This window comes from Oryza brachyantha, unplaced genomic scaffold, assembly GCF_000231095.2.
Source record: "Oryza brachyantha unplaced genomic scaffold, ObraRS2 ChrUN-Ctg46, whole genome shotgun sequence".
Classification (NCBI taxonomy): Eukaryota; Viridiplantae; Streptophyta; class Magnoliopsida; order Poales; family Poaceae; genus Oryza; species Oryza brachyantha.
Window position 1 is genome coordinate 52282 of NW_024427246.1, and position 72089 is coordinate 124370.

The 72089-nt window shown below is 44.6% G+C and overlaps 3 protein-coding genes and 1 pseudogene across 3 annotated transcripts; all 4 read right to left on the reverse strand.

Moving 5' to 3' along the window:
* Nucleotides 1–2912: 2912 nt before the first annotated feature.
* Nucleotides 2913–6530, reverse strand: LOC102708861. The gene is made up of 6 exons (XM_040529926.1): nt 6003–6530; nt 3976–4162; nt 3791–3925; nt 3469–3728; nt 3320–3392; nt 2913–3233 (listed from the first exon to the last, which is right to left on the reverse strand). Exons 2-6 carry the CDS (start codon nt 4075–4077, stop codon nt 3117–3119), a joined length of 687 nt encoding a protein of 228 aa, XP_040385860.1. The 5' UTR covers nt 4078–4162; nt 6003–6530; the 3' UTR covers nt 2913–3116.
* Nucleotides 6531–19694: 13164 nt separating this feature from the next.
* LOC121053221 (exosome complex component RRP43-like) lies at nt 19695–20527 on the reverse strand. The gene is made up of 4 exons (XM_040529928.1): nt 20198–20527; nt 20056–20081; nt 19816–19921; nt 19695–19700 (listed from the first exon to the last, which is right to left on the reverse strand). The coding sequence occupies exons 1-4, from the start codon at nt 20414–20416 to the stop codon at nt 19695–19697; spliced, it is 357 nt and encodes a 118-aa protein (XP_040385862.1). The 5' UTR covers nt 20417–20527.
* Nucleotides 20528–25064: 4537 nt separating this feature from the next.
* On the reverse strand, nt 25065–57094 carry LOC102708582 (probable pre-mRNA-splicing factor ATP-dependent RNA helicase DEAH4). The gene is made up of 16 exons (XM_006664764.3): nt 56815–57094; nt 56150–56242; nt 55955–56059; nt 53109–53326; nt 52550–52602; nt 51115–51231; nt 48808–48899; nt 48093–48179; nt 47764–47978; nt 46989–47081; nt 27236–27359; nt 27015–27156; nt 26857–26926; nt 26563–26720; nt 25670–25845; nt 25065–25587 (listed from the first exon to the last, which is right to left on the reverse strand). Exons 1-16 carry the CDS (start codon nt 57033–57035, stop codon nt 25437–25439), a joined length of 2115 nt encoding a protein of 704 aa, XP_006664827.1. The 5' UTR covers nt 57036–57094; the 3' UTR covers nt 25065–25436.
* Nucleotides 57095–61815: 4721 nt separating this feature from the next.
* LOC102709425 lies at nt 61816–64072 on the reverse strand (annotated as a pseudogene).
* Nucleotides 64073–72089: the final 8017 nt, after the last annotated feature.

Here is a 72089-nt window from a genome sequence, read left to right on the forward strand (position 1 = left end):
ACTCTATAAATAAATATTTATATGTAGAAATTTTGTTGAATAATCTATCGTAAAATTAAAATAATTTGGCACGTGCGCAGGCTAAAATTCTAATTTCTTTTAAACCTGCTTGACGGGAGAATTGAACCCACAACCATTTATTAGAGAGAAGAGAACTTTACCGCTGGACTATTGAAGGTAAGTGATTTTAATTTTGAAAGTTAATTTATTTAACTTGTCTTTTGATCCAGGCACCCCAGAGGAGGGGAGGGGAGGGGAGGGGAGGTGCACGATTAGAGGACGAAACTCCTCTTTTAAAGTAGTAAAGATTTTACTATTGTTTTTATTGTCTGTAGCAGTAAGAGATCGTATTTACAGCGTATACACATGGCATCAGCCATTAATGCATTCTACACTTTAGAAAATACATTTATGTACATTGAATGTTTTGACTGTAGTACTATGCATGGCTCAACTACGTCAAGCAGTTCAGCCGGCTAGTCAGGGTCAACGAATTGTGAAAAAAATGACTCGCGTTATTGCCGCCTCCGCCAGTGATAACATAGTTGCTTAATCAAAAGAAGTTGATGTCGCACAACAAACTAATCTTCAATGGGTGCTATCTGCATATGTGATGCCTACCATAGTATCATATGAATAAAATCTACTCTCTCCGTTTAATAATATAAGACTTTCTAGTCTTGTCTAAATTCATATGGATGCTAATAAATCTAGATATATATATATAAATTATATACATTCATTAATTGGTAAATTTAGACAAGATTAAAAAGTCTAACGGCTTTGTACTTTCAGTGGAAGACGACGTGTCTGTCGACAATGAGGTGCCTGTGGTGACTTCGGGGTTTCTCCAGATTTGCTGGTCAGCCTTCGGAGGTGCTCATAGAAGGGTTTGCGCGCGTGTGTTTTTAGGGGAGAGTGTGCGTACGTTGTAAGCGTCTGCGTTTTAACGTGTTCTTATAAAAAAAGTCTAATAATATGAAACGGAGGTAGTACTATAGTCCTACATTTGAGAAGAACTACAAACGATGAGTCCTGAAAGAGCCTATGCACAAGTAAATAACACGTGAGGTGCTAACCATCAAAATCTGCTTGCAAGTTCTTGTAGAGTTACTTGAATAAAATCTACTATATACTGATCATGAGAGCGGTTATAAATTGCAATAAAATGAATGAAGTTAAGGTTACAAAGGAGTCTCGGCTTATATTGGGTTCACTGGTCATCAGCCCAATACTATCTGTTGAATACTTAATGAAGAGGATACAAATATAACAGCAAGAGATTTTGTGCGTTTAACTATGGAACATGTGGCATAATGCATAGATTATGCACAGTCAAAGGCATTGGTATTCACAACAAATATCATTACATGGAACTTCTGTTAAAAACAAAGGGAAGGTAAGAAGTGCTATTTTTCACTACCATCTCAGTGGCTTGATATTAAAAACTAATTACGGACATCATTTGCAGAGACAGGTTTTTTATTTGGTCATTGCATAATCAAAGAACATTTGTACAACATGTCTTTACAGCTTAGTTGTTGTTAGTTGAAAGATGAGTGTTGCTCTCTAAAATCATTGGAGGTTTGCTGAACTCCCGTCCTATGCTAGCTCAGAAAGACAGACCACTATATATGGTTTGCACAACATCCTAGACAATGTTAGTATAGAGATCAATGTGAAGGTTCTTTCATACAATATTTCCAAATTAGTCAATTATTCAGACCAACTGGTGTTAGCCTTACCTTAAACTGTACTAAGCAAGATACTTCTAACACACGCTTGTCTAGCGTTGATAAAGTTTCTACAAAGCAAAGGAAGGTTAAGCCTAAAATAAGCAAATCTTTTGATTCCAAAGATCTTGAACTAACTGTTCAATTTTTTTCCCATTTACGGTGAAGGCATGGAAAATTGTATATGTATGTACAATATGTGAAGAACCATTGCCCTCTGAAACTATTGCTAAACTATATATGTATTAAATATAGTCGGATGCAAGAAGCAAATGACATTACGCTGGCTAAGTTATTCAACAATCAAAGGATTGAATAGTCTTTACAGGTTAGTGAGCAGGAAGTGTAAATGGAATCTATGGGAACAAAAACAGTAGGACCTCTTTAGAGCTGAATTACAGCAGAATAGCGGTCGGTTTTAGAAATGAAAAAAAATACTAAAGTATTCTCTGAATTCTCACAGGTACACCATACTGAGCATCTAGGATGCTCACCTAGCCAATATAACAAGACCAGTGAGTGTGCACGTGCAAGGCACATCGATGTGTATTGGATGGAGTTTATTAAATAAAATTGTGTATCACTTGTGTCATGCTCAAAGATGAAATTGTATTATATATAACAAAATAAAAAATGCATAAACATTTTATTCCTTCATCATGTCATGTGAACTGGCTGATCAATTCCTTTCAGCAGATGAAGTGAAGTAGTGTTTTTCTGTTTGGAGCATCCTACATCTGATATTCTTCAGATAAATATAGATTTGAATGTTGTTTAATAGGTTATCTCGAACATCTGGATGCACACATATGATAAATATTAGAGACTCTCAAAATATTATATTGATTTAATTTACTGGAAGGAAAACAAATATTTAAATTTAGAAAATCAAATCACAATCATGTACAACCTCACTGCTCTAGTATTAAATGATTTTAAAATGCTCCCTCGGAAAATATATGGACCATAACTTATTTGAGTTTTTTCATAAAGATCAATATGTCTGGAGGGTAGATATGTGGAGTTATTCATAGCGACGCTTTTTTGCATGCATGATTTGTCAGGAGGGTAGATACGTGGACTCGGTTATAGGGTATTAATCCACTGATTAAAATGATCCTTCAAAAACGATTGCAAGGGAAAATGGTGTCGTATGATCACTGTGTATCAATGATTCAATCATAAATTTATTTATATATTCCCCTATTAAATTATTGCAAAAGGATTATTTAAAACCGATATGTTCAACGGTAAGCACTAAAACATATGCTTATATAAAATAAAAAATGTTAAAATCACAATCAGGTACAACGCCCACTGCTCCAAGAATTGCGGTACTTAAGCAAAGTTGCGGTTCATAATTACATAACATTTCACAGCTATCTAACACCTGATGCGATCAACGAATTCTTGTATGTCTACAGGAATATTCTCTTTAGCTTCATTTTCATTGAACTTCAATTTGCTGATGAAAAACTCAGTCCTCAATTTAATCCCATCCTGCACATATTGTATTTTGGATGAATGTCAGAGTACACACATTTAATGTAATTGAGTAGGAGTAGTACACAATCTACTATACTCACCGAGCATATCAATGATAGTTTTTTACCATCCCACGAGCGCATGAAGTCAAGAACAAAGAAGCCTGACACTTCCCTATATAGGAATACAATGTTAAATTTATGCACGCAAATACAGACAAATTTCTTATGTTTAGGTTGTAAGCATGTACCAGTCATCTATTTTTAGGACACCCGTTGGTATTTCTCTATTCCAGAAATAAATGTTATCTTTCCAAGTTGGGTTGGCTACTTGCATGGCAAGGTTAACATTCATGGATATATTATTTATCTTGTGAACATAGGGCATGCTTGGAGGATGACCCGCATATAAATCAGGTATTGGCAGAGGGTCCAATATAAAGATAGTTCTGGCCTTCATGTCTAGTACAAATAATGTGAAGTGGCCGAGGAATGAATGCGGCAATAGAACCTACAAAAAAAATACAAGAGAAACATAACGAAACAATCGAAAAACCAAATAAATTTGCTTACATTGCTACACTGTGAAATTTTGTACTCCATGCCAGGCCAGCATTCAAACAGTTTTGCCAACCGTTTGACATCAAGCTTTGCATGACGGCATGGCTCACAGTGGAAATCAGATATCGTCTGTTTTGTCAAATATTTCTAATTAGTAGCACATTAAATATTGTTTTAACTTAACTCAAACAGCTTACCCAGAATTGAAGGTCTATGTAGTGGATTGTATCATCTAAAAACATTAGGAACTCATTGCATGCAAGCATCCGTATGGCCATATTGAAGCAATCTTTGTCCATTGGCCTTTTTACGTCCAGTATATCATGAAGACTTTTAAGACTCAAAGAAATTGGATATGGCTCAATGCTTTGAATCCATTCTTTCCTGTAAAAAAACAATTAGTTAAAGAGAGATAATATGTAATCAATATTTAATAGTAGGAATATAATAATATGGGAATGGAAAATTGACATACTGTAAAGATTCTTGGGAGTCTATTGACATTATATATTGGCAAAGCGCACCCAACAAATCATTTGTGCTTGTTAATTTTGTTCGAGGTGCTAGAATACAGAGAGATTTATCTGATTCAATCCCATGTGAGGCTTCAAATGATTATTTGTACATCACTTGGACTTCCCTTATCTTAACTTTTTGGAACATTACCCTACCAAGTTAAAGTATTCCAATGTAAGAGTATGTAGTCCAGTTACGTTCCAGTATGCTTCCAATATAAGAAAATTAACCAAGAACAGTGCTCATCAAATATTTATGCATGATGGTATCTGAAATCTTGTCAATCTATCTTATATGAGCTCAAAAATATTAAACAAACAGTGATGGGCTTGAAAGGTGAATAAAATCATGAGACTTGCTTGGTAGCCAGGAACAGCCGTGTACTTCAGCTACCAAATTTCTATGCATGAACAGAAAATCGTGGCTCCAACAATATTACGAAAAGATATGCTTCATTTCTGACTGTTTAGACCATTCATCCATGTTAAATGATAACTTTACTTATGTATTACAGTATTCCAAGTACCTGCTCTTTGACCTCTCATTCTAAAAATGCTGTCCCGCACACATCAATGAGAACTTCAACCATTCCTGGTGCATAACACTTCAGTGCATCGTAAGTATAGCTCATCTGTTCACAAGAAGCAGATGCAAAGACACTCCCTCTGATCGCTTCTACCTCCCTAACTAACCTAATGGCAGCGTTCCTGCATGGGTATATAAAATACATCACAATTCCTTCTGCTATTTTGTCAATTTGCATACCAAGGGGCTGTTTGGATCTAGGGACTTTTTTTTAGTCCTTTGTCACATCAGATGTTTAAACGTTAATTATGAGTATATTACCTGAACACAAATCAAGTGAAAGTTACATAAATATTTAAAAATTGACAAAATAACCTTCAGACACATCAATCACTTCAGCAAAAGGAATTCAGCTAAAATTGTGGATCCACATGTTAGTTCTATAAACGAACTGTTTTACATTAGTTTGAGGCCTTACTGAAGCAATTTAGATCATAGAACACAACTAAAAAACATAATCAATAGCAGCTTAAGAATATAACCAAAACTTGAGCGTACATATTAAATTGATTACACTGTCAATTGGTTGGAAGTGATTGGTAAAGCATGAAATTAGACAGGAAGTGATTGGTAAAGCATGAAATTAGACAGCTGACTCGATCCAACAAATAAGCAGTTTGCATGTGCCATTATGGTGTACAATACAATATGTGGATCATGACCTGGAAACAAATTTATGCAAGGACAGACTGGCAATTCTGAAAGCATACAGGTCGTTCTCGACTCGCATGTTTGGTAGATGCACAAGGCACAAATTTAATTCTCGAAATGCATTCTGGTCCTGTCTAACCCTCTATGGGTCCAACAGATCCACATGGCCGAATATCTCGGCTCACTATTACCATGTTCAGATTTGCATTTCAAGCAAGCTACTCACACAATGTGAGGATGATGGATTCAGAACAGATATTTTAGCATCCCTAGTCAAAGAAAACATCACAATTTGAAGATTGCACTCAAGAATTGGCACTATACTAATGTTGTAACAGCACGGGCTAACACGGGCTAATACCTATCAATCTATCATTACAAAAATCTAGAATTAGATTAGCGATTATCAATCCAAGGGACCAGCAAACGACAGCAACAAAACAGTAAATCGTAACTACGAAAAAACACAAACCTGGCCAGGCTGAGGGGCGACGACCGAGGGGAGGCCCAGCGGCGACAGCGGGCCGAGGGAGTGGCGGCGACGACGACGGGGTGAGGGGCAGCAGCGCGGTGTCCGGCGAGGAGCAGCGCGGCGGCGGCGGCGGCGACGGCGACGGCGACGGCGGGGTAAGTGCCAGCAGCGCGGTGTCCGGCGAGGAGCAGCACGACAGCGGCGGCGGCCGGCAATGGAGATAGCGGCCACGCCGTCCGGCAAGAGAAGCAGTAGCTGCCGGCGAGGTACAGGGACGCAAGGAGGGGCGATGGAGGGTGCCGGGAGAGGGAGAGATTGACGGCGGGCTGAGGGACGGCGACCGAGAGGGAGGCGCGGCGGCGATAGCGGGCCGAGGGAGCGGTGGCGGCGACGGCGGGGTGAGGGAGCGGCGGGGTGAGGGAGCAGCGGCGGCGACCGGCGCGGTGATCGGCAACGGGCACGTGGCTAACGGCGCGGTGAGGGGCAGGGGCGCGTGGGTGTGGACCGTGTGGTGTGCGTGGGCTGATAATTGCAAGGCTTAATTAGAAGGCTAATCCAACTTACAGCGTAGAATGTTAGATAGATTTGACGGTTAGGAAACATCTGTGTACACTTTTCTAGGTATACCTAACAAAAAAAAACTGTTCCTTTTTATATTTGTCAGATAACATAATTTCCGGAGTCTTCCATGTGGATGTTCTTTCACATGCATAAATAGATGTTCACTGGAGGAAAATAAAAAATTTCCACTGTTGTTGGACAAGCAAGAAGATACAGTGTAAAAAGGAAAGCTTTACCTGTAGCTGTTGAAACAAATCAATTAATTAAGATCATCTTTTAGGATAACAGGGGTTATTTGGTCTGGAACCGAAATTTGCCCTACCAAAAACATTGGTATTTTGAATAGTATTTTGACAACTCCAAAAACACACGTGCAGCCTGCAGGTAGCAGGCATACTGGCTGGTATAGGATCAAAACAAAATGGAGGACGTGTTGTTGACCCTACGTTGGCCGCACGTAATCGAACCCACGTTTAAATCGAATGAAATGCTGGAATCATATACCTGTCGATGCAAAAGTAAACATGGGAGCTAATCCACGCACATGTGAAGCCCTACCGAGTAAACATTGGGGGCTAAACCTCGAGGCGCCGTCGCAGAGCAGCTGCAACATTGACTCCAGGCAACCTTCGTACAAACAAATTAACCTTCAGCCGCAGCAGCCACCGCTGCCGAACCTTCGACCTGGAGGTCTTGCCACCGCAGCTAGGCCCCAATCTTGAGGCATACCACAACTTTTATTTCCTAGAAACTGTTACCCATAAGTTAGACAACCATTAGCCAGGATGGTTAAGTGGGGACACTAAGGGGGTCATTGTTTGGGAAATCGCCAAACGACATAGTTTCAAATGGAAAATAATTTATGAATAAATCTTTTATATACGTGTTCTTAGCATTCTAAAAGCCATGACTAAAAAATCATAAAATCTAATCCAAACTTGTAAGTCAGGTACTTGTAGAGCAAATTTATGTCTGACCTGGTGCTACTTTACCACCAAACCCATGTTCAACAGAGTTGGTTGGTAAAACTCTATGCTCGACCTATGTTGAGTCTGGGAAAAAAAAAGTGACCAGCACGTCGCAAACACACCAGAACAGAGAGGATCAGTTTTTTTATTTTTTTATTTTGATTTTTTTTATAAACGAACCGACGCCCACACACCCAGATGAACAACCGTGTATGTTCAGCAGTGGTGGCGCCAGGGTGGGAGAGCAACGGCGGCAGCGGGGTGGGTAAGCGGCGGCGGCGGCTGCGGGGAGCAGCGGCGGCGGGGAGTAGAGGCAGCGGCGGCGACCGGGTGGGGAAGAAGCCGAGCGGCGAAGGAGCGAAGGAGCGGGGGCCGTGCGGAGGAGCGGTGGCGGTGGCTGGGCGATAGCGACTGTCGGGCAGATGAGCCGCGGCAGCGGCCGGCGAAGACGACCGGGCTAGCCGTGGTGGCAGACAGGCGACAGCGGCCCGGTGAAGGGCGACGGCTGCCGTTGGGTGAAGAGCAGCATCGGCCGGGGTGGCCGCGGTGGTGGCCGGGCGGCGGCTGCCCGATGAAGGGCGACAGCGGCTGTTGCGTGAAGAGCAGCGTCATCGAAGAGCCGATGACCTTGACCAGCTCGCCCCAGACCTTGACGACCTCGACCAGCTCGCTTCAGATCTCCATGCGGCGATAGGCAGACGAATCGGCGGCGAAACCAACAGCACGGATTCTAATTCCTATTGAATACGACACGGATTCTAATAGATAAAAGGAAACAAATAAGTCCCGATCGAACTCTAACTCTCTTAGAGATAAAATAAAAATCCTAACTAACTCTAATTAATAGATAAATTTACGCCGCCATGCCTTGGTCTTCATGATTCCATGTTGAATTTGAACTCTTCCGGATAAAATTTATGTCGGTGATTGCACCATTCCTTATCTGAATCCAATACGGAAATTTACCAAATTTTGGTGTTAACACATGCCCCCAGTTTTGAAGTATGAGAACTCATGCTTTGGTGACTCCAAAATTTTTCTTCTTCTACCTCTTATAATCGGCTTCCATTAACCGACACCGTTTGAATGAGATGGACCAAGCTTGTAAACTCGTGGCAAAAGAATTTGTCTTTGATAGGTTCTAGTAATCCTTCAAACGCAAGCTCTGTCAATTGTTTATCTTTTAAGCTCAAACAATAGCATCGGCTGTGAACATTATGAAATCTTTGTATATATTCCAAAGCCGATTCTCCTTCCTACTGCTTAACTAGAATTAAATCTATAAGTCTCATCTCATCCATGCTAGCAAAGAAGTATTTGTGGAATTTTCCCTCTAGATCGGCCCAACTTCTGATAGAATCTGGACGTAACGATGCAAACCATGTGAAAGGCGATCCAGAAAGTGACAGTGGGAACAACCGAACTTTCAGGGCGTCATGAACCGATGCCTCTCCACATTGTGCTAGGAATCAGTGACATGTTCAATTGTAGAAACATCATCTTGCCCCGAAAATTTGGAGAATTCTGGTATCCTATATCGACGTGACAATGGAACCTTATCAAACTACTCAGGATACGGTCGCCGATACAAATCTATTTGCCTTTTTGGTATGATCCTAAATTGTTCCCTCATTATCTCAATAACTTTATCAGCCAACTCATCTTCCCTTGCATTGTATTCATCATGCCAATATTGATCAGGTCCTAGCCAATATTGTCCCCCGAGTCGAATTCCTCGGGCAATGTATTCATCAATCACTATCTTGATCAAGTCTTGCAACGTATTCATCAAAACTACAGACTGATCGAACATGGCATGACAAACCGATTCATCAACTGTATCTTGAAGTGTCTTGACCATCAGGTTGGGAAATTGATTCTTCTGAACTGGCCCCTCTGGTGTCACGAAGAAAGATTGAAGGCAACAATTCTCAAAATCTGCTACATGCTGCTCCACCAGTCGCCTCTATTTCTCTGTCAAGTCTTCTATTGTGACCAAGTTCTTGGTATTAATTTCTTCGGGAGACATGTCTGACTTCTAATCAAGCAATCGCTTGCGAGTAAAAATAGGACGTGGTCCCACCGGTCGTGCCAAAAATGTGTTGACGTCAAAAATGTGATCGAACGTGTCACACACAAAGGCCTGGGAGTTGTTTCTCAGAATGCTCCAGTGCAGGACCTAAATTCTTAGAAGGTGCGCGGGCGTGCCAGTCAGTTTCATCCTGTAACTGTAAAGATAAACAGTAAAACAAGCCGATCGGCTATCGAGCCAATAGGTAACTAAAAATCCAGTCGATCGGATGTTGGTGTAGCAGCGTTTAGCCAATAGGCTGAGCAATCGACTGTTGGAAGCTTGGATCGGCTAGAAACTCAATAGAAATAGAGTTAAATAATGAATCATGTGTTATGATCGATTAAAACCGATTTGCATGTAATTCTCATAAGCCGATTCAACACAAAATAAATATCGATCTAAGTAATTCAAGCCGATTGGTGTAAAAATAATGTAGGAACGCAATCTATTACTCTGTTGATATAAATATGATGAACATGTAGATCATCAAATATCGTCGGCTATAAATGACTGACAAACAACCAAGATCTATAAAATATCTAGCCAAGATTACTAAGAATAATCATAGAAGATCGGACCCAACCGAGACAGTTCAAAATTACGCCTAGCAATGTCAGGACAGATACTAAATAGATCTAGATTGTTATCATGCCGATGACCTGATGACTGATAACTTATCGGCTGGTACTCCGATAAAACAATGAGTAAAATACATTGATCTGATAAACGCAATCTACTAGATCGAACCAAACTGAGACAGTATTAGATTGAATATGTCAAATAGCAAATATCAAACCAACATACGGGCGACCAGATCAATCTAGGACACAAAGATAACCTAGGCTAAAACTGATACGATAACTAGCAATCGCACAACTAAATTAGAAGATCGAACTGAACCAAGACAGTTTTAATTTAGTTGATACAATTACCGTGTCCAGCGGAACGTAGGACTTACCCATCCGCTGGAGATCGAGACAATGTAGCCCCACGTTAGGTGCCAAGTTTCATCGAGTTGAAACCTCGGGAAGAAGGGTGGCGATGCGCCAAAATTTGATCGATATGAGATGTAGTTGATTTACAATGATCTCGGACATTCATATTTATACCCTCGGGTAGATAACAGTCCATGTCGAACACAACACACGACTCCTAATAGATAAAAGAAAATAACAAACTCTATCTCTAATACGACACACGTTTCCTAATAGATAAAAAGAAAACAAACAAGTCCCGATCGGACTCTAACTCTCTTAGAGATAAAGCAAAAATCCTAACGAACTCTAATTAATAGATAAATTTATGCTGGCATGCCTTGGTCTCCATGATTCCTTCTTAAATTCGGTCTGTTCCGGATAAAATTTCTATTGGTGATTGCACCTTTCCTTATCCGAATACAATAAGAAAATTTACCAAATTTTGGTGTTAACAATCGGTTGGAGATCCAGTGCATATATACTTAAATAGTTAAATAAGCAGTGAATCCTTTTGCTACGATTGGCCAAAACCAACTATCATGTAATCCTCCTAAGCTGATGCGGCAAAATAACTACTGATCTAAATAGAGTCAATTGATGTAGAAGCAACGTAGTAAGTCAATCAGCTATTCTAATGATGCAAATACAATGAGCATGCAAACTAGCAAGGATCATCAGCTATAACCGACTGATGACCAATTAAGATCTATAAAATATCTAGCCTAGTTTACTAAGAATAACCTTAAAAGATCGGAGCAAACCAAGATAGTTCAAGATTACACCTAGCAATATCAGACCAGATACTAAACAGATCTAGATCGCTGTCAAGCCGATGACAAATAACTTATCAGCTTAAACTAAGATAAAAGAATGAGCAAGATACATCAATCTGATATAAACTATTTGACAAACACAATCTAATAGATCGGATCAAACCGAGACAGTATTAGATTGCATATGTCAAATAGCAAAGTTCAAAATCAATGTAGATCACCCAAAGTGGTCGATCAGATCAACTCAAGACACAAAAGTAACCTAAGCTGAAACAGATTAGAAGATCGGACCAAATCGTGACAGTTCTAATCTAGTCGATACGGTCGTTGGGGCCGATGGAACATAGGACTTACCCCTCCGCCGAAGATTGAAGTGATGTAGCCCCGCGTCAGGTGCTAGGTTCCGTCGGTGATGAAACCTTGGTGAGTAGGGTGGCAATCGGCCGAGAGTAATTAATCAAGATATTATGTAGATGTAGATGATTAACAATGACCCTGGGAGTACATATTTATTCCCACGGGTGGATACTAGTCCATATGGACACGACACCCATTTCCTAATAAATAAAAGGAAACACACAAATCCTGATTGGACTCTAAATCTAATCCCTATTGGATACGGCACATGTTTCCTAACAAATAAAAGGAAATAACAAATCCCGATCGGACTCTAACTCTAGAGATTGTTGACATCAAAATGTGAACGTTAACGCGTCACACACGAAGGCCTGCGAGTCAATGTTAGACAGCTCCAGTGCAGGACCTAAATTCTTAGAATGCGTGGGCGTGCCAGTCAGTTTGATCCTGTAACTGACAAGATAGACAAGAAAACAAGTCGATCGGCTATCGAGCCTATAGGTAACTCGATATGTAGCCGATCGGATGTTGGTGTAGCAACGTTTAGCCGATAGGATGAACGATCGGCTGTAACAAGCTAGGATTAGCTAGAAACTTGATAGAAATAGACTTAAATCAAATATTAGATCAACGTAATCCGCTAAGTAACTTATTAATCTTAGTTGATCGGACGAGCCCCTATAACCAGATCGAACTAGATGTACATAGATCGGACTTAACCAAGACAGTATGCAGTGGAGCACGATATAATTATAGGAAACATGAAGATCGATAAGGCTAATAAATAAACCGATGAATTATTTGGAATAAACAACGAATCATGTGTTACGATTAGCCAAAACCAATTAGCATGCAATCCTCATAAGCCGACGCAACATAAATAACTATCGATCTAACAGAATCAAGCTGATTGGTATAAAGATAACGCAGGAAGTCAACCGACTACTTTATTGATGTAAATATAATGAACTTGTAGATCAGCAAAGAGCATTAGCTATAAACAACTGACAAACGGCTAAGATCTATAAAATATCTAGCCCAGATTGCTAAGAATAATCATAGAAGATCAGACTCAACCGAGACAGTTCAAGATTATGCCTAGCAATGTCAGGATATATACTAAACAGATCTAGATTGCTATCAAGCCAACGAGCCAATGACTGATAACTTATCGGCTGGTACTCCGATCAAACAATGAACAAAATACATTGATCTGATATAAACCATCTGATAAACGCAATCTACTAGATCGGACCGAACCGAGATAGTACTAGATTGCCAAAGTGGTCGACCTGATCAACTCAAAACACGAAAGTGATCTATGCTGAAACTGATACGATAACTAGCTATCGCACAACTAGATTAGAAGTTCGGACCTAACCAAGACAGTCCTAATCTAGCAGATACGATTACCATGGCCCGGCGGAACGTAGGACTTACCCCTCCGCCAGAGATCGAAGCGATGCAGCCCCGCATCAGGTGTCAAGTTCCGCCGGAGTTGAAAAACTCGAATAAGAGGGTGGCGATGCGTCGAAATTTGATTGATCTGACTATAGATACTTTACAATGACCCTAGGCATACATATTTATACCCTCGGGTGGATGCTAGTCCGTGTTGGACACGACTCCTAATAGATAAAAAATAACAAACTCTATTTCTAACACGACACGGTTTCTAATTAGATAAAAGAAAACAAACAAGTCCCGATCGGACTCTAATCTCTTAGAGATAAAGTCCTAACTAACTCTAACTACTAGATAAAATTACGCCGCCAAACCTTGGTCTTCACGATTCCATGTTGAATTCTAACTCTTCCGGATAAAATTTGTATCGGCGATTGCACCTTTTCTATCCGAATCCAATACGAAAATTTACCAAATTTTGGTGTTAACAGAGATAAAGTAAAATTCTAAACTAACTCTAACTAATAGATAAAATTACATCGTCATGCCTTGGTCTTCATGATTTCCTATTGAATTCAAACTCTTCTGGATAAACTTTCCATCGGTTGATCGTATCCTTTCCTTATTTGAACCCATTAAGGAATTATTACTAAATTTTGATGTTAACACTATTAAACCAGCATAATCTGACTTTTTACTGAACTTAGTATATCAAAGGTGGTTCTGGCACCGGATCGGACTGAATCGAGACAAGACAATATGCAGTCTGCATCGATATGATTCAACGATCTATAAGCTTAATAAAATAGCCAATGAATTACTCAAGATAATGTAGACTAGAACTCCAGCAAAAGGAACATGCAAGCATTCAATCTAATCTATAAACATAAGTTCAAAAAACATGATTAATCATACCAAACCGAGACAAAGTCACATCTACCAAAGTTATACCAATAAACACAATTGAACTCAAGCATAGACCTTGATCGAGGATAAGTAATCACTTCAATCTAGAATATAGGTCGAAGTAATCACAGAATCTCAGGTAAACTGTCAAATAGATTAGATAGAATATTCAGATTAAACCGAGAAAGTCCTATCTAATCAATCCGACAGGTTGATTATTACGAACTTACATTGCAAAGTCGACTAACCTTGTGCCAAAAGCTCGCTCTGTCAAAATAGATGGCGATGCGAGGAAATTTGTGTATTGATCTTTGATTGATATCTATTACAAACTACAGGGTCTTGTATTTATACCCCAAAACCGACTCAAAGATAGACACATACTCGTATCTGCTAATGGAAGCCTTAAATATTGTGCTCGAATTTCATCATCACCAACATAGATAGCGTAGATATTACGATTTCTTTTAGGCCTTTGAGGCAACAACGTATCCATGATAGACGATATTCCTCAGTATTGCTTTCGATTCTTGTGAGTAAATCATATTCCGTATATTATAAAATGACTTCGAATAAGCAATAAAACTTAGTGTGCACCAGCTACTTTAGAATTGAAAACAACAAACTGTATTTCGATCTAACCTTTCCAAATCAATTCAAATTGGCATTTTTTTGGTATATTACTAACATTTAGGCGAACATGCTAATGGATAATCTCAAAATGTGCCACAAATTTTCTCTCATAAACCATAGCATAAAATATTTAGAGGATTAGCAATAAAAATTTAGCTAAGGATGTATAACACTCAGTTGCATGCACCAGCCACTTGAACCAAAAGCTTAAGCATGGAGAAGGATTTCAACTGCTCGTCAGTCGAGGCTTCCTCCTACTTCACTTAGAATACAAGGGTTGCCAGTTTTTTATTTAAACAATGCATTCAGGATTTGAACTCAAGACCTATTGGTTGTGGTACAAAATTGAGTTGCATGCACCAGAAAGTTCAACCAAAAAGCTTAACCAATGGAGAAGAATGGACAAATTTACTTATACTTCAAAACTGTAAAATGCGGCTAATTGCATGATGGTGTTTTTGCTTGGAGCAAGTTTTTACAAGTGACTGGGAGTTTAAAGTGATGAGGCTTAACTCATTTGTTTGTTTAGGGGACATGGGATTGTTTTGTGGGATGGGATGGGAAACTAAGGACCTTTTAATACCTGAGGTGTGAGTGAGAGTTTGGAGGGCATTGTCTAGACAAATCTCAACCATCTAGTTTAACTTAAGATCTAGTCTATGGGCCTGTTTGGTAGGGCTCCTGATTCTGGATTTAGTAATTCTGATTCTGATTCTTCATGAATCAGATTCAGGACAGAATCAGAATCAATTTGATTAAGTGTTTGGCTAGAAACAATAATCTTGGATTCTAATATCACTTTTCAAGATAAATTGACAATACTACCCCTGGTACAGGAAGAGTTGATTTTTTTTAATATATTTGTTCATGTGGCTTAATGTAAACATCAATAATTATTATAAGTAGACATTAGTATGTGCAATTTTTTGTACGTTTACAAGAATGCGGGAAGCGAATTAGCTCTCAAAGCATGTGCAAGTGATCAAGAACACTCATCAAACTGCTACAACTCTCAACCAGACTAAAAATTCAGAACATAGAGGATGGGTAACTGAACGAACTAGAGAGCTGCTCTGCCATGGAAGCAAAAAATAATTGCAAGATCAAGAAACACAGCCTTCACCCAGGGGAAAAAATATTCTGCGAACGTGCTGTATGGAAAATCAGAATCACTATCTGCAGTGGTCAAACTAGATATTCTATGAACATTGCAAGATCAAGCAAACATATGAACTCAGCTGTTGTTCCTTCAGCTTGCTGTATATTAAACAAAAGCAGAACGACTATCTATGGTGGTAAAAAATGGATTGTGTGAACATTGTCAAATGAAGTAAACATGAACTCAGCGAGTATTGCTTCTTTGAAGCATGTTTTGCCAGCAACATTGGAAGACACAGACAGTTCAGGAATGACAATAATAGTAAAGATACAGCAACAAGTCTGAAACAATGTGTCCATCAAGGTTGGCAAAAACACAGGGGGCGCAAGATGAAGCAAACATTAACTGAAACCACTAATTCCTACTCCTTTGAAGCATTTACGCAAACAACATGCGGTTCCTCAGGGGAGGCAGTCAACGGCGGCAGTGTCCCTCAGGGGAGGACGATGAATTTTTGAAGAAATTTGCCGGCGAGGGCTGTTCAGGCCTTCAGGGCTGACCACCAGCGTCGCGGTCAGAGCCTCCTGCTGCGACGACAACGCTTGGCGGCGAGGGACTGCTTAGGGATGGTGTCCGTCGTCGATTTGCCACGAGTGCGCTCAGGGAGGCGGCGACGACGGCGCTCGGGCCTGGCGGCGGGGATGGTGCTCGCGGATGGCGACCGTCGTCGCTGGGGGGCGGGGGAGTGCTCGGGGGAGGCGGCGACGATTGCGCGCTGGTCTGTTGTGGAGTTCACAGGCAGCGCCGGCGGCCGATAGGAAAGACGAAGCCACTGACGGTGCCCTCCGCTAACCCTAACCACGCACGCATGAACCGTTCTAGAGAGGGGCAGTGGGGAAGGGGGTATATCGGTGGCATTGGTGGGTAATTTCTCATATAATACTGGGATATTTCTCCATTTGATTGGTTGGATTCAGGTGACAAACTCACTTTTCGCAGATTCACTACTACTGTGTAAATATGTAGAATCGTTTCTTTGGTTTCGCCTCAGAATCAGAATCACTTTTTAGCGTTTGAATTGGATCTCGCTAATTCTCAAGGGAATCGGGGACAAGAATCCCTACCAAACGGGGCCTATATCTCCCTCCTAACCCATCACTTGTACCAAACGAGGAACTAGGACAAATCAAATTTCCATATTAATCTCACCATTAATTCTCCCATCTAATCTCCCAATCCTTCTCCAAACATCATGAGTAAATTTTAGTTATCAAAAGAATATTTATTGGGAACACCAAATGTGTAAAATTGATTCATACTTACTCCTTCCATCCCTAAACAAATCAATTTCTAGAGTTCAACTTTGTACCAAAATAAATCAACTTCTACCTTCTTACGTACTCTCGAACCACAAATTGAGAAATTTTACACACCGACCAATACTACTTACTTATTAATCAAGGCATTATGGTCTTTTGTAGTATTCCTTAATGCCTTCTTGGGATTATAGGAATTCAATTTTTTGGGCTAGGGGAGTAATGAATAAAGTACTAATTGTTGGCCATAGTACAATAACATATTTACATTTCAAAATGAAGAGTAATGAAGTAGTGAAAAAATGTCAAATCAAGATAAACATTCAGACACAAGGAACATACAATGTGTAAATGCAGACACAGCTGAGATTAGTGCAGCGTTGAACAGAGATCCATCAGCATTCAAACAATAGACATCCTGTAAAGTTGAGATGTCAAGAAAAGAACAGAAGTATAAAACATAAATACTTTTTGCAAACTTGATTTTGGCCAGATGTACATAAAAATGTTGTGTTGTTTGGCACTTTTGCAATATCTTTTGTAAGAAAAATATATTCTTTTGCACATGTTTGTGCTGCTTGCATTATAGCAATATCAATTGTGCAGAAATAGTGTATTCTTAAGCACATGCTGTGTGTTGTTTGCATATTGCAATATCTTCTGCAAAATTGCACTTTTGCACATGTGTTCAGGTTGTTGATTGATCTCATCTAGTGGTATATATGATTTCTGATTTCAGGGTACTAGTTGGCATCTACCACGATGCGCAGGCACAAGAATACTAGTATATTGGCAAACCTCTTATCACACATTCAGTTGTAGTGCAGCAAGAAACTGATTTGGTGCTGCGACGTAAACTACTTTTTTAGAAAAAGAAAAGGCAGGGAAGTCCCTTTTGGACTTTCCTTTGAAAAAATAGGCAAAAATTTGCTCAATGCCATCAAAAAGAAACTGGAGTAGAAAAATATGTCACAAAGAAAAAAACTTCCAAAGACCATTGAGCAAACAGAAAATTCTTGAGAATACCATCCCTATAAACTTTTTCCATCCATATCGAACGTTTTCAACCTACTAGGACAGAGACAAAAAAAAATACATGTTATCCTCAACATTCTCATCATCTCTTTTAAACATTTAGTTGCTGATACAGAGTGATTGAGGACAAGCACCAGGCATGAATGACCACACGATGTGCTCCAGTGACTAAAATAGCCAGGAGCCTAGGAATGGTTAGCATGCATAGAACATTACAAGAAGGATACATTTTTGTGGGCAAATGAGATAAGAGGAAAATCGACAGGATCAGCACCGAGATGGTGACATGGCCAAATTGGCAAGATGTTATAACACGCTGCGGCAGTGCTAGGGCACCAAGGCAATATGCTCTGTGGCAGTGGTGCTACATGCTCCCCACATAGGTAGCTCCAAGGTTAACACTTTGACCACACCGTCTAACATCATGCTACAGGACTCCAGGTAGTATGGTGTTTCCAGCAACCTGCCCCCACATGGAGATCATCACCATCATGGCCAAAGATGCCCTGGATGGACGCCAAAGCCATCATGAAATCTGACCTCACATGTGCACTCAGTGGCAGTGGTTTCAGAGGATGTGGCAGGGATGCAAATGTCATCTGGTATCTTACCACCCAGCATGGGGAGAAGATCAGAAGAGGTCTGTGGCCACATGGCATGAAATAATAGACACATCTGCATGATACATACTAAGAAGGGAAGCACAGGAGGAGGGAGGAGAAGACATAAAATGACATACTGGTGCTAGAACCAATGGGGGTATAATCGTCCAATGAAGTAAGACCCTCATAAAGTAGTGAATCAGGTTGTTTCTAGAGGTAGTATTAATGGAAGTATGAGTACTACCAGTAGTGACCACCATAGAAGCACTCAAAACACTAATGTTCACACTCATGGCAAAATTGCTATGATCTCTCAAGAAAGGCTGCTGTTGACCACTTGACATTAGGCAGGCCTGCTTGGACCAGGCTTGAAGGAGGGAAACCAACCTTGCTCATCTTATTCAATGTATCATAACAAGATTTCATGTGAAGCTTTTCTATTTGACTTACTGAGATGCCTAGTAAACCTTTACAAAGAGAGGAACCAATAATAGAATCAGTGATTACCAGGTATGCTAGCCAAGAAACCTTCCCACTGATCAAACAGAGCTCCTTTAAATTTAGCATCCTTGAGCTGCAAAAGAGGATTAAATAAAATCACCTCTGTTTATGCCATGTATGCAAACGGATATAGAGGTTTTATAGGCATACAGCAAAACATCATGACAAATAGAAGTCATTTGATCGATAGGACTGAATCCGCAAAATTAAATTCCCCAAATCTATTTTCCTACTAACAAGAAGAATAAGATGAACATATTCTTCAAGTCCTGTGCAGCATGCAAGCCATCTGCCATTTTATCACGTCCAATCGTATATCCTAAATCATATTGGCTAGCTAAAAGCAAATCAAAAGAATATTCTTTCATCTGTGTTGATATAGTATTTTAAATAAGTACTTTGCAGATGAAGACTCCATGATCTAAAGTCCAATGGCTACACTATAGGAAATGAGCATGATTAGTACAGAAAATAAATAAATCAAATTTAGTCCTGCAGAGAGAAGTCATCCTTCCATTCAGTAAAAACGCAGATAATACGTATGGAGAGCACAGTTATATGCCCATTCAGTCAAAGGGGGTGGTGGGTGGGAAATGGCACAACACACCTCATGAGGATGTCCTCTAGGGTCCTGGAGATGACCGGCGCCACCTCCGCCGGCCGTCCTGGTCTGACAAGTGGGGAGCAGATAGGCGGCATGTGGAACTCCCCAGCTGCAGAATACCAAACCACACAAGAATAGATTAGCCAAATCACTCGAAAGGGCACTACCAGCAGATACAGGGAAATCAACGGCAAACAGACCAACGGTTCCTTCGTCGGGGGCCTCACAGAAGGGTGACATCACCTCGAGATTGATCGACGCGAGCATGGCTGCGGCAACAAACAGATGCGTAGGAGGCATTTCGTCAAACAGGTGGCACGCACGTCTAAATCAGGAAAAGTGACCTGAGAGGGAGAGCTAGAAAGCGTCCGCGGGGGTGTCGTACGGTGTCACCGAGGCGCACGAGGGCGGAGCCGTGGGCGGACGACACGGTGCCGAGGGCGACGGTGGTTGGGCGGGCCTTGTCGGTGCGCCGCGCGTCCGGGCGAACGGACTTGCGGAGGTGGCGCTCGAGAAAGACGAGGGGGAAGAGGCGGCGATAAGCCTCAACCTCCATTTCGCCGGCCAGCCCACCGGCCTCGGTGGCTTCCATCTCCGCCGCCATCTCACGGATGGCAAGGAGCCTGCCTGCCTGTGTCGGCGAAGGGGCTTGTGGTCTTTTGGGATGAACGGTCGAAGCGCTGCGGACTTGCTAGGGTTTTTAGGGCCCGTTCTACAGTTCTACTTCTACCCATCTCACTGGTACGGTTCCGTTAGGGTAGCTAATGGAGTGGATCAGGACCGAGTTATCGGCGATTCTGGTGGATCCTTGACTCTGATGGGTCTCAAGGGTGGACGGTGAGGTATCGACGCGGCGATGGGCATGGAGACAACCACGAGCAGGGTGACAACGCGCACGCGACAGGTCACACAGCGATTGGCCTGGCGATAGGCATGGTAGAGCCGACAGTCGGCGCGAGCAGCGGTGATGGCAACGGTGGAGAGGTCGCTTGGAGAGGCGCATGGAGGTCGGCAAAACGTTGAGAGGAGAGAGGAGAAAGTATATGGAAAATATGGGGATGTACTTGAGTTAAACAAAACCCCGCAAGTCACAATTGTCAAGCATTTCAGTTGAGCACAGAAAAGGTATAAAAGAACAAACTTGGCAAAGAGTACTTTAGAATATGCATGTCGGTCTAGCTTTTCGAAAAGACCAATCAGGCAGAAAGTAGAAGACTAGTTATTGTGTCCCACTTGTATGAACAGTATATATATATCCTATATCTAACATCAGAATGAGGGAATGAAAAAGGAAAATAAAGGGAAAAATAGGACTAAATGCGTTGATGAGCAACTATCTCTATGATGGTGATTCACAGCATACTCCCCCTCATAGCTTGTAGCTCGCTATGATGCTCGCTGCTTGCAGCTCCTTCCAGCCACTAGGTCTATAGGCTAGCAACAACGGATTACTAGATCTAGTCAACCTTGAGGATCAACGACAAGGGGTGAGTATGGCAGCAAAAGGCGGCGATGTAAAGAAGAGGGTGGAGCTAGGTCCAGCGAGCGCTTGACAGCTCATGCCCGTGGTGGACGTTGATATGCGGGTGTAACTTGGCGACGACAGCACGACGCCAAAGGTGGCTATTCTCGTCGATGGGCATCCAGAAGTGGGGTGCCCCTTCTCCCCTGGAGCAGTGACATGAAGGGAGGCGGATCGAGGCACTGCCCATCGTTTAGAAGACAAGTCCTCAGCCGGTAGTGTGGTTGGCAAAGGGGATGATAGGGCCTTCAAGTGTACGCAAAGCTAGGCGCAGGGGCCTGGATGGTGGATGGAGCAGAAGCTGGAATGCCACAACTGCGTAGGTACCTAACGATGGCAACAATGGAGGTCAAAAGGGAACATGGTCAACTCGACGGAATGGTTGCTGCTGCTACTTGACATGAATGACGATGAGCAACACATCCAGGAGATCGATCTCTCCCGGTTAATGATGACACGACCAAAAAAAACCAAAATGGATGGCCATCCTTGTGAGGTCAGATTGCTCTCCCATGGGCGATGACGGTGGTGGCATGAGAGATAGTGCTTTGGTGGGGTGAAGACTCAAGTAGTGGACCAAACGAAGGTGTGCTCATGCAACACCCTGTCTCTAGAATCCGTATTAGTCCGCTTTGCACGTTGAGCGGACCCACATTCATATAATATATCACTTACACTTTCGTCTTCACTTTATATATAAAGGTTAACCCAGAGATATACCATGGTTGAAGAACCAAGACTTATAAACAGGTCATAACCCACCTAAACTTCTAACATGGTACTAAACCACCACTATACATCTACATCTGGGCCACATGGACCAAAGCCACAGTACTGCTAGGCTTCAAACGAGCTAGGATGTTACATTCACTCTCTCTTAAGGGTTGAAGCCCCGGCAGCTCGATGTTTACTCGGTAGAGGCCCAGAAACCCCTCCGGTGTAGTCGTGCAACCATGGCCCAAACCACATGCATCATATAGCGAAAGTTTATGCTCGGATACCAACTGTAACACTTTGCGTCCAAAATCCACATTAGTTCACTCTTAACTGCATCCAAAATCTGCAAAGGTGGCTATTCTCGTCATTGCATATGCTGTGTATTCTGCAAAAATCCATAACACTTTGCGTCCAAAATCCGCATTGGTTTTGGTTTTCGCTTTTTTAACTAATTTTTGAATATTCCAAGCTTAGGATCGATCGGTCCTGAGAAAAGAAGAGAGAATCAGACAATTCGATTTCAATCTTTTAAGTCGTCCATAACCAAGTGTCGTGTGCAAAGAAATCTTAGAAATTTGTCACACAAATTATAAAAAAGAATCACATATATGTCCGAACGAAGACTGGTTGAGTAGCTTGCCTAAAAGAGTAGTGATGCACCAATCAAATTAGCCGAACAAAATTTAGTCTTCCACTCTATGGGGCTCTTTGGGTCCGAATTATCAGACTATATTTCTAGATCTCGGTCTTTTTGGTTTTATCTATCTATTTAGGCTGCATTTGTCATCCCTTCTAGCTAACTTATCCCCCTCGTTTTCTGCGCACACACTTCCCGAACTGCTAAACGGTGTCTTTTTTGCAAAAATTTTCAATAGAAAAGTTGTTTAAAAAAATATATTAATCTATTTTATATTTTTTTAATAATTAATAATTAATTAATCATATACTAATCTATTACTACGTTTCCCACGCCGAGGTAAGTTAACTTACCCCTCAAACGAATGTGACCTTAGTCTATTTCTACCATACCCCTGGCCCTGCACCCATACGACCCTCCTATGCCTCCACACTGCCACTCGCTCGTTGCCACTAGGGCTGAAACCAGGACAGATATTTCCGACCGCCCGCCCGTCTATATTAATTTAGGATAAATTCGGGTTACATATTTGGGTACCCGGGAATTTACATGGATCCGGAGCCAAATTCGGGTATTTTTTGGCGGATATGAGATCGGGTTCGGGAGTACTGTACCCGACAGATACGGATTATCCGGGATATAATAAAGATATTACCTGGATATGTATCCGGATTATTATCCGGTTTAACTGTAGCCCTTTTCAGCTTTCCAGGCCTAAGCCGGCAAGTCCAACAAGCTGTAATCCTAGGGAGTCTATCACCTCACGCTGCACCATCAGCCACCGCACTAGCACCAACACGCGCAGACACATAGGCACACAACCCGTTTATCGTCTGGCCTCCGGCCTCCGCCGTCGAGGCAACTGGCCTCCGCCGTGCGTTCGTCACTACTAGGTCATCCTCCGTCGCCCAGCTCCTAATATAATCTCATTTTAGATATGTACAAATGTTCAATAGCTATTATTTATGTGGTATATCTAGTTATTGCTTTGACTTAACATCCATATAAATATTCATACCCGGGAGTGTTCATATCCGTCTTAGTACGTATTTGTATCATATTTGTATCCAATATAATCTGTATTTGATAATATCCGTATTCGATCCAATTCTGATTGCAAAAGATGGGTTAGGATATGGGAAGTGCGAGATCCGACCGAACCATCCGTTTTCACCCCTAGTTGCCACCGCCTGGACCGGCTGGATTTTCATACTTCGTTTGGGATGGGGAACGTGCTGGAATGGCTGCTGGGTAAGTGATGCTATATCCCAGATACATTGGTCATTTTCCATTTTGTAAAAAAAAAACAGTTTTTTTTTTTTTGTTTTTCAACTCACCAATTTCAGGCCCATGTAACCTCTGTTAGAACCAAGGGCAAACTAGGAGTTCGGTTAATAAGCATAAGCGAAACTATTTATGATTGATTAAAAATGATTTATGGGTATTTCACCCATGTGTTTTTATCGGTCTAAAAGCAAAGGTGAAAAAACCTTATAAACGGAAACAAAAAGATGAGGGGCAAGAGTCAATCATCACAAATCATAAAAAAGGGAATCACAATTACACCCAAAGCAAGGGCAATAACACAATTATCCCTAACTAATTTTAGTATATTTTTTTATGTGAGAAGTAAATATGTTTGTAGGGTTGAGTGGCAACAAAATAATTAGGCCCAACAAGCCTTCGCTACTGGGCGCTATCAGGGATGGCAACAGGTTGGGTTCGGGGCGGTAGAGCAATTACCCGTCCGTACTCGAAGGCTGCTGATAGAATTTCCTACCTATACCCATGGGTAAAATTTGATACCCATACCCGTACCCATCGGGTAGCAGTCGGATATCGGGTACCCGTCGAGTTTGCCATTTCATATGTCAAAAACATCAAAATAACCATTTCAACACAGCAAACTAAACATACTGCTCATAATACAATATTGCATCACATGAAAAGTTTAACAAATACAATATATTGCTCGTAATAAAATATTCCAATAAATACACCAAACTAACCATAACAATAATAACAGCACATGCAAATTATCTGATAGTCACATTTAACCATTCAATATTAGATATAGATTCAAAGTTTTTAGTTAAAAGGGAGTACACAAATATTATTACATGAATAACATAATAAGTTTTTAACCAAAATTCAATATATATACTACATTCGGATACCCAACAAGTTACCCGCAGGTGAAGAAAGATAGCCATGCCCATACCGTGTCGATTCAGGTCGGGTACGGATACTACCCGTGGGTAAAAAATCGCATCCATACCCGACGGATACTCGGTACCCATACCCAGATTGCCATCCCTATTCGCTACAAGCCAGAACTAGTTGTCAGTGGGACAAGTGGGTGATACTGAGGGCTCCCATCATTTTGCTTTTCGGAAACAACTTATTTGCAAAGAAGAAATAACATATAAAACTTTTATATACATATCCATATCGATTTAAAAGTAAACACTATAGAATAAATTTAAATTGTGACAAAAAGATCATAAATTTAACCCCAAATTATATGTTTAGAATTTAAACTTTAGCTTATAAGCAGTTGCATAAGCTAACCAATGGGAACTAGAAATGCAGATATGCAGGTGATGCTATGGTGGTCTGGCTAACACGGCTCAATAGTCAGCTAGTTCCAGGTCTCAAATTGATTCTCAAGTTTCCTCTAGAAAAGAGGCAACAAAGTCTGCATTCCCAGTAAAAGCTTCTGCTCGGAAGTATGCCAAATACGTACAGTCATTTCTTGCCTTTTCGTGCCAGGTAGCGCTCCCGAGCTGCCTGTATTTTACAGTCCACTTCAGATTGTTGAGCATCCGTTGCTTTCTTTGGAGCGCTTACTTGTTCGTCCTCTAGATATTCAGGATCTTTTGATGCACTCGAACGACCACTGCAATGAGAGATACTAGAGGTTATTACTGTAGTAGCATAAATTGTCATGTTAGAAATTATTATATCCATAAATTCCATACCTCAATTTGTGTATGTCCAATCTTTCAAGCTTCTTCAAGATAGGTTCAACCCAAGACTGCTCCACGGCACAAACATTTCTCATGAAGGGACGGGTAGTATTTATTAACTCATGGTAGACAACATACACTGGAAGTTGCCCATATTCGTCACCTCCTAGTACTGAAGATGGATGTACCTGCAAAAACAGAATGTAGAGCAAGTTGAAAAGAGTGAACAGCAATTAAACCGGATTTGCTAGATTTATTTCAACAGAAAACATGGAAGGAAAACTTTTGAATCTTCCCATGCACGAGCATAGGCGAAACATCGAACATCAACACACGACCTATCACATGTGCGTGTGCGGCACTATAGCTGCACCAGCAACATTTTATGATATTTCGTATACAAGTTATGTTCTAGTATGATTAGAATGTAATTACATTACAATTATACATTTGAAAGTTTTTCGAGAGATTTCTGTCAAAACTTATATGGGTAATCCCATTAGAAATTGGTACTAAAGAATGTGCTCAAAACCAAAATGACACAATTCTACAAAAGGAGCTTAAACCAGTCACACTGAGTTTTTTGTTCTTGTGCTCTTGTTGCATGATAGAACTGTTATTTGCAGTTAGTATCCAGCATACCTAGAATACTTTGTCCAAAATTACATGAAAGCAAACTCCATACCTTCAGCCAAAACATATTCAGAATATCTAAATGGCTCAAGTAGCAACTGCAAGTTTCATTAGCTTCAACATCTAGTCAAAAATCTGTTACAAATAACCACTACATTTTGGCTTTGTTAAGTTGACTGATGTTTCATTGGCCAGGATTATATCAAGTTTTCCTTACATCTTATTTTTGACACTGAAGAAAACTTAATCTGATAGATTACAGAAGTCAATACCTGCATGAGTTGTACCCTGTATCCAACCGTATGATAACCATTGTGATGCAGCATCCTCTCAGCGAGCTGGTTACCATATCCAACACAAAGAGCTCTCCTTAATTTTCTATAATCAAGGTCACTCTTCTGCCCTCTCCTTACTTGCACATCTGTTGGACCTATATTTACCAAAAAAGAGTAGGTTGAGTAGTAAGTACATCGACATGGAGAAAAGTCTGGTACTCCGTAGTTTTTAGAAGTTAAAATTCAAAAGCAACACAGAAAATTGACAAAGGAGAATTACTGAGTACTAACCTTTTGCAATTTTCTGAATGATCTGACTTAATTGGTTTCTCACATCTTTGCTGAATTTCATGCCTCTCACCTGCAAAAGACAGTTCTATAGTCAAACCATACATTTCTTCTACCGAATAATATTAGCATCAACAGTACAACACATTAGTTTGATTGACCTGCAACTCATGATCTGAGCACCATCCTGGATCATAGCCTGTTTGGTTCCAACTTTCAAATATCTGAAGCAATTGTATATGGTCGCCCCAGCCAGAACCATCCGGAAGTCCTTGTCTTTTCCTCTTTCCCTCCATAACTTTGCTGTAAAGGTGCATTAAGTCCACCATCAAACTCAATGTGTAGCAGTTGCTTTAGATGAATTACAAAACAAAACACCAACCTTCTAATTGGCCGAAATGTGATTTCAGCTGACAGAACTGCAGCAACAGTTAATGCCTGAGATAGACATCCCAATTCATTTGCTTCAATCAAAGTCCTTGAAAGAGAAGGCTCAAGAGGGAGCTCTGCACAAAATTTTCAGAGTATAACTAAGAAACCAAATTTGGACCCCAACTTCCCTGGACCAAGGTATAACCTGCATAGGAATCCATTAGTTACTTGACACTAGAAATTTGACATAATGGTCCTTTTCTAAAACTTACTAAACATCCCAGCACTGAGACCCCACAGCTGTGGCAATTAAGCTGATGCTGATGTGGCCACGAAGTCAACATCATAATAACCAGCGCTGTTGGTTATTGGCACCAAGGGTCGGTGTGAAGTCTGTTTCCTAGGCAGAAGGGGGGATACTCGTGTATTATAGGAACCATTTAATCTATACCACTAGTTTACTAACTAGATAATCTGCTAACAATATTGGACTTATTCCTAATTTAGCATGACTAAACTGCTGCATGGTTGATATACACTGATGTAATTTTCACTATTTTTTTAGCCAAATGAATACTGTAGATATGAGTATTTTTACCCATTAATCTAACTGTAGTAACCAAATTCAGTTCTCATGCATCCAGCCAAGCAAAATCTCTTGCATACAGCATTTGCACATACAACCAATCAAACGACATATTAGAGTTAGCCTAGATGGCTCATACAGGCCAGGCTAGAATGGTGTAGACAATCAAACACACCCATAGCTATTGACGGATGGGTGCAAGTCAATCTGACGGTACCCGTTAACCAACTTTAGTTCAACAAAAAAATAGAGCTGGTTTTGTTGAACCAGCGTCGATCAACAAATACACACAAAGACCCACACCCACATCGATCAATGGAGTGTCTATCAGCTAATTACCATATTTTTGTGCACCATGTAGCAAATTCATGATTTTATGGTGTCCACCGACTAATTACGCGTTTTTTTCGATGCCCTGTAGCAAATTTTGCCTTTTCAGTTGTTCCTGTAATCCTCCTGAGTTCATTTTACACATACACACACTTCACCAAGAAAGGAGGACTGAAAAGTCCCTCCTTTCACTGACCGGACGGTCCGGCAAAAGCTCTCGGCCCAACCCGATAGCCCCAACCGGACGGTCCGGCACCACTAACCCTTGTGATTCGAAGAATTTTTCAGGAAGCCTATTCACCCCTCTCTAGGCTATCTCCCTGGGACTTCAATTGGTATCAAAGCCTGTTCTTCTAAAGACGCTTGAAGTGATCCAACATGGGAGACAAGTCTAGCGACGTTTCCAACAACAATCATGAAGATGAAGGTGGAGAAGTCTGTACTAAAAAGGGAGTTACTATTAAGTTTGACTACTCTAAACTCAATACCTCTTCTTCTAACGTGTCTTTACCCCACTTTGATGACACTCATTATGGGGCGTGGAAGCACAAAATGAGACTCTATCTAATCTCTTTACATCCGAGTGTTTGGAGAGTTGTGTGCACATGGGTAAATGACATGCCGTATGATGAAGAAGAGCTAACTCCAGCGCTAGGAGGAAGAAGCCAAGGAGGTCAAGAAGTATGCTACCACCGTTGCCCAAGCCAAGAACAAGTAAGTGACATTCAAGGCAAAAAGGGATAGCTCCAAGGTTCTCTTCTGGTTCAAGAAGAGAGCTCAAGTGACTTGGAGAGCGAAGATGAAAAAACTCGCTCTCTTGGTCCACAAATTCAAGAAGTTCCTCCGCAAAAAGAGCTATGGAAGAAAAGATAAAGATCGATCCAAACGGCAATCCAAGAAAGCTTGCTATGAGTGCAAGAAATTTGGGCACTTCATAGCGGATTGCCCCAAAGCTCGCCAAGAAGCAGGAGAGCAAGAACAAGACTAAGTACTTCAAGAAAAGACCCGGGAGAGCTCACATTGGTGAAGAGTGGTTCTCAAGCGACAATGAGAGCGAGAAGGAAGATGAGTCCAAGGCAAGATCAAGCGACAATGAGAGCGAGAAGTAAGATGAGTCCAAGGCAAGTGGAAGAGCAAAGGTGTCGCCACCGTGGCTTTCTCTTTATCAAGTATGGAGCGACTCTTCCCCAACATGAGCGACGACGACAACGACCATACGCCGTTGTGCCTTATGGTGCAAGGCCGCAAGGTATTCCTTGCTCCTAAGCATGATAGTAGTGTGATGATGAGTCCGATCATGATGATGATGCCATGCTTAGGAACTTTAGCAAACCCACGCTCATGCACATTGTCGAGCTCATGAAAGTCTTACAAGAGAAGGAAAGTTCGCTTGAGAGGCAAGAGAATCTTCTTATTCAAGAGAGAATGAAAAATGACTCTCTTAAAAAGACCCTTGCCGGAAAAGATGAGAAAATTGATGACTTTTGTCTAAGAAGCTCAAATTAGCAAATCAAACCATAGAAAATCCCAAGGATGTTAATGGAACTCTCGAGAAGACAATTGTGTCCATGAATTTGAGGCACAATAGTCTTGAGAGTAAAATTGACAATCTTGAGGTCAACCTCTCCAACCCTAAAGACAACACTATGGTCAATACCATCTATGATTGTGAAAAATGCAAGAGTATTGATTTAAATGTTGTTGAGGCTAACAATGCAGCTCTTAAGGAGTTGAAGAAGAAGAATGAGAGGTTGGAGACATTGGTGAAGTTCGGATGCATCCGAACTTACCAATCCAAAGAAGCCCTCAAGACTATCACCACTTATCACAAGGATAAGTGGGGCCTTAGGTTATTCCCCAAACACTAGTACTAGCTCAAAAAGGATCATAATCAATGGTCAATCATGCCTAGTATTTGTGAAGGGGAAAAATTGTGAAGAGGGAGGTAAGAACAACCTTGAGGTCAGGTGGCCTAGATAGGACCGAGCAGTCCTGCCGGAGCCCTCTGTCCAGCAAAGAGGTCCAGCCGAACGGTCCGGTCCTAGGGCCTGGACGGTCCGGCCAAGGCCCTCTGTCCCCCAGTGTTAGTATCTCAATTGTTACTCTCATTGGTGAGAGGATGACACTCAAACTTGGGGCAATTTTCTGTTTACTTATCACCAAATGTCATGCCTTCCCGGGGGAAGGTTGGATACATATTTATAGCTGCATTCTAGCCTAAAGGATGTTGTCCTAGAGCATCCTAACAACCTGTCCTAGAGTATCCTAACCTGTTCTAGATGCTGTCCTAGTAACTGAAAAGCTGGAAAAACAAAGGTAGGACCCCACAAGACCAAGACCAAACAGCCCAAGACTTATTCCTTCATTCTCCCCCTAAGTCTTGTGCGTCGTCTTATGGGAAAGTTGAGCCATCCCGATCCGGGAGCAAAGCTCAAGGAACTTGATCCTCCCAAGGGGCTTAGTAAGCAAATCTGCAAGCTGGTCCTTGGTGTTGATGTAGCTCGCCTTGATGCTCATTTCCTCCAAGCAGTCTCGGATGAAGTGGTACCTCACCCGGATGTGCTTGCTCCGTTCTTGAAAAACGAGATTCCTTGCTAGGGCCAGAGCAGACTTGCTATCCACCCTGAGCTCCACCGCTCTAGTGTCTGCCGAGGAGATCACTGAGCAGTCGAGCAAGCCAGAGTGCCTGGGTCGAAGCAGTGGAGGCCGCTATGTACTCGGCCTCGCAGCTGGATAGGGCCACCACCTGCTGCTTGACCGACTGCCAGCTAACGAGGCACTCGCCGAGGAAGAAGAGAATCCCGCTCGTGCTCTTGCTAGTGTCGATGTCGCCGGCGTGGTCGTTGTCGGTGTACCTAATGAATTGTGCCTTTCCAGGGCACCTCGGGTAGTAGAGGCTGTGGTCGAGAGTCCACAACGTAGCGGATGATCCTCTTCACAGCCTGCTGGTGCTCCATCGTCGGTCGCTGCATGAACCGGCTAACGTAGCAGACGAAGAATGCCAAGTCCGGTCGTGTGTGGGCGAGATAGCGAAGGCTCCCCACAAGACGCTGGTACTGCGTAGCGTCCACCTCCACCGTGCTGTCCCGGCTCAACTTCAGCCTCTCCTCCATCGGGGTGAGGGCTGGGTTGCAATCGATGAGCCCAGCTAGCTCAGCGACGCGCTTGGCGTAGGCAGTCTAGCAAAGTGTGATCCCGGAGTCATCTTGGTGCACCTCGATCCCCAGATAGAAGGAGAGGGGCCCCAAGTCACTCATCTGGAAAGTGGCCTTCATGCCTTCCTTGAATGCTGCCACCTCCGTATCCTTGGTGCCGGTGATCACCAAGTCATCAACGTAAACACCCACCAGCAGGGTATTTCCTCCATTTCCCCGCCGGTAGATAGCTGCCTCGTGCGGGCTTGGTTCGAAGCCCATCCCCTTGAGCATGGAGTCCAACTTGGCATTCCACGCCCTCGGTGCCTGCCGCAGGCCGTACAGAGCCTTGTGCAGGCGTAGCACCTTGCCTTCCTTGCCGGGGATCGCAAAACCCGACGGCTGGTGCACGTAAACGTCCTCCTTCAAGTCGCTGTTGAGGAACGCCGACTTGACGTCCATGTGATGGACACGCCAGCCTTCCTGAGCCGCCAGCGCAAGGAGTCGCACAGATTCCATCCGTGCGACGGGGGCAAAGGCATCATCGAAGTCGATCCCCTCCTGCTGCACGAAACCACGTGCCACCAAGCGAGCCTTGTGCTTGACGATGCTCTAACTTCATCCCTCTTCAGCTTGAACACCCACTTAAGGGAGATCGCACGATGACAATGAGGGAGGTCAGCAAGCTCCCAGGTGCGGTTCTCCTTAACCACGTCCAATTTCGCCTTCATCGCGGCGCGCCATGCCACGTGTCTCTCGGCCTCTGCGAAGGACCGAGGCTCGCCATCATCGCACGCAAGGTGCAACTGTTCCTCCAAGTCATGAGGCACCAGTCCCGGCATCGGCTAGTCGCCGAGGAGGTCCTCCATCGTACGGTACCGCAAGGGCTCTCCATCATGGTAGGCGTCGATGCGCTCCTCATCATGCGAGAGCGGAGTAGTGAACTGCACCGGGCTACGCTCGACGTGAGCTGGTGTTGGTGTGGACATGCCCTGAGGGGTGGCTGTTAGCGCCGGAGTGCGTGGGGTTGCCGGCTGTGGTGGTGTCGGCGAAGAGCTCGGCGCAGCCGAAGTCGTGGCTCGAAAGCGTGGCACTACCAAAGTGGCGGGTGCCGGAGTTGGTGGAGTCTCGAAGACGGGTAGGCATGCTCGGTGAAGGAGAGCTGCCCACTCCCCCAGCTTCCTTGAAGTGGATGTACTCGACAGTGAAGTCGTCGTACGTCGGAGTAGAGCCATTGTCCACCGTCTTGTCCCATGCCCATCCTCGCCCTTCGTCGAACACCACGTCGCGAGCCGTGCGCACACGTTGTGTCTCCGGGTCGAGAGTGCGGTAGGCCTTCGAGCCCTTCGTGTAGCCGATGAACACCCCTGGGGTGCTCCTGTCGTCAAGCTTGCGATGTGGCCAAACTCCTTGGCGAACGCGAGGTTGCCGAAGACCCGCAGGTGGGAGACCGATGGCTTGTGCCCATGCCAAGTCTCGTACGGCGTCCTGCCATCGAGAGCCCTGGTAGGTGAGCGGTTGAGGATGTAGACGGCCGTCACCACCGCCTCCCCCTAGAGGAGAGCCGACATCCCTCTCTGCTTGAGGGCTCGAGCCATCCCCACAACCGCCTGGTTGCGCCGCTCAACGACGCCGTTCTGCTGCGGGCTGTACGGCGCGTAGTGGCGGTGAATACCTTCATCGGCACAGTACGACGTGAATTCAGCCGCCGTGAATTCGCCGCCGTTATCGGTGCAAAACGCGCAACTTGCGGAAACACTCCGCCTCTGCAGAAGCCTGTGTGCACCTGATGGTGTCTGCAGCCTCTCCCTTGCTGCCGAGGACCGTCATCCACATGTAGCGGGAGAGGTCATCGACGAGCAGCAAGAAGTAGCGTCGTCCTCCTGGTGTGGCCGGAGTCACTGGGCCACACAAATTCCTGTGCACAAGCTCGAGCCGCTCCTTGGCTTGGAAGCTCGTTTGATGGGGAAGGGGAGCCGCCTCTGCTTCGTTAACACGTAGACGTCGCAGAACTGCTCCACATAGTCAAGGCATGGCATGCCTCGCACCATCTCCTTGGTACCGAGCCGCTTCAGGGCCTCGAAATGGAGATGGCCGAAGCGCTCGTGCCACTGCCATGCCTTGTCGTCCCGGCGAGCGGCGAGGCACACGGGTTGTGCTACCTGCACGTTGAGGATGTAGAGTCGGTTGGTGCCTCTGGTTACCTTGACAAGGAGCCGACCACGGCGCTCCCTGATCTTGCGCCGATCCCAAATCCTCATGACTCCGTTCTTGATCACCACGCATGAGCCTTCCTCTTCTTCCAATGCTGATGGAGTTCCTCATCGCGGGGATGTAGTAGACTCCGGTGAGTAGCCTGTGCTCGTCAGACTTGGTGGTGAAGATGACGGAACCGGTGCCCTTGATATCATGCCAGAGGCATCCCCAAACTTGACGAAGCCTCGGATGCTGGGATCAAGCTCGGTGAAGAACTCCCGTCGACCGGTCATGTGATGGGTAGCACCGGTGTCGAGGACTCACCCATCAGTCTTGTCGTTGTTGGAGTCGTCGCCAAAAAGGGCGCGTGCCTTCGGCTCTTCTAGGTGGAGGAAAGCCGATGCGGTCGGAGCCGCTGGAGATAGCTCGATGCTTGCATGTGGGAGCAGGGCTGGTTCTTCCTCCTCTACTTGTGCGGCGTTGGCCTGGCCACGTCGTGGTTGTCGACAGTCCTTGGCCCAATGGACAGACTTGCCACAGTTGTGGCAGGCATCGTCTCGCGTCAGCCTGCGGTTGCCGGTGGCACCGCCCTGGACGCCTCCGCGGGCCCCACCCCGGATGCGTCCCCGCAGCTTGACCTGGACGCCTCCGCGCCCCTTGTTCAGATTGGCGCGCTTGCAGCAGCCTACCAAGGACTCCCGCCTTTTCCATCACCCTGGCAGGCCTCCCACTGCTCCCGAGTGAGAGAGCTTCCCGCCAATGGTAATGGGCCCAAAGAGGGGCCGTGGCTCATCGCCATTGACGACCTTGAGGCGACCAATCGCCTCCTCGATCGTCATCATGGAGAGGTCCAGCAAAGACTCGATGGAGCGGGCGAACTGCTTGTACTTCTCTGGGATGCAGTGGAAGAGCTTCTCGACAGCTCTCCTCGTTGTAGGTGTCGTCGCCGTACTGCACCATTTTCTACAAGAGTGTTGAGACGGAGGGCAAAATCATCGATGTCCTCACTTGGCTCGAAGGCCAGGTTCTCCCACTCCTTGCGGAGTGCTTGCAGCGTGGTCTTGCGGGCGTGGTCGTTGCCAATGCGTGCCGCAGCGATGGCGTCCCAGGCCCCCTTGGCAGTTAGCTTTTGCGAAGCGAGAACTGCATCTCGGGCGAAATTGCAGCAATGAGGGCATCCAGCGCCCATCGGTCTTCATCGTAGTCGACGTCACCGTACCGAACTGCCTCCCACATGTGCCGCAACTAGAGCCTCACCCTCATCACCGCGGCCCACTCGATGTAGTTGGTCTTGGTGAGGGTAGGCCACCCACCACAGTCCCTGACCACCGCTTGGATATCGTGGTAGCCATGGCGTCGGTTAGGGGAGGGAGAGTCGCGCGCCTATGAGGGTCGTGCTTTCCGTAGTCCCGGCCACCATCACCGGGAGCGCCGCCGCCGCGTGCGTGCTCTGGGCTGCCGCCGGCACGCCTGTGCCCGTCTGGGTTACCGTTGCCGCGTGCACCCCGCCTGGAGCGCCGTCGGCGGGCGTGCGGCCCCCTGGACCGCCGCCGCCGTGGGGGTGGGCTGCTGCCCACCGTGTTGTCCGCTCCCGCGCACTTCCTCTTGCCAGCTCCTCAAGGTCCCTGTCGGCGGTGATGTCGCCGGCGATGGAGCCGTTGATGCTGCTGCGCAAGGTCTCAACCTTAGCCTCCGCCGCACGTGCTGCATCTTCCGCCTCTGCTTCCGCCTCTGCCCTGATCGCCGCCAACTCCGCTGCCGCTAGCCTTGCTACCCTTGCTGCTGCTGCTGTAGCCTGTGCCGCTGCTCGCCTGCGCTCTTGCGTTGTAGCAAGCTCGGCGTCCTGCTGACGCCGTGTGCTTGAGACGCCCGAACGCTAAGACTGTCCGTCGGATATGGCGCGCCTCCGGGGGGCTGCTGCGTGGAGAAGGGAAAGGGAAAGGGGAAGGAGTAGCCGGTGTTGCTGCTGTTGTTGGTGGTGGGTGAGTGCTCACTCGAGCTTGGGAAGGGGAGGGGCAAGAGATGTTCAACCTACAGGAAAGTGTGGCTTTAATACTAGATGTTAGTATCTCAATTGTTACTCTCATTGTTGAGAGGATGACACTCAAACTTAGGGCAATTTTCTGTTTTCTTATCACCAAATGTCATGCCTTCCCGGGAAGGTTGGATACATATTTATAGTTGCATTCTAGCCTAAAGGATGTTGTACTAGAGCATCCTAACAACATGTCCTAGAGCATCCTAACCACCTGTCCTAGAGCATCCTAGTAACCGAAAAGCTGAAGAAACAAAGGTAGGACCCCACAAGACCAAGACCAAACAACCCAAGACTTATTCCTTCATCCAGAGAGGACAGGCCAGACAGTCCAGCCTGAGTTAGCTAGTCCGACCAGACCCCTCTGTCTAGCAGAGAGGTCCGGTCAGACGACCCGACCTCCTAGGCCAGAAAGTCCGACCCCAGCAGGGCATGAAGGCTAAGCCTAAGCCCACCTCAATCCATGAGTACACGGCTAGGCTAAGACTTCTCTATGGCTCTCATGAGATCATGAAGAACAACCGTAGACATGTGGTTGCTATATTCATTGGATCAAATCAAGAGGAGAGGCCAAGCATATGGATTCCAAAAGAGTTGGTTGATATTGTGAAGGGACCCAAACTTAAATAAGTTTGGGTACCTAAATTGCATGCTTGACCTGTCATTTGAAGGCATAGTCCTCCGGTGGCTCAAGTTGGGTGATCGATAGCGGATTTAGAAACCATATGATCGGAGAAAGAAGTATGTTTACTTCACTCGATGAGAATGGCGGAGATTACGACGACATAATCTTTTGTTCTTCACTGTTGGACTTATAGTGCAAGGATGAGCTAAGATGGATGCAATATCAACGATGTTCTTGAGAAAAAAAGTCAAAACACAAGGGAGGAGGAATCAGCGCCAAGTATCACATCAGCAACCTAGCAGTGGAGCCGCGTCCTAATGGCTTGAGGTTTTTAAGGGGAATAATTAACTTTTTGCCACTTCTGCATTTGGTCCTAATAGATTTGCCACTGGACCCGCATGTCATAGACACATGAGGGCCCACATGTCATAGACAGCGAGTAGCAAATCTGTTATCATCCATTTTTAAGAGTGGCAAAAAGTTAAATGCCCCTTTTTAAGGAGGTGGTGATGGCGAAAACCTTAACCTGATAAGCTTCTAGTAGAGATGGAAAAACATCGCAGGGCTTGCAGCTATAGGTTGTAATGGGCCTTTACTTTAGTATTCAATTATTTAACTTTTTAAGCTTTTGAGTGAAATTTATAGGCCCAAATAAGCTTCTAGAGACAGAATGAGCCAAGCCAGATGAAGGATGCAATCACATCTAGCGCTCTATACCTTTGTTATCTTGTCATACTTAGGGTTGGTAATGGGCCCTTATTTGGCCTACAAAATTTAAGGGGTAAATAAAAAAAAGGATGGGTTGAAATTTAATGGGCCCAACAATGGATGAAATCCCCTCATCGTCGGCTCTTTTGTGATAGTCCACCTATCAAGCCATGGCGTTGCCGATGGGAGTTGTGGCGCCCATGCAGTACCCTCGCTTATGCTAACCTCATCTCCATCGTCGTCAGCGCTACTCCGAGAAGGGGGGAAGTTGGGGGAGGAGGCGCTTCTTTGAATTTTCGCTGAAGCCATCGGCCTCCCCACCCCAACCGCCGATGTGCCATTCAGCTCCAGCCTCGTTGTCGACCCTATGCCGCCGGGTACCGGGGGGTCCGTCTCTACCACCACCTGCAGGGGAAGTAGTGTCCTGTCCTCACTGCCTCCATAGAACATGCTGGCCGTCCGCTCTGCCAAGCCACCGTTGGCCTCTACTGCCTCCTTTCTCTGTCTACTATCAACTCCCTATGGGCTATGGCGTAGAAGTCACCGAGGAGTCGGGTCACGATTTTGCGTTAATGGGCTATGCCCTCATCAACGCACGTGCATGCCATACATCACCCGTCGAGACCCACCCCTTAGTAGTTAGCCTCCACGTTAGCTAGCAGACCCCACTCTGCGCTCGCCGGACCGAGTGGCGCCTTGCTGCTGTGCACACGCAATCGTCGGTCTCGTCGACGCATGCAACCCATCCTTCCCTGCCCCTCCTTGTCATCGTCGTCGCGCTTGCTATGCCTGCACCTACCGCAATGCCATTCGACCTACATGGGACCACCAACGCCCCGCCGTGGTACTCATAGTCCAGAACCCTCCTACTTGACCACCCGTTGCCCCCGTCCCTTGCTCGGGCTACGCTTGTCAACGACCGCCGGCTCAAGCTCTGCTCGAACAAAGGGGTCAAAGGCCAGCTCCGTAGCCGATATTTGGCTCGACCTGCCGATCCATCGCTCGCACGGGCTCACGTGCATCTCGCCGACATGCTCATCTACCGACCATGTTGTCACGCCCTGAGTTTTACCCAAGCCAAGAATTAATTAAATAATGCATTAAAAATAATTTATTAATTAAAGTTCAGGAGAAAACTCAGTGTAATTAATTAATTTAATTTAATTGGAAGCTTTTTGGATGTTCTAAAATGTCCCGAAAGCATTTTAAATGATTAACAGGATTTATATTTGAACTGCAGTCAATAAAATTTGGTCTAATAAACTTAATAAAAATCGGCAAAATTGGAGGCAATTTCTTTTTTTCCCTCCTTCCTTTTTCTTCCTTTTCCTTTCCCTCTTTTTCCCTTTTTCTCCCCTCCCCCTTGCCCCTGGTCGCACGTCTCCCCCTGCCCCATGCAGTGCCGCACTCCTCTCCTCTTCTCCAAGCCATGCAGCCTCATCTCTATCTCCACCAAAAAAATCAATTCCAATTAATTAGAATTCTAAATCTTATCCCCTTGAAACATTATCTATTCCTTGTTAAAAGGAGATGGGTAACAAGATCTATCTCTAGCTTCCCCCTATAAATACCCCCTACACCCTTGCCTCTTTTCCCCGTCTCCCTCTCCCGTGCATCTCCAGTCGCCCCTTCCGCCTCCGCTACAGCTGTGCTGCCCCTATCCCAGCAGCTGCGCAGCAAGCCGCTAGCAGCCCTGCTGCATCCTGGTTCGCAGCACGTCACCAGCTGGTCTCTCTCCACCAAATTTCAGGTTCGCATATATTTTATTCTTGCGAATCAATCTAAATTAATCTACCGTTTAATTATTCAGGTTTTCTAGCCTAACAGCGAGGAACAACCGCAATCCGTCGCTGATCTCTCCACCAAACCTCAGGTTTGCGTACGTTTTATTCATGCAAATCAATCTATCGTTAATCTACCGTGTAATTGCTTAGGTTTTCCAATCTATTAGCTAGCGTGAGATTGATCTACAGTGCGGAATTCAATTTCGTAAGCGTAGATTGATTTTACGTTACAGTCGTTTAGTTCTAGTTTAGCGAGTCGTTAAATCTCAATTTAACGGGTCGTTAAGTCCTGCCGTTGTTCCGCTAACAGTTCACGGTTTCACGTATCGGATCTAATTTGTCGTACGAATCTCTAATTCGTGCATGATTTGGTTCTGTAGGGTGAATGCGTGCACTGTCTGCAATTTACCGAGTCGTGTCCCAACCCGCGCTCAAAGTCTACATCACCTCCCACGGCCTACTCCTCATTTTCCCTATTCTCTCGGCCCAACAGCGCCGGCCCAGTTCTCCCTTCCGGCCTGCTCTCCCTCCTCTCCTCCCTTCCCTCCCGCTGGGCCGGCCCATAGACCATAGCCCACTAGCGTCCCCGTCCTCCGTCTCGCCAGCATGCCGCTGCGCTGCGTCGCGCTGCGTCGCCCGCGGCGCCCGCGCGCTGTCGCCACGCGTGCCAGCGTCCTCGCCTCCGCATCTGCCTGCTGCGTGCCCTTGCCGCTGGACGCCGATCGCGCGCCAGCGCCGTCGCGCCACCGGTTCGCACCGTGCCAGCCACCCCCCGCCCGTGTACGCTGAGCCGCTGTCGCCGCCGTGCTCTCGCACTCTTCGGCCGTGGTCGTCGCCACTCGGCCGGCTGTCACCCCGCCGTCTTTGGAGGCGTTTTCATCCTCCGGTGCCCGCCTCTCCCTCGCGTCGAGATGCCGCGCCGAGCCACCAGCCGCCGCCTCGCCGTGGCTGCCATCGGTCGCTGCCCCGCTGCCTCGCCCTTGCCGTGTCGCCCTCGCGCTCACATCGCCGCGCTGCGTCCGTCCAGCCTCGTCTACCAACCACCGCGCCGGCGCCATCGCGCTGCGCCGCTGCCGAGCCGCGTGCCGCATGGCCACTCTAGTGGAAATCGCGTCGCCGCTTCCCCTCCTTCCTCAACCCGGTGAGCCCATTCTCTCCTTCCTCCTCCCTCAACTCTCCCCGGCCATCGCCGGCCGTTGCTCGCGCCGCCGGCCTAGCGCCGCCTCCCTCACGTCGTTGCGCCGCCTCCCTCGCGTCGTTGAGCAACTCCTCTCCCCTCTCGCCCTCTCTATCCTCTTCACCGCCGCCGCCGGGCTCCCCATGCCGTCGGCAGGCGCCAAGGGCCCCGCGCCGCCGCCGCCGGGTCGCCGCCCGACGTCCCTGTCGCCACGCCATCGTGGTGCCGTTCCTGCCTTCCCTCGCGATCTCCTCTCGTTCTCGCATGCCGCCGTCGTCCCCGTGGTCCGGTCGCCGCCTCTTCTTTGCTCTGGTTTGCCGCCTTGTCGTCCAATCGCTGCGTCAGTCGCGTACGCCGCCCGCTTCTGCAACGCCACCGCTCGTGCCTCGCCGTCGCCAGCCACACACTCGTCCGCCTGCGCCACGCTCGCCCGCCGCGCCCTCACGCTCTGTGCCGCAGCCGCGCTGCGCGTCGGCCTCGCCGTCGCCCTGGCCGGGCATGCGCCGTCGCCACGCCGCTGGCCGCGCTGCGCCGTGCCACCGCACCGCCGCCGCCAGCAGCTCGCCGGGCCGGCCGCACCGTTGAGCCGCACTGCCTCGCCGAGACGCCGTGCCTCACCTCTGCGTCGTCGCGTGGTCGCACCCGCATTCGCGCGCCGCATCGCCTCGCTTCGCCCGTGTCCGCAACGGCCGCGCCCGCGCTTTCCGCGCCACGTCGCCGTCGCCGCCGTGTTTGCCGCCGCCTTCTTTGCGCGCGTGCGCGACGCTGTCTCTAACCGCCACCTCTGCCCTAGCCGCGCCACCCCTATAAAATTCGCCTCCCAGCCCGCCGCCGCCACTTTTCCCCTCTCCGCCCGAGCCGCCGCCGCGCCTAGCCACCTCGCTGCCGCGCCCGATCTTGCCAACTGTGCGCCGCCGGCCGTCACCACCTGTCCCGCCACGACGCCAACTCACCGCCATCGTTCCCACCGCCGATAAGCCGTCGCCGTCCCCCTTCCCCTCTCTTTTTCCCTCCGCACGCTGTTGCTGAGGTCGCCGCCGCCGCCACGCGTGTGTGCCCCAGACGTCACCGTCGCCCCTCCGCCCGTCATTACCCTCGCCTCGCCGTCGCCGACGTGACCTTGCCGACGCCGGAGCACCGTTGCCCTCCCGTCGCGCCGTCGTCGTCGTCCTCCCCAGGCCGCCGCCATTCTCCCTTCGGCGCCGCCGCTCTTAGCGCCGTCGCCAGCTCTCGCGTGGCCACCCACTGGGTCGCCGCCGTCCGCCGCATACCCGCCGGTCCGCGCCGCCGTCCGCCGGTCACCGCCCTTTGCCGCCGACCGCCCCTCCCTCTGTCTCGGCTGAGGCCGAGCAGGCCATCTCCCCTCCTCTCTCTATTTTCTCTCTCTGGCATGTCGGGCCCGCAAGCCAGCAACACCGTCTCCCCGTGGGTCCTAGCCGTTAGCCTCCTCTCTCTCCTCCCCGGGCCCGCGTGTCAGTCTCTTCCTCCCCCTCTCTCTCACCGACAGGTGGTCCCCACCTGTCAGCCGTCAGCTTCCTCTCTCCTCGCTGACGTTAGCAGCCCCATTAATTGCGCAATAATTGATTTAGGACTTTTCTGTTTAGCTTAAAAACCTAGAAAACTTCTAAAATTCATAAGTAATTCATCTAGTCTCCGTTTAGGTCCATTCAAGTTTCATTAAATCCAGAAAAATGCCAAGAATCCATTAAAAATAGTTTCTTTCTCTGTTTCAGTAGTTTTATAGCCTGTTTTTCTTGTTTTGCCTTGTTTGTCGTAGGTTTTGACCCCGTCGCAGCGCCGTCCGTTCTCGAAGTCGTCGCCGAAGTTCCTCGTGGGTCTAAGCAAGGCAAGTGGCACCCTTCTTTGATCATATTGAACCTATGATTATAAAATCCCCCGCTTTTACATTCAAACATGCATTGTTTTATGCAAACCTATTTATTGTATTTATCTATTGGGCATTTACCAATATATCCGTTGATTCCCATTTATTATTATTGTCATCCCAGGGCTAATTTGACTAGACTTAGGGTTAGGCAATGCTTAGCCATGCTTAGTTCAACTAGCTCACCAATTATCGTTTAATTACTGTTACACTTTGATACACCTTTAATGGTTGTAATCATTAATAATCTCCCGATGTGGTTTAATACAACTAAAATATTGCTTATGGTGGGCTGTGGGTGCATGGTTTTGAGAGTCGTGCCCATGGCAATTAAGGACCGGTTCTCAGGAAACCCTGAAGGTCTTACACGTACTAACCACAAGCCAGAATGGGCAACGGTGAGACTCGTAATCTAGCTTGTCCCTATTCAACGTACCGAGGCAAGGGTAGGCGTGATGGAGTATGGATGGGCAATCGTGGTGTAACGAAAGCCTCTGCTGCTTCCGGATCTACCAAGGCACAAGAGGGGACTGCCCGACTTAGTGTAAAGGAGGGGGTGAAACCTGAAGTGTGGTACGATTGTCTAGGGAGGGTTAGGTGAAAGGTCTTATCATGGTTTCCGTACTGAGGTATCGTGGTGATACGTTGGGGCATGGTAACATGCTTGGCAGCCATGTCTTGTGGGTAAAGTTGTACACCTCTGCAGAGTAAAACTATTCGAATAGCCGTGCCCGTGATTATTGGGCGAACTGACACTCACTGGAATTAGGTGAACCCCTTTAATAATTTTATTAATCTTGGAACTGGTTTGACCCTGCGCAATGTGGTGTAACGTTGGCAGTGGTTTGGGTCTGTCGCAACGTGGTTTAACGTTGGACAGAGGGTTGACCCTGTCGCTACGTGGTGTAACGTTCGACAGCGGTCTGGGCCTGTTGCAACGTGGTGTAACGTTGGACAGTGGATGTTTATTTTAAATGTTTACTTTACTTTTATTTCAGTCTATTTTATTTACTGTTTTGCTAAATTACTGCAGCTTTGTGCAATTTAACCTTAGCCTATTCCTTGTTCCCTATTGCATTCATTATTCTCCTCTCTTGGGTGTTACTTGTTGAGTACGGTGGTTTGTACTCAGTCTTGCTTAATTTTTTCCCCACCAGAGCAAGTGCCACAGCCGGTGTCAGAAGAAGGTTGTTCCGAAGGTTGAAGTGAGGTTCAGTCCGCCGTCGAGAATGCCTGTGGTGTGGAGCCGTCTTCACCAGCTGAAGCGGAAGATTAGTTGGTCTAGTCTTGTTTTCCTTTTCCGCTGCATTTCGATAGATAATTGTTTTTATTTGTTTTTAAGTCGTGGAACTGTGTATTAATTTGTCATAGTGTGTACTTGGGCTGATGCCTGGACCGAGATTTAATACATGCTATTGTTCAGAAATTTGGTGTAAATTTCTGGGCGTGACACATGTGCACACGTGGGGCACGAGCCCGTCCAACGCCAATCGGGGCCACCGATGCCCACATGGCCCTTTCTCCTATCCCCGAGCTTGCCACACACTACAAGAATCGCGATAGGTCACAACCCTTCCTCCTCTGCATCAACTCGACCCCATGCCACCTCCCCGCCGCTAACATCGGTCCAACAGCCCTCTTCTCCCGAGCCCAGGGGGTCACGCCGCCGACATCGTTGACCCAAGATGACTCCGCCCCACTCCGCCCGACGCCACTGCTCCCCGCTGCCCCCTTGCCCCACGCCGCTGTTATTGTTCTGAGCAGGCGCCAGGTTCACCGGTGAGCATCACGTCCACTTTGCCAGCGATGTTGTGCCACTGCCGCAACCACCCGACGACCCCCTCCTCTGTCCTAGGGTGGCAGAGAGAAGGGTCTCCCCTGTTCGATGGGTTGGGCCGACAGTGTGCTCCTACCTACGTTGGCTAGCGGACGGTCGGGCCCCACCTGTCAATCAGGCGTCGTGCCCTACTCTCCTTCAATATTCGGCTAGTAGGTGGTCCCCAACTGTCAGTCGGACAAAGGATTTTCAAAAGAAAAATATTTCCAAAAATAAAAACATTTAAACAATGCCCTTCCGCTTTTATTTGATTTAATTAAAATCCAAAACTTCCAAAGCTTATAACTTCTCTATCTGGAGTCCGTTCGAATGATTCTTTCACGATTTTTTCTCAAATCGATACCTATTTTAGCACTGGTTTTACCTCCAATTTATCTATTTTATTTCACCCTCCCTCTTATTCCCCGACTCTCCCTTAAGCATGCATACTAATCGACTGTATATCTCGTTTATTAGGTTATGTCTGTGAGGAACTCGCCGGTGTCGAGGTGGAAGTTCCTACGACCGAACAAGGCAAGTCACCACGCCCCCTTCCTTGAACATGTTGTACCGATTGTGAAATGTTTTGTTTACAAATAATTGCATGTTATGCTTACTACTACCAATAAATTGTTATGCCTGCCTTGATATTGATGCCATGAACCTTCATGATATGCCACCTGTAGATAGTATGCGAAATCCATTGTGAAAACCCAAACCGTAATAAAACCAACAATTTTGACTAGGGGGGCAACGTTAGAATTTAGGTGATTCTGGGGAAAGGATAGAGCTAACAGTTAAGGACCAAGTCAAGAAAACAAGTAGTAAACGAACCTGGTACAGTCGCAATTCTTGTATGGGTATAGACCTAGCAAATTAAGTAACCTTAGTGGGGCGGAACTCTAGGCACGGTCAGTTCTGATGTTGGCTTGAAATTGAATGTGAAGAGAGAAAATGGAATGATGTGGCAACGACGTCGGATAATAAATTGCTTTCGCTTTGCTTCCTTGATACCTCTAGTCCAAGACTGTTCACACTACTGCCAAGGCGGAAACGGTTCCAAGGAGTGCCTGACGACTCAATAGTCTTTCGAGCGGGTGCCACAACACTAGGGAATCTTAAAAGCTAGGCTAGGACAGGCACATGTGTTGGGTCACGGATTGTGAGCAAAGTGTACATCCACTGTAGTGTGAGTAAAACTATATATTCAAATAGTCATGCTCGCGGTTAAAGGTGCACTAGGACATGTGATGTTGTTGACTAGTCTCTAAATATTTTAAACTAATTAGATGATGGATGGGTTGATGGGCAAGGGTCTGTGCCCCAAGGAATGGGTGAAGACCGCTGCTAATGGAAGAAAGGCTTATGGGCGCAAAAGTAAGTCGTACCAGGTGGAGCTTGACTTGGCCGACACACCCTGCATGCAAACCACACTTTGACTTACGGAATGATTTACTTTTGAACAATGGCTTTACACAAATAACCTGAGGCCTTCTTTGAATCCTAAGTGCATGAATCATGTTGTAGTGGTGGCTAGTGAGTACTTAATGTACTCAGCGTTGACTACTTCCCCCTTAGAATTAGAGGAAGAGATTGACCAGTACGCGCACTACCCCGAGGAGAACCACAGGAGGCACCAGAGGAGTCGAGTCCCCGGTCGATGCCTATGGAGAATGTGTGACCACCGCACTTCATGCTTCTACTACCTTATCTATCTCTTTATCATTTGCAAGCTATTTGGGCTCCCTCTTACGCACCCATGGCTTGTTGGATCACTCATCCTCACACCCGACTTCGGCTACATCAACCATGGCTACTCTACACACAACTATGTTAAGTAGTAATGTTCTCACCCTTGGACTGTGGGGGGATGGTAAGTGTATACAGAAGATCGTATTGTATCTATTGTTATGGTAGATAGGATTAGTTTACATTTATATCTCCTATATTACTTGTGTCGGAGCGTGAGCTCGTCTAGCGGGAGTCTATGGGACCCCCTTTTGTGAGTTCGACCCAGAGGTGCGGATTAGGGCCCAAAAGCCTCGTCAAAGGAAAGAAACTAAAGCGAGAGAGACTTGAGGGGGGTCAGGCCGCTCCGTGGACTTAAAAGCAACTATACAGGTTCAGGCCGCCATGAGACATAATACCCTACTCCTGTTGCTTGCGCACTATGGGAGTAAATGTGTTACAAGCTTATGTGAGAATGTTCTACTTTGTCTGGTGTTGTCCTCCATTCTATTGGCCAGAGCCTCCTTTTAGTGTAAGGGGATACTACAACGGCCTTGGTTTCTTCCCCCCCTCGTGATAGGTGGGAAATCTTCCATCTTGGGACTGCTGCGGACGCCGTTGCAAGTCAACAAACCGCCATACCACTACTGATGGGTCCCGTCAGTCAGACGGTGATGAGTGGGCAGCACCCCCCGTTCAACTCAGCGGTCCAAACAAGGATCCGCCGCTTCTCTCATGCGGTCGTTCGTCACATTTAATGCGATGGCGACGCAAGGGAGACGGGTTATCCCTATGGTGACAGAGTTGTCACAGCACGATCAGGGATGTCCCGTCTCCCCCGCTTTTTCTTGGAAGGGAGCGCAGACGGAGGCATATGCCTGTGGTCAGATTTAATGCGACCAGGCGCACGCCGACAACCATCATGAGGGTAGTGCGCCACACCAGGCGTCCTCCCATCACCATAAATGCGGTGGTTGGGCGTCGTGGCAGGGTCAGACACAAGGTGGGCCCCGCAATGCGCAGCCCCTAGGCCGAGGGGTCAAGGGCGGCCCGACCTCTCCGGCGTTCGGCTCCTTGGCAACCTTCCGAGCCCGACCCCCTAGAGGCATGCGGCTTCCTAGGGCCCGACCTCCCTTTCCGGGCGTTTCAGCTCGTGGGCCCCACGGTCACCGCGAGCCACACCCCATATCTCCGACAACTTGAGATTCAAGTCTTGAACTCTTATAAATACCGGCCCATGAGAGTCAATATTTTTGTCCAATATTTGTAGTAATGTTCTCCCCCCTCTACTATCCAACTTGAAGCTTTGCAGAAACATTAAACCTGTTGCTGTATATCACAGGCACTGCATTGAAACATCAAAACTTTGCCAGTTTGGCCTTGTTATATAGAAGGTTAGAGGTTAGATACTTAAGGGTATGAACTTTTTTTTAAAAAAAGTACAAATGTAGCAACAGACAAAGAAGATAGAAAATACAGAAAGTAATCATCCCTGTTCATGCCGCACTTCCACACATCAACAGTTATCTCATGTACTGGATGTGCTAACAGAGTCACCAAAAGCACATATGCATGCATTGAACTAAAGATACAACAATATTATATTGGTATGCAACAGATCAAATTAAACCATGTAAAGTTCAAACAAAAGAGTAATAAACCAGATATGCTTGTGATTTGATCAGATTTTGCTTTCATACAGCCTTAGACAACCAGTTGATTAATTTCAATTGCAATGAGAGAATGAAGCTCAGAATACCTGCCATAATTCGACCAACATCTGTTATTCGCCCATTTTCATCAATTGCATCGATCAGGTATAATTGCCTCAAAGCATCTTCTAGTGATTCACCTGCAGGTCATTGTGCATCAATTATTTTGATTTTTTATTTCACAGAAATTTGTACATGCTAAAAGGGGATGCAGCTCCCCCTAGGATCCCATCATAACAAACATAAACAGTAACCTTTTTCCATAAAATTCAAATGCAAAGGGGAATTTCTTGACATCAATCAAACACACAAAAAGATATGTTAAAATACATTGGGCTTCTCTTGGGCCCAACCAAGCACAACAAATCAGCAGTATAGCTCAGTATGTGGTTGCACCTATTGTTTAAGTTACTGTGAAAATGAAATTTATAACAGTTATATAAAGCATGTATCCAACTCTCATGTCTCTCCCGGTTGATTCATTTATTTGGAATATAACAATGTTAACATATGCAACATAGATTAAAAGGAGCATAAGGCTAGCAGGTCATATGACTTTAGAAATAGAGCCAACCTGCCACCAATGACTCGTTTTTCAGTCAAGGTGAGGCCTAGAACATTAAAAGCAACAATACAAGTGCAACCATGTCTGAAGGAAAACTAGAACGCTATATCTAGCTTGGGTGGATTAGGGTGTTTCTCCTTTTAGAGCTGATGCGATAGACCAAGTACCCTATTTCTAACAGAAAAAACCACTAAAAATGGGTGTGAAGACTGAAGAACAATAATAAAGACTAGATAATTCTTAAAACTTTATCTTACGTGAAGGTGGGTCAAGGAAATCGAACTTCAGTATGTTGATATCAGGGAGATCTAACGATTTTAGATATAGAACACTTCCCGCGAGAGAAGAACGCTGAATTTCTGGGATTGTAGCCTCAAGAAATTCATTTTGATAAATAGACATTGGGTACAACCTATAACACTTCCCAGGCCGAGTTCTTCCAGCTCGCCCAGCTCGTTGGTCAGCCTGCACTCTTCTTATTCAAGAAGTAATATGGTAAACATTGTGGATCATAACTAGATATCCCTGAATGAGAAGTTGATCAAATGAAGACAGATAGCCATAGCGTGTGCAACATAATATTTACCTGCTAATCTGAACTACATCAAGTGAGTACATTCCAGATGATGGGTTATATTGGCGTTGCTTTACATAACCACAATCAATCACAAACCTAGTGCATAGACAATGTTACTAATTTGTGTAATGCGTCCATAAAAAAAAATCTTGAAGAAGAAAAAAACAACCATTTCAAGGTAATAAAAGGACTGCAAAATTTGATAGTGCAATATCGGTTGGGCAGTTTCTCCTTTATTAGCACAAATCAAAACTATGCATCTGCACATTGTTTAAACCGTACAACTAATTTCTCAGGACGAAACACCATACTCAAATCACAAATTCATAAGTACATTGAGTACGGCAAAGTTGTATTCAAGTTTTTTTCTTTGTAAACAAGTAGAAACCATATCCAATTTACACATATTTCTTTAAATAAAATCAAGTAGATCACTAGTCTGTGAATTCAACATATAAATTTTCCCTTAAGTTCAAGAATATCATTCACATGAATTTAATGATATCATGGCCATTGCATCTACCATTTCTTAAATAAAAAATACACTTTAAAATTGCATAAATCTTAAAACAACATTTGCTTGCACATATTTTTTTCCAGTCAGACAACTGCTTCACAAACTCAATGTTCTATCACTTAAAATAAAAAAAAATGAAAGATGCAGAGTCTGAAGATGGAAACTGAAAGTATATGTGCACTTTAACTGATTATAGTTGCTGCTTACACAACACCATCCACAGTAAGGGATGTTTCAGCTACATTTGTTGAAACAATGAAGCGTCGACAGTTTGGAGGTGCTGGAGCAAATACCCGAACCTATTATGGTTAGAAAACAAATCAGCAACAATACTATAGAGCATCAAACATTCACTAACAAATGGGGAAAATGGACAAGTAATGAACAGGAATACAAATTAAGTCTCCCTCCTAAACAGAACAAGATTAGAATGAAACAGCAGCTTTGGCAACAAATCGGAATGTTCAGCTGTTATATTTCCATCAGTGCATCCTTTGTAAGTATGTTATCCCCAAGTAGTTAAATTTTTCTATCCTAGCCACATCTAGTTAGGGTGTTGGTTCAATATCATGTAAAATAATCCTATTGCAGCAGGTCAAGAATAAAAATGATACTAGAGTCCCTCGAGAAGGCCTATCAAGGGCAAGCAATACAAACAACAAAGGAAAAAAAATAAACATGAAATTATAGTTGGCAGCTTTCAGCGACATCACAAATAAATCTTGCAAATTTTACATTAAGAACCTACATAATTAATTAGAAGGATTGTTCAGAAGACTTTTGACTATTAACACATTTCACTTAGCTGCAATGGATGTAGGAAATTTTACATTTGCAAAGCTTCATTGATCAACTAGAGAAAGGAAGAATAGACATGACAAGGCAAACAATTATCACGTTCAGTACCTCTGGATCACAAGAAAAGCTCATAAGTCATATATGGGGAAAAAAAAATGATTCAGTATAAAGCAAGAGGTAAAACTGTATCATCTTCGTTCAAATTTGTATTATAGTTTCAGGAAATGTGCACTTAAAATTTCATAGAATTCAAAAACCATGTATAAGAGATATTTCATGTAAAGTTGACATTATATAATTTGTTAAGAAAAATATTTCATACCCTCTATCCTGCAATAGATGGTGTTTTAGAACGCATGCAGTTAAACTCTGGAGTTTTAACTCATAAGTACCCCCTCTGTTTCATATTGTAAGGCGTTTTGCCTATAACTAGATTCATCCATTGATCGATGTATATTGTTTGTACATATATCTAGATTCATTAGCATCCTAATAAATCTACACAATAATAGAAAGTCTTACAATGTGAAACAGAGGTCAATGTGAAACAGAGGTAGTTGATGCAAACATGTTAAGATATTATTAGTAAAATGGCAGGTCTATCATGAAAAATACTTTCATATCATAATCATCAATGAATTTTGTAAAGTATACAATTAGAAAGAACACTAAACAAACATATGCATTGAAGACCGTGTCATACCATAATTGTCATCCAAAAACATTGTATGTAGTAATATAAAGAAAAATTTGGTTTTGTAGCGTTGCAAGTCCCCAACTTTGGTTATATAGCACTGAAAAATCCCAGTTCACTTTAATAGCATTGAAAGTTACCTAAGTTCTCCAAAATAGCACCCCACTAACACCACCATTACCTATTACCATGTTGCACTCAACTTCTTCTTCATCTCCCCTTTCTTGCCATGGCACACAAGCAGCAATACTCAATGTCCAATCCAGACAGCAGCTGTGGGGAGCTCGACATAGCCAAGAGCACGATCGATTGTGTTACTCACAAGAGAGTTAGATGGTGTTAGTCGTGAGGAGCTCAAGGATGCTAGTCACGGGGGCTCAATGGCGCGGCCTAGGCTCGCTCTTGAGCAGCAACTGGGAGTGGACTGGACAGCAGCGGCCAGAGAACACTCGGTGGAGCCTGGGGCTAGGATAGACGACAGCGCCTGAGGGCGGGCTAGACACGGGTGGCCATGGGGAGCTTGTTGCGGTGGCATGGGCGAGCTCAGCCATAGGGGAGCTCGACATCAGTAGCGTGCATCACGAGGGACCTCAACGGTGTCCTGGTGGTCGAGCTCACAGTGTGCATCTCAGGAGTCAGGAAGACCGAGGCTGTTGTTGACAGATGAGATGGAGATATTCAAGGGATAGGATCTAGGAAAAGATGGAAGGGCAGTACATGTATATCACATCCTGTATTTTTGCAAAAAACAATAAATTAAATCAAACTTAATAGAAATATGGATAGTGTGCTATTCTGGAGAACAGATGTAACTTTCAATTTTATTAAAGTGAACCAAAATCTTCCAATGCTATCTAAACAAAGTCAGAAGCTTTCAATGCTACAAAACCAACTTTCACCATGAAATTCTCATGAGCATAATCAAATAAAACACTCACAGTTACATAGTCAAGACCAAACACGTCGAAAACGTCACATACAAAGGGAGTAGCATTCCGCATATATAACGATTAAGAAATTACCTGCTGTTCAGGTGGCAAAGAACCATGAAGTGGAAGGACAAGGGCATCCATACAAGAACCTTCCTCAAGATTTTTAATTCTTTCTTCCAGTTTTGCTACCATCTTATCAATGTCATCCTGACAAAATACCATTCAATTAATCAAGTTCATACAAGTAAAACAAAGAAAGCCAATTTTAACCAGTAATACAGAACATCCATTGATCCATAAATAAATGTTTAGTTAATCAGTGTTCCAAAAACAGGCCTACTACATTAGTTTTTTTCGTTAAGACTGTTCAAGCCCGGCCTGGCCCGGCCCAAAAAAGCCCAAGCCCAACCCAGCCCTAGATATTGAAGCCCACAAGCCCGAAATTTTGTGAAAAAGCCCGATAAAGCCTAGCCCAGCCTAAGAAAGTCTAAGGGTTGAGCCAGGCCCAGGATTTGTTTTTTCATGAATAGTCGGGCTTTTTGGCCAGGCTTTTTATAGGCCCAGCCCAGCCTGGGGTTTGAACATGCCCATTTTATATTTATATATATATACATATATATATATATATATTTATATTTTTATATATAACGAAGATGAGGTTGCTTAGGATTAGTTAGAGCATTAAATTACTACTATTTGTATGGCCGTTTGCCAAAATAAACAAGAATTATTGATCTTAGAGCATCTCTAACTATATCCTTAAGTGTCAAGTATATGAACATAGTTATGACTTATGAGTTTTGTAGTAACATAGTTGGTTTACTGTATATTTTGTATTGTGTTAGATTAGATTTAGCAAACCATATTCTTAGTTCGAATGAAGTACTAAAGAATAAGCAATAAATTTTAGTATTAAAAAGTTCAATATGATTGATCTTTTACCAAGTTTAATAAGGTTAATTGGTTTGAACCATGTTAAAGAGACAATGCCTTCATCCCCCTCAAAATAGCTAAACCTCAAAATATGTGAATCTCTGTCCTCGAGGGACGCCCTTACCTCCCTTTATATACAGAGGGACAGAGTTACAAAAGCAAGATACCGAATATTGTACAGCCCAACATCTACCATATTTAAACTAACCATGCCATTAATCAAATGTTGAAGTGGTTAGTATTTATGAGGTTTAAGTGATAGGTGTTGAGTTCAATTCTTGTTAGAGGCATATTTTAGTGGAACGTTGAGGCCTAAGAGGGGTGAGGTCACCATGAGGTCATGAGGAAATTCAGTTGCAACCAATTTTCTTTCTTTTTGCAGTCCAGTCAACGTAAGTGTTTCCGCATTTTTATTGAGAAATCAAAACAGGAGGAAAAACAATAAGAGATTGGGAGGGGGTGGGAGGCGCGCTGCTCAAAGTGTGTGTGCCATGCAGGGCCGGTGCAAGTGTCGGATGAAAGGGGGAGGGGGAGGTGTACAATAAAGCTGCCCTCTATGAGTGTGTGTGTCTATATATATTCTACTACTCACCTTTCCTGTCATGAATATTAAGACATCACCAGGGGATTCCTTAACATGAATATCTGTTGAAGAAAAAGAATATTGATATTGTTAGAAACATTTCAAAAAGTTAAGCAAATACAAAAAACCATGGCCCAAAAGTTTAAAAATGAATTATTTTCAAATAATAATATTTTGATTATTCCAGTATGAATAATTAATCAAATGTCAACAGACATACTCCTCTGCCCCAAATATGTGTATTTCATTAAAAAAATCGTGTACGCTTGAAAGGCCAACACTTTTTTTTTTTAATTTTAGAGAAGGGTATTTTTACCCAGCCTCTATATCCAACTAGATATTTGCAGCCATTTTTTAAATTCGGGAACTTAGCCCCTCAAATAACCCAATATGAAATTCATGCTCTTATGGAGATTTGAACCTAGGACCCTTAGGTGCTACTCAGGCTGCAACCCCTAGGCTAGATGCCTTTTGACTAAAAGGCCAACACGTGACATTACATTGTTCTGCTATTGCCTCCTTCCTCTGCTATTGCAGATTCTAGCCACACAAGAAAATCGATAATTACCTATAGCAGTTCTCAGAGAAGATTCTATATAATTTGTTGGACGCTCTGTGCTGTAAAACTTCTCCACAGGGAATAAGGTTCCAGGGATATTCAACACCGGACATCCAGAGAAGAACTTTGACACTTTCAAACCATCAAGAGTAGCAGAAGTGATCAGAACTTTCAAATCTGAAGCTCGGTTCATAATTAATCGTTTCATTAAACCTAGAAGGATATCACTGTAAACAAACAGATATCAGAATGAGCTATTAAAGGCTTTCAACAAATAGCTACAAAATCCAGCAATCATGTGGCGAATACCGAACTATAAACAAAAAAAAAACATAAAGGCTCAGTGCTGACTACTGACCATCAATCACTTGAAAGTTGCAATTGCTAGTTTTTACACTTGAAGCATCTGAGAAACAGTTACAATAAATTTCTGCAAACTATGGAGAATGAAAACCACAGTGAAGTTGCATCCTACAGGCATTTGAACCAGAGGCCCTCTCATTCAAAGTTGTCCAGGTATGCATCTAATATAGAAAACTATGGATTATATCAATGTGTAACATGTGCAATTTTAAGAACACATACTAGATGTCTACATTACCCAAGAGTGAATATTGTGGTACTAATTCCTAAAAGTGGAGAAATAAGGCATCGGAAGAAAAGCAAAGCTAAGTTGATTTTGATTAAAATTCAAAACAGTTTCCTTAGCAGCAAATATGACCAAATGAATTTATGTTGACTCCCAGTTTCATTGCACATAGAATGGCTTCCTTACAGGCAAAACTGTTCTGCTCCATGTTTTGAAAAGTCGACCCTAGGCCTTGTATGCAGCCACATAAGCATAGAAGGCAGCTTAAAGAAGTACAAAGTTAAGCAAACTAGTGATGCAAACACATGTACACTTTAAAGGTCCAACAAATGACATTACAATGCTCTAGCACTCTGCTACTGTTCCATTGTGCTGCTGCCTCTTTTCTCTACTATTGCTGCTTCTAGCCAAACAGCGTTACCTGCCTGGATGCTCTTTCTATTAGTGAATATTAATACTATGCTATTGCACTTATCACCTAGTGATATTTTGTCATGTGGGGAATTCAGTTTGGCCAGCACAGGAGGAACTAGGGGTGGGCAAAAATAAACCACTGAATACCGAACCACACCAAACCGAACCGAAGTACAGCTTTTCTCAGTTTTTCCTTTCTTGTTCGGTTGTTAGATTGATGTTGTTCGGTCTTCAGTACACAGATCAGTTGTCAACTCCAGTGAACCGAATTCCCCAAGAAAACCAAGGGATCAAGAGTTAGGCAGCTCTAGTTATGTCTTGGTGGCTAGACATTGAAGAAAGGCCTGTGGCCCCTCATGTGTGCTCAGGTTTTAGGTGACGGTGGGCTGTTGAGCTGTGAGGATCTGCTTGCTGCTCTCATCTTGAGGGCAGGTTCATATATATTTTGGTTGCGGTCCTGACAGAAAAATAATCTTCAGTCACTTCGGTAAAAACCGTAACTGAACCAAAGTAGTTCGGTTTTCTTGTATCAATTTATTTTTTCTCACATGTAATTTTGTTGGGCAATTCTCAGAAACCGACTTTTTGTAAAACCATATTAACCAACCCGAGAAACCAGAAAAACCAAACGCCCACCCCTAGGAAGAACGAGAACTACAGAAGTGGCAGATATCAAGGTAGTTAGTTGGTTTAGTTCTTACTTTGTTAGTTTGTTAGAGAATAATGTGGACAGCTGCTTTTATAAGCATGACTGATCTAGAGTGAGTTAGTGGTCATTCAATCTATCTTCCAGTTCAGCTGTAGAACCATGTCTCGTACACGCGGCATCGATCATGGCTCCGCCGCACCAGCGAGATCTAGGGCCGCACCCTGTTACTTCCTTCAAATACGATCCCCGTCACATTCCTTCGTCTAATTTCCTATGCTGTGACAACTTGGTGCCACGTAGACAAGATAAGGTTCCATAGCCAAACTAAAAAATAGATTGAATGATCACTAACTCTAGGATCGGTCGTGCTTATAAAAGCCTTATTCTCTAACAAACCAAACTATCTAGCTTGATTGTCGCCACTTCTATTCCTCCTGTGCCAGCCGAACTGAATTCCCCACATGACATATTTTTAGCCCATGATTATCTATATGATTTTGAAACGAAATTTCTCCTATTCTGAAACTGTTGGAGTGAGTAATTGATTGCGACTGCAGCCACATGCATTGTTCCATCCTGGCATTAATATAAGGATTATATCAAATAAATAAATAAGAAAACATAAAAACAATGTACAAGGCCAACATATATGGATGCTTTCTGTATAAGTTCTACAATGTGGGGGACCACACAAAACATTACCTCTTTGATAATCTTGATGGTGCTTTACTAATACAGGTTATGATTCAATATTAAACAAGAAACTGTTATAACAACTAAGGTTAGTCCACTAAGTGGGATGATAAGCCAAAGTTTTTACTCAGTTACCATTGGTCACCCTATTACTATTTGCTTATGCTCATGCCCAGAAAATTGTAAGCAACATTCAGACTGCTGATTGATGGCCAACTGGCCATAACTTTCAAGAATGTTCTGAATGGCAATAAGTAAAACAGGCATGTAATGAATCTTAGGTAAACATATATTGTTAACAAGGATTACTATTTACCATAACTAAATGCAGTGTATGACCCATTCCTGGTAATTATCTTATTTCGTTTTCAAATCAAGATTACTTCAATAGAAACAGCTAGAATGACTGTGAATGAGTGTGGAAGAATTGAAGTGCTATAAACCAGACTTGGTAAAGTGTTAAATCTTAATTCAAAATCTTATAGATCAGTTGAACATAAAAAACCATACGTGTTTAAACTGCGCTCGTGAGCTTCATCCAAAATAATTACTGAATACTGCTTCAACTCAGGGTCTGAAAGGCTTTCACGCAGAAGAACACCATCTGTGAGGTACCTGTGCATCCGAAAATAGAATGAATTCACATTTCACAACATAGTTGTTGAACAACAAATTCATGTCACATTCACTCTTTGTGAGGCTTACTTTATGCAGGTTTTCTCTGAAGTTCTATCTTCAAACCGGATAGCATAACCAACTTCATCACCAAGTGGAACACTGAGCTCCTGTGCTACTCTCCTACAAATAATTCAAATTGCTATCAATCACACTATGGCATCCTAACAAACGTATTGTTTTCCACTTGAATACAGTACAAATAAACTACAGAGGAAATTATTCTTCTGCGTACATGTAAATAGCACCAGCCAGCACCATCATGTGATATAAATTTGGCACTGCTAACCAGGACGAACCACTTTAAAATTCTTAACAAGCAGTTTCTTAAGTTTTTCTCCCCTTAACATACATTCTAATAAAAATAAATAGATATCCAACAAACAGCGTCAATTATTATTATTACAAAGGTTATCATATATGTACCCATTTCCGTCACATTTATAAATTTCGAGCTGAATCAGCAATTTCCATATCCGCTAAGCACTAATTGGCATAATCGAACACATTGGGGAGCTTTTCATTTTACGCGCAACCAGATTCACAGAAATCAACTAGAATGCGTTACCAATGATTAGAAATAATCAAATGAAAGAACAGAGGGGAACTGGGGAAGTTGTACTGAACTCCATGAGATGCGGTACTCGGTGCGCGCACCTGGGAGAGTGGGGTGGGGGAAGCACGGAAGATGGTACCTGGAGACGGATACGGCGGCGACGCGGCGGGGCTGGGTGACGGCTATGGCGCCACGGCAGGTGTAACCGCGGCGGTGGAGTATCTGGGAGAGCTGGGTGCTCTTGCCCGAACCCGTCTCGCCGATCACCACCACCACTGGGTTAGCCTCCACCGTCTCCATGATCTCGTCCTCGTGCTCCAAGATCGGCAGCGCCGGCTGTTGAGGCGGCGGCGAGGGCATGACCGGAGGAGGCGCGGATGTGCTTAGGGTTTTCCTCTCTATTCTCTCGTTTTAGCACCCGCAGCAGTCCAAGGGACACGGTGGTTATTGAGTTGCTCGACAACGTGATTAAGTGCTATCTTTCTATCTTTCCTTTGGCTCAGGATTATTATAATTTAGCTTATTAAGATAGATTATTATAAACTGGATTATTATAAGCTGAAGAAGAATAAAGCTACGAGCTATTTCTTTCTAGATTGTCAGAGACCTAAATTATTGAGTTTGCATGATTAAAGTCTAGAATGCCCTCGGCTATTTTTGGATGCCTTTGTCATCATTCGGCTACTTTATACCATAGGTATAAATTTTCTGTAGGTAATAAAAATTGGACAAATATTTATAATTAAACATTTATGAATATGTCATCCACATATAATAGACTTAGAACTAAATTATTATCTCCTAGCAAATAAAGCATCAGCAATGCTATCACGGAAGACATTTGCGTCTCGATCTTCATCTCCCATGTGACTGGCATTCCCTTGAGATGAAGGCATCTGCATGTAGTTTTCATCATTATCACACTGATCAAACTCTTCATCACTCAATTTACTATCTCGAATAAAATTATGAAGTGCCATGCAAGCATGTATTATTTTTGTTTGCTTGAGCATCGGATAACTTGGTAAGTCCAATTGAATTCTCCACTTCATCTTTAAAACACCAAAAGAGCGCTCGATCACATTACGAAGCAATGAATGCAAATGGTTGAACATCTCCTTCTTGCCACTAGGGCATGGACCTTCTTGAAATTCTGGTAAATGATATTTCGTCCCTTTATATGGAGCTAGATATCCCAGTCGATTTGGATAGCCCGAGTCAACAAGGTAAAATTTACCTATCAGCATAAACATACCATGATATATTATTATATCATTGAAGCTAGTTATACAGGACTGTTAAACAGATAAATGAGAAGTTACCAGCTGGAGGATGAGGGAAGATAGTGGCATATTTGCGCAAAGCATCATTGAATACCCTCATGTCATGTGCGGATCCAGGCCATCCACAATAAATGTAAACCTCATGTCAAAGTCACAAATGGCCAAAACATTTTGCGTGGGATATTTATTTCTATCCACATGTTGAACCACCTTTGATGCGGGCACAACTACTGGTATATGTGTCCCATCTATTGCACAATGCAATTGTTGAAATGAGGCTCAAATCGGTCACCAAGTAGTCTTTGGTGAATAGTTGTAAAGTTTGGGTCTCTAGGTGTCACACCCGGAGTTTCGTCCCAAGCCTAAAATTGTAAAAAGAAATCCGTAAATAATAATTGACTTAATTAACTTAGGAAAAATCCCTCTAAAAGAACTTAATTTAATTAAATCGGGGTTCGCAAATCGACTAACTCGATTTAAACTCAAATTGCAGAAGTATAAAATTTGGCCAAACAAATTAATTTAAAACTCGGCAAAAGTGGGACTTTTCTTTTTCCCTCTTTTTCCTTTCTTTTTCCCTTCCTTCTCAAATTGGGCCGAATTCCAATTTTCCTCCTCTCTCTTTTTCTTTTTCCTTTTTCTTTTCCCTCTTCCTTCCCGAGCCGGCCCAGCCGAGCCGGCCTCCCGCCCCTCTCCCGCACGCGCGCCTCCTCCCTCCCGGCCAGGCCGCCTCGGCCCAGCTCGCTCGCCCGCGCCCGTGAAGTTCGTCGCCGCCTCCCTCCGCCTTTGCGCCGCTGACAGGCGGGCTCCACCTGTCAGCGACTGCGCCTGCGCCGCGCCAGCCGAGTCCGAGTCCACCGAGTCGCCGCCCCGTGCCCGCAACCGCCGCCGGCGCAACGGCCGCCGCCGAGTCCGCCGCGTCGCCGACTCGGTCTCCAACTACCGCCGCTCGCCCTAGGCGGCCATCCTCCCCTATAAAATCCCTGCCGCCTCGCGCCGCCGCTCACCCTTTTCCTCCACCCGCCCGAGCCGCCGCTCCTCGTCGCCGCCGTTCGATCTCTCTGCCGGACGCCCTTCGTCGCCGTCCAGCCGCGTCACCACCTCCGCCTCACCGTCGCCGACTTGCTGCCGCCTTCGTCATCAACGGCGGGCATCTCTAGCGCCCGCGCATCCTCTCGCCACCCAGTCGCCGCCGCGCCCGACCTCACCACCGCCACCCCGATCCCATCGCCCGATCGTCGCCGTCCGCGCCGTCGGACGTCGCCACCTGTCCCGCCTCCTCGCCGACCCTCTGCCGCGTTCGCCTCCGCCGGTGAGCGTCCCCACCTCCCTCTCCTCCTCTCCTTTGTCCTCGCCGTCACCGCCGGGCCACCCGCGCCGTCGCCGGGCGTCGTGCGCCACCTCCCCGCCGTCGCCACGTTTCCCCTGTCGCCGCCATCACCGCGCGGTCGTCGTGCCGTCGCCGCCAGCACCCTTTGCCACCTCTCGCCGCCGTGCGCGCGTCGCGCGCTCGTCGCCGTCGTGTTGGCCGGTCACCGCTCCTCCTCTCGGTCGCGCCCTTGCGCCGCCGATTCGTGCGCGGTCGTCGCCGTCGTCGTGGCACCGCCGCCATCCGCTAGCGCCGCCGTCGCGCCACCGTCCCTCGGCCGCCGCCGTGCCACCCGAAGCTCCCGCCGCCGGCCGCGCTCTCCTTTCCCCTCTCTGTTTCCCTCTCTCTGGCCGGACGGGCCCACTAGCCGGCCAGCCTCCTCCCTCTCTCCTCCCGCGGGGCCCAGCCGTCAGCCTTTCCTCTCCCCTCTCTCCCACCGACAGGTGGCCCCACCTGTCAGCCGTTAGCCCCTCTCTCCTCCGCTGACGTCAGCAACCCCATTAATTGCGCAATAATTGATTTAGGACTTTTCTGTTTAGTTAAAAACCCAGAAAACTTCTAAAATTCATAAGTAATTCATCTAGTCTCCGTTTAGGTCCATTCAAATTTTATTAAATTCATAAAATTGTCAAGAATCCATTAAAAATACTTTCTTTTGCTGTTTCAGTAGAGCTTGTGCCTGTTTTATTTATTTTTGTGCTTTGTCGCTTAGATTCAGACCCCGCCAACGAGCCGGTTTACTTCGAGATCGTCGCCGAAGTTCCCCAGGGGCCAGAGCAAGGCAAGTGGCACTCATCTTTGATCATATTGAACCCATTATTGCAAATTCCCTGCCTTGTTTATTCAATCATGCATTGTTTTAATTAAAGTATTTACTGTATTTATTTTCTTCGGGTAATCCTTATTATTATGCCGTTGATTATCCAACTTTATCCATGCTGGACTAGGGGTAACTTGATTAGAGTTAGGCCTAGGTTAATGCTTAGCCGTGCTTAGAACAAGTAGCTCATGAGATCACATTTAACCATGCTTAGTTCTGAATAGCTGTAATACTGATTCATTACCCGGTTCGGGTTAATGTCAACTAAAATATTGATAATGGTGGGCTGTGGGTGCATGGTTTTGAGAGTCGCACCCATGGCAATTAAGGACCGGTTCACGGAAAACCCTAGAGGTAATTAAGTGCTAACCACATGCCGAAATGGGTAAGGTGGGATTTGAAGTATGGCTTCGAACTATTTGACGTACCAAGGCAAGGGTAGGCGTGATGGAGTATGGACGAGCAATCGTGGTGTAACGAAAGCCTCTGCTGCTTCCGGATCTACCAAGGCACAAGAGGGGACTGCCCGACTTGGTGTAAAGTAGGGGGTAAAACCTGAAGTGCGGTGCGATTAAAATTAAATAGGGAGGGTTATGTGACGGGTCCTATCACGGTCTCCTTTCCGGTATGCCGTGGTGGTATGTCGGTGCACGTTCAAGTGTAGTGGAGTCGTGTCTTGTGGGTGCAGTAGTACACCTCTGATCAGAGTATAATCTATTCGAATAGCCGTGCCCACGGTTACGGGCGAACTCCCAGCTTCACTATCATTAGTGAACCTTTAATAACTTGAGTAAACTGGTTTTCACTCGGGACTACTGCAACGTGGTGTAACGTTGAGTAGTGGTTGGGCCTGTTGCAACGTGGTGTAACGTTGGAGAGTGTTGTGGTATTTTACAACTGTTATTTACCTATCCTCTAATTTATTCAATCACCTTTATTCTTTTTAATCTCTGTTATTTGTTTAACTGCTGCTTTATTGCAACTAACCCTAGCGTGTCCTTGATGATCCCTATGCATCATTTATTGCCCTTTACCGTGTTACTCGTTGAGTACGGTGGTTTGTACTCAGTCTTGCCCCTTTCCCCCTCCAGAGTTAGAAGTTGAGTTTGGTGGAGAAGACTCTCAGGGGTGAGACCAACAAATTATGTAACCTCTCAAAAAGTGGCCTACTCATTCTAAACATATCGTAATAGTCTTGAGGAACTTCAAGGTTTCTCGTAACCCAAGCATGGCCCGCTAAATTAGCTTCTCTATACTTTGACTTGCTCAAATAATTTTCAGCATACAACATACCAAATGATGTCAACACCGGCCCAAATTTTCTCATCATATCAAGTTGTCTGTTGGCAACAACAAAAGTTTCATCCTCATCCTCGTCGTCGTCATCACTTCCATACATGCCCATCTACAAACAATACAAGAAATGATATCACCCGAATAGTCATAGAAAGACCATATTGATGATCACTAAAGATTTGTCTTACTAATGCATTTCATCCAATCCAAATTAAGGTGCCATATTACATGGCCAGTACATAAGTTCATGCAAATAAATAAGTAGCAGTCTTGGTAATACATATTGTCTCACAAAGTAAAAACAGAGATAACGAGTTCATGCAAAAAAAATAGTAGCTTTCTACTGCTGGCCTTCCTTCTCACACCATCTCTTCAACCAAGAGAGTCTTCCCGCCTTGGTGGTAAGAGTCTTGAACATATCACGATGTTCAGCTTTCACAAATAATCTTGTAGCCATGAAATGCTCCGCACTTCCTTCTGTTGCCCCACACTCCACCACCAAATCCATCACTTCCTTAATGGAATTGAACCTAAATTCACCTTGCATCACTTTGTTGGCAATATCTCAATTGGTATCCATAGTGCTTTGAATATTCCTCATTATCCTAACCATGGGGTTCTTAACCTTCTTGTGTGGACTAGTGGCGGTGCTAGTTCGCTTCACTGGTTTTTTACCCAATGAGCAGTCTATCGGTGTGTCGCCAAGGTCTTGTACATCACCAGTTCCATCATCCCCTCCAACATTTTCTCCAGGTGCGCAAGCAGAAGAACCATCAACTGCAACAGTACCAAACATTTCATCCAACAAATCTAAACATTCTGGTGGTCCATGTTGTAGCTTCTTCCATTCAGAATGGCCCTAGAAATAACATATCAAATCTTTAATTATTGCAAGAACTTAAAATATTTTGATGAAAATAATGTACATGAGACATGAATTATTACCTTGGTGACTTTTTGCCAGTACTCATCAGGTGCAGTAACTATTCCTTTTGCATGATCCCATCCAAGCCCTGTGTCATTGAGGAGACCAAGCCAAAAGCTATACATGGATTTCAGCACATCCCACCGGTTCTTTAGTTGTGTCTTATTGTGTCTTAACCCTGTCTTTTGGAAGTACTTTTCGGCTATGATCTGGTACCCTCTAGGAGTCATTATCCCAATAGGCCTATTGCCGTCTTCAATTTGTTCTATGCATAGTTCACAAAATATCCTATTGTATGTGCTAGACCAATCTGCTTTGTCAAGCTCCTCCTTCTATTTGATAGATCAAACACATCAAGGTTCAGTTAAATCCAATCTTCTTTTCTAATTCTTTTTGAAGACAATAATTTAATCTTATATTAGTGGGTAACATGAACTGTAGCTAGAGTAACTATTCTCTACTTTTGACCAATCATATGTAATACAGTTTACTGTAGGGTATATATAATATTTCAATGTTCCATGATATTCATATTTGTTTAACTTTTCAGGTCAGCAGAACACAACACAACCTTGTTAAGAGCATGAAGCAGTCTGGTGAATTGGTGATGGTATTAAGACCAAACATCTTACTCGTGTAATTGGTAATCTTGATAAATTCCATGCAAAACCATATGGAACATTAATAGACGATGAACAGAGGAAATTGCAATGATCTACCTGCTGCTTTTAAGGTCCTTAAGGGCAAGAAGGTGACAACAGAGAAACTACGAAAAGAATGTATCTATTGTCATGATCTACCTGCTGCTTTTAAGGTCCTTAAGGGCAAGAAGGTGACAACAGAGAAACTACGAAAAGAATGTATCTACTGTCAGAAAGGTTCGCTTTGACTAATCCTTTCAATTTTTATTTGAAAGCCTTTTGTTTTGCTAGATCAAGGTCTCTTTTACTTGAATATATGAAAAAATATAGTGGATGATATCACTGTTTTCCTACTTTTACTGTCTTGTATTTTTCATGTATCATATCATACAAAGCAGCAAAGTTACTTTTTGATTTTTATCAATCAAATAGGACGAGCTTGACAAGGTACACATACACGTTAAATGCAATCAGATCAACCTAATCCTTGCAGTAGAGGAATGCGTTAAACCTTAATTCTTGTAAAGAAATGAAGTAGACATACCATTCCATGAGGCACATTGTCCATTGTTTCTTCAGTGTAGTCATTGTCTGCACCAGCTGCTGCCTCGGTGTCACCGAGAACAATTCCACTGTTGGAGGGCCGGGGTGGCATGTATGGAGCCTTGTTTCCTCGGCCACCACGCGCGGAAGGTTTAGTGGCCGGTCTCTTCCCATGTCCAGGTCCACCACCATGCCCACCACGGTGTCCACGGCCTCTGCAAGGGGGAGAAACATTTGCCACCGCATGGAACACAGCGGCGCCATGGTGCTCAGCGCTAGTGCCATGGAGGATGGGTGATCCATTAGATCTGCCAGCGCCATGGAGGCCGAGCGAGCCATGAAGATTGCCTGGATGTCCATCTTCGCTGACGCCGTGACCCCAAAATCCATCCGAGAAGCCGCCGGAGTCATGGAGGCCAGAAACACCGTGGATGCCTCCAGATTGGGATCCATTTTTCACCACTTCCTCACGGTATCGAAGGGCTTTCGAGAGGGAGTCCTCGCCATCTACAGAGTCCATCTCTGCCGGAATGGTTTATGGAGGTCTGCAGATTCGTCGTCGCTTGCCTGGTCTGCCGCAAGCACACAACCGCCTCAACTCGCCAGGGCGACGCTGCCGCACGCCCCACGCGCCTCAGCTTGCTCGGCCCGACGCAGTGGTATATGGTGGCAGGTCACGTAATTGTTTAGAACTAATCAAGGGTAGTAGGTCTTTTGCCATCTAATAAGCTGAAAAAGCTCCTCTTGGTGAGCTTATTGGATTATAATAATCTATCCTCCAGATTATAATAAGCTATAAAAATAATCTACTTGTTTCACTCAGCTTACTAATAATAAGCTAGATTATAATAATCTTAAGCTGAAAGAAACAGAGCCTAAGCTAAGCACTATACTGAGGAGAAATTTAACAAAATATCACTTCATGGGAGTGGCTTTAACGAAATGTCATCGTCTACTGAGCTCTTATAAAAATGCCACCCTCCTTTTTAGATTCTTAATCAAATATCACTCTCAGGTATTTGAAGGGTATTCTTATTTTTTTGGCATAAAAAAAATACGCGAAAAGTCTAAATTACCCCTCTCCTATTCTGAATAGGTGGCTTCTCTCTGGACACAGATCGAACTCCTCCCACACCGAGATGGAACTCCTCCCTTTGATTTTTGATGGTTATTGTTGTTGGGAGATATATTATGTGATGTATTTGTTAGTTGAGATGAAGTTGATATTTATTACATGATGATGAATGCCTCAGATTTTGTTTTAGTGTTTGCAAATCAGTTAAATGCATGCTGCCGCGTGAGATTTAATTTTTTGCTGGGCTGGAAGAGGGCATTTGGGTGGGGCGTGGTGGCTGGACAGACCAGGAAAAGAGGCTCATGGTTTTAAATTGAGCAGGGGCATTTCGGTCATTTCGCAAATTATTTTGGATGAAAAATAATAAGAATACCTTCAAATACCCGAGAGTGACATTTTGTTAACAATATAAGAAGGAGAGTGACATTTTTATAAGAACTCGGTAGAGGGTGACATTTTGTTAAAGCCACTCCTATGGAGTCGCATTTTGTTAAATTTCTCCTATATTGAGTATGTGTTTAGTTCCAGGGATAGAATGGGTTGGGATACAGTCAACTCATCACTGACTCTGTTTGATTGGTGGATAGTGGGATGGGTTAGACATAGGAGAGGAATATTTCTCTCAGATTCAGGTCCAACCCATAACACCAAAACGGTGAGACGGATTCGTCCCAGAACGACCACGACGCACAATGGGGTGTCCATTTTATTTATTAAATTTATTTAAAATATATTATTTGTATAAATATGCATCCAATTACTTTAGGTTATTCATATATTAATCCTAGTATTTAATATTTTATTTTGGATATGAGAGGTAACCTTTATCCCATCTCATCCCTTCAACCAAACAAAAAACAGGTCTAACGCATCCCATCTCATCCCTTCCACCAAACAGAAAACAGGGTCCAACTCATCCATCCAACCAAACAGAAAAATAAAGCCAACTTATCCTACAATCCAGGGATGGATCCAACCCAACTCACTCGTGCACGAACCAAACACATCCTAATATAGTGCTTAGCTTAATCATGTTGTTAAGAACCTCACTAAGCACTATATATTGGAGGTGCCCTTAACAGGAGAGGAAATAATTTTCTCTCTCCATTTCATATTATAACTATAGGTGTTTATCTATATCCATTCAAGTATAATAATGTTTTATATATGTCGATTCATTAGCACATAAATAAATCTACATAAGACCGCACAGTCTTATAATGTGAAACAGAGGAAATAGTTTTTGAGCATCTCCAATTCTTCCTTAAAACAGAACTTTAGAAATTACGCAAACATATTGTCAAATATATTCCTATTATTTACATATGACTAATATATCTGTGAGGTGCACCTAAGTTACCAGTAATCCCACAAGCCACAACATTGTTGCACTCGGGAAAGATATAGAAGCACAAGCTCAGCGAAGTATACTTACTTAGCAGCGGAAATATGACACATAGGCTTAGCTTTTTGAAAAAAAAACAAACAGGCAACAAGCAGAGGATCCAACAACACCACAGGCAAGCTTGAGCGAAGAAGCGACCCTGACACGAGCGATCTTGGTGAAAACCTGATCTTCTGAACCACATTTTATGCAAGAGGTGGGTACAAAAGTACCTAGCAAACCATAACCATAATTAAACAAAAATATAATGTGGGATACCTATACCGGGGGTATCCGGAGACTACACGAATACGTAAGGTCAATGTGGTACCGAATAGGAATGAGAAAAATATCTGTATAGTGGTAGTTAGGAGTTTGGTACGTACCGGATTGCATGCCGTGTACTTTGTACCCGAGCCATAACCAAATTGGGATAGATCTTAGTCTTACTATATTAGGACTATCGTATCCGTAACCCTTCCCCCACTATATAAGGGGTACGGGGTGCCCCTTAAGGGCAACAGAGATTCATCTGCGCAATATAATCGCCAAGTAGGATTAAGGTATTATCTCGCCACGCCGAGAGCCTGAACCTAGGTAAATGGTCTCCCTCTTCATCTTAACCATCGAATTCTGAGCCCGATAACCACCCTGTAAGCTTATTGCCGACATCAACCGTCAACAATTGGCGCGCTAGGTAGGGAGTGTGCTATCTTTTCTTTTTCAATCTAAAGCTCTTTTCAGCGAAGTTCGATGGACTTCAACTCGGACATCATGAAGAGGAAGTTCCCACCGAGCTCGACTTTTAAGTTCGGCGGCATCAGGCTTCAGACCGACTAGTTCAGTGCGCTGTCATACAACGACTCGAGCTCCTCCGACTCCGACAAAGAGGTCTGCCGTTTTGAGCCCGACGAGAAGGCATCAGGTCAGACCTAGATCCAATCTGGGTCACACGACACTGAGATGCTCTCCCCCGGGTTGGATCAGCAGGCAAGCCAAGGCGCAACTCCGATGGAGGTTGAAACCAATCTTGAGGCAACGCCGACTCCTTTGGCCGACGCTTCTGAGACTCATAGCAGCACCAGAAGCTTTGTGCCGCCCTGAGAGGTCTTCGTCGCCGGCAAGCCGGTGTCACCTTCTTCTGTAGCCAATCGGCAAGAGGAGGAGGCGGCCCGACTAGCAGAAGAGGGCCAACTCAAGGAGGAAAGGGAACGCCAGGAGCGGGAGGAAAAGTGTAACATACCCAAGCCCGTAAACCCGAGAACTAAATTTAACTTAAATGCATCATGTGGTTGGGAGTGATTTTAATTGTTTTTGGATCTTAATCATCTCATCATCACATGCAATAATAGACCTAGAGTCACAAAAATAATTAATTTGGTATTTATGTGCATCCAAAACTTCTGCAAAAATTCTGAAAAATACCTTGATATGTCAGAAACCAACCCACAAATTTTCATAATTTTTAATTAAGGTTTGATAACTCTTTGATTTATTTTAATCTCTCCAAAAACCTGAAAAACTGTTAGTAGATTCAAACTTGCTCTCTTCGAAAAATTTATTTAAAAACCTCTTTTAAAAGTTTGGTTTCATCCAAAGTCTTCTACTAACTTTCTTCTAACACCAAGAGGAGTGGCACACGCTGGATCGCTATCTAACCATTTCTTCTCATCCTCCAAAAATCCTTTGCAGCCAACTCTACTTGACTTAGCCTCCAAGCCAGATTTCAAATTTCTTTCAATGACAAGAGGGCTCCACACCCCTAGGACCCACATGGCAGCCTCCCACTCTCTCCTCACAGCCTCCACCGCCCCCCATGGCCAATGGAAGCCCAAGAAATCCCATCATAGCACCAGCCACCTTCTCTCCCTCTCTCAGTCTTTGTAAGCATTTCGTCGAACACCTGGCGGGCGTCTTCCTTGAAGTGGAGAAAACAGCACCCCTAGCTTCCCACCATGCCATGTCGGGCCTTCTCCACGAAGCTAAGATGTTAGCCGACGCTGCTGATGGGTCTAGACACCGTGTCTACATACCCATCGTCCACCTCGCGCCATTCTCCCCAATCACCACCCGGGTACGACTCCATTGAAGGTAGACGAGGCCGTTCCGACCAAATCACCGCGCCTAGACCAAATCTCCTCCTCCACTACTCTTCCACGGCACGCTGCACACGTCCTGACGCGTCCAGCCGCCCTGTTCCATCGTCGCACGGCTCGAGAACGCAGGGACAGAGCTTAGGCCATGGACCGAGCTCACGGGCACCGCGTCCAAACTCCACCTTTAAACCAGCCCTCGCGCCAGCAGGCTCTCCTACCTCACCTCTTCACGTTCCAAGCGAACTTCGGGAAGGAAACCCCTTGGGATGGCCGGAACGCGAGCGCCCATGTCGGCGCCGGCGAGCCCACGTCGCCATTAATCTCTCCTAGGTGAGTCTCACGAGAAACCGTCCGCGTCATCCTTCTTAGCATCCCTCAGTGAACCCATTTTACCCTTGTGCTCAGACGAAACATCACGCCGAGCTCATCCGTGCCTCTTTTGCCCAAGAAGCAATCTATCGAACACGTGGTGGGCGTCACCGACCTCGCCGCCGGCCAACGTCTTCACCGCTCCCGTGGACATCGTTTCGTTTGTTTCTTCGCTTGGTGAGCACCCTAGTACCTTGAGACATCTCTGGCACTAACTATTTTGCACTAACCGAGCCCTTGCATGCACTAACTAAGCCACTACAAGCACATGCATGGCCATACCTAGACATGTCGTCGCTGTTGCTCGTGTTCCATGGGCTACGGACCAGCATTTCCCTCACCACCACCACTCACGGATGCACAAGGACCCCCTCTACATTTTCTCTTTTGCGCTCGAATTGATTCAGGCCACCGATCGTCGCCGGCGAGCTGAAAATCCAACTCACCCATGGCTGCCCCTTGTTTGAGCCGACCAGGGACCTCCTTCGGAGAATTCGACTAAAGCTAGGGTCCTATCTGAAAACTGCCTAGACACATATTACGGTAGCAAGGGAGTGCGGGTTGATTTCCTATCTTACGAGGGCCTTTCTGCAAAACGCCCCTCACTTCAGCAAATGCCATTCACTGACATGTGGGCCCGGCTGAAATTAAATTTTGAAAACTGATTTCTATTTTTTTTAAGCTGAGAATGAGCAGAACTTCAAAATTTTGTAGAAAATTCATTTTAACTCCGAAAATTGTGAAACTAGTTTTGTTAGATCCGTGGAACTGTGAACTATTTTAGAAAAATATAAAACTTGGTACTTTTTGTACAAACTTTTCCTTTATTTTTGTTTTTCCCTAAATGTCTCCTAGAGCTTGTTAAATCCATAACAAATTGAAAATAGCTCTAAAAATTGTGAAACCACTTCTGTTAATTCTCTAAAATCATGCTCTGTAACTTTGTAAAAGTAATTTTCTTCACTTCTATACAAAAATGTTGCTTAATAAAACTTAGCCCTTTTTAAACCTTTTTAATTATTAAATGCATATCTCTGTAAAACAAAGTGATAAAATAAAAATTTCTTCACTAGAGGCCACCTGAGACCAGCACACACTCACTGCATAAGTCTCATGCATTTTCATGCATTTTTGGTTTTTATGCATTTTTGTATTTATCGTATACGCGTATTTTGAATAGAGGAAGAATACGTCGAAGAAGAAGAGGGTGAGTTTGTTGAAGACCAGGTTCAGGTGTTTGCGGACGAAGGCAAGTCAGCCCCTCCTTTGACCACTTTGATCCTATGTTTTATTGGGCTAAATGATTCTATTGCAAACATGCATACGTTAGCTAGTATTAATTTTAGTAAAATAAATTATATAAATGTGGGAATGGTAGATATGACCAAATTGCGGCATAACCTACCTTGAAATATTGAATCCTTACTGGTTGTAACCATAGGGTGCTCTTGGATACAATTATTGTGTTATTTGGGATTATGCTATGCTTATATTGCCGCTATATGCTTATATATTCGGTTACCGCCTTACAAATTACTCTTTTTGGTAAATGTTATATGTGAAAAAGGTTATTTTGATGCTGCTGGACAGAATTTTAATGTGTGAGTATTGTGAATAGAAAATGGAGAAAACTTGTTTTTAGACTTGGGCGGCGAGTGGTGTACATATGGTAGTAGATGTGCACCGATAGGGGGAGCGTTCGCCCGGGTCGATTAAGGACCTCACTCTATGTCACCAACTAATGAAAACAGTACAAACCACATGTGCTAAGTATGGGCTGGCCTTAACCTATTAAGTTGTTTAGAGTTTAGCCTTGCATCTTGGTAGGCCGAAGAGTATGAGTTACTGGGTTTTGGTAACTTATCGGAACTTCCTATGGCTTGTGATTTGTTGAGATTGGTTAATGACATGTGGTATGTGATGATTTGAGCGGGCAGTCTGTCCAATACAACGGTGCCGTGCCTCGTGAGGGATTCCGGGTAGGGTTCCTTACGGCGCTAGGTTAAAGCGTGGGCCTGCTACCTAGTGGCGCTACTTTGCTAATAGCGTGGGTAAAACACACATCGTGCTGGTGCAAGGCTAGACAATAAACAATGTAACGGTTTTGTTATGACCTCTAGATCACACTCAATGTGTAGAGTGTGGTGATACCGACGGGTATCGGACAAACTAGAGCGATCCATATCATGTGGGCTTAAAAATTGTACAAACTCTGCAGAGTCTAAAACTAATCGATTAGCCGTGCTCACGGTCATGAGCGGCATGGTGAAGTGTCATGAGTATAGTTTGTGATTTTGATAAACTCTTTGTGAACTTGAAAAATGGTTGGAATGTTTTGTTGGTGAACTTGGGTAAAGTTCGGGGAATGGTGATGATATGATGGTAAGTGGTGATGATCTACCTTGAGGGGTAGACGCGTGTTATTTATTCATTTACATTACAAGTTTTACTAACTCTATACTATTGTTAAAAAAAAATTCCGTTGAGAAAATGTTGTGAACTAAAACTGGCATTTATGCAAATTAACCTATACACAGCTTATCCTTGAATACGGCCAACATGTAGCATGCTAGGGTTGTCACCGACTTGCCAGTACATTAATTTGATTAATGTACTGATTTCTTGCTTTCTTTTACTTGTTTTTGGTTCAGACCCTGCTGCAGGTATTGACTGTTTGGATGAGGAGTTTGATGCAGCTTGTGATTTCCAGGATGGTTCTAACTAGGGATTTACCCTAGCCGGTTTGCCTATGGGCTTTTGGGTAGCACGCTTACCGTATGAACCAATATGTATGGCTTGTCGCCAAGTACTACTTAGAACTTATTAAGACTATTTATGCGTTATGCTTAGAACCACTTATAATTCGGATATCGTGCTTGAGATGAGTTATGTGAGACTATGTTGCATTCCTGGGCAACTAGTCCCACATGAGGATGGGTTTGAAATGGTTGAGATAACCGGGGAATATGCCTTTGTTGAGATCGAGTCTCTGGGTACGCTTTTGGTTGCCACCATCGAGTGGTTGACGGGCGTATGACGTAGATGACTGGCGTGGCTATTCCAATGGTTATGTCTTCTATTTCATATCCGATGGCTTAGAGCCTTTGTAGTGCCCTCTTCAAGACATGTTGGGGTCTGCGATGAGGTTGGGTGGTTACCATAATTATTTGGGTTTAATTTGAGACCCCATCCATCTAGATATTTCGCGCTGACATGTCTCGGAGCATCGCACCACCTAGGCTTTGGGACGTCCTCACAAAAAGGAACGACATGCGGCGCAATATCACGCCGCGCTGCGACTCCAATCTTAGAAGATGCAGCGTGATCTGCTCCAAACCCAAGTTGACGGGCATGATGTCTTCAAGACGCCCCATCAGAATGTCCGTGCGACTGCCGATCTACTCGGCGACATCATCCAGCAGCTCCCACAGCTAGATCTACCTATGGTAGAAACCATAAACAAGGTCAAGGTCATGGTGACTACTGCTGCAATCCAGCACTCCCTCCAACGCACGATAGGTACCCCAGCCACTCGTTCGGAGGCTTAGTCATCTAGATCTCCTAGGTCTCGGGCGAACGTCTCCCGGCAACCGACTGGGACCCGGCCGCATAG

Coding starts and splice junctions, on each gene's coding strand:
- LOC102708861 (XM_040529926.1), bottom strand. CDS start 4,077: ATGGACAAAGATTGCTTCAATATGGCCATACGGATGCTTGCATGCAAT. Junction 3,926..3,975: donor ACATAGACCTTCAATTCTGG/GTAAGCTGTTTG, acceptor GCTACTAATTAG/AAATATTTGACAAAACAGAC. Junction 3,393..3,468: donor GTCCTAAAAATAGATGACTG/GTACATGCTTAC, acceptor ATTCCTATATAG/GGAAGTGTCAGGCTTCTTTG.
- LOC121053221 (XM_040529928.1), bottom strand. CDS start 20,416: ATGGCGGCGGAGATGGAAGCCACCGAGGCCGGTGGGCTGGCCGGCGAA. Junction 20,082..20,197: donor TCGTGCGCCTCGGTGACACC/GTACGACACCCC, acceptor TTGTTGCCGCAG/CCATGCTCGCGTCGATCAAT. Junction 19,922..20,055: donor TCGCGTCGATCAATCTCGAG/GTGATGTCACCC, acceptor GGTATTCTGCAG/CTGGGGAGTTCCACATGCCG.
- LOC102708582 (XM_006664764.3), bottom strand. CDS start 57,035: ATGCCCTCGCCGCCGCCTCAACAGCCGGCGCTGCCGATCTTGGAGCAC. Junction 56,060..56,149: donor TCAGAGAAAACCTGCATAAA/GTAAGCCTCACA, acceptor TCGGATGCACAG/GTACCTCACAGATGGTGTTC. Junction 48,180..48,807: donor CTTACTGTGGATGGTGTTGT/GTAAGCAGCAAC, acceptor TCTATGCACTAG/GTTTGTGATTGATTGTGGTT.